At 37.1% G+C, this 72089-nt stretch overlaps 2 protein-coding genes and 2 long non-coding RNA genes across 4 annotated transcripts; 1 reads left to right on the forward strand and 3 right to left on the reverse strand.

Annotated features, from left to right (window-relative positions):
- Positions 1-24031: 24031 nt before the first annotated feature.
- Positions 24032-26004, reverse strand: LOC145640106 (uncharacterized). The gene is made up of 3 exons (XM_081691417.1): positions 25761-26004; positions 25178-25619; positions 24032-24641 (listed from the first exon to the last, which is right to left on the reverse strand). The coding sequence occupies exons 1-3, from the start codon at positions 26002-26004 to the stop codon at positions 24032-24034; spliced, it is 1296 nt and encodes a 431-aa protein (XP_081547543.1).
- Positions 26005-27586: 1582 nt separating this feature from the next.
- On the reverse strand, positions 27587-28051 carry LOC145640108 (uncharacterized). The gene has a single exon (XM_081691418.1). The coding sequence runs from the start codon at positions 28049-28051 to the stop codon at positions 27587-27589; it is 465 nt and encodes a 154-aa protein (XP_081547544.1).
- Positions 28052-34388: 6337 nt separating this feature from the next.
- On the reverse strand, positions 34389-37720 carry LOC145640999 (uncharacterized). The gene is made up of 3 exons (XR_014115086.1): positions 37565-37720; positions 35112-35275; positions 34389-34966 (listed from the first exon to the last, which is right to left on the reverse strand). It is a non-coding gene; the product is annotated as an uncharacterized LOC145640999 (long non-coding RNA).
- A 2345-nt stretch (positions 37721-40065) lies between these two features.
- LOC145641000 (uncharacterized) lies at positions 40066-47880 on the forward strand. The gene is made up of 4 exons (XR_014115087.1): positions 40066-40269; positions 46700-46813; positions 46896-47340; positions 47646-47880. It is a non-coding gene; the product is annotated as an uncharacterized LOC145641000 (long non-coding RNA).
- The last annotated feature ends 24209 nt before the right edge of the window (positions 47881-72089 follow it).

Raw genomic sequence — 72089 nt, forward strand, 5'->3', positions numbered from 1 at the left:
TCCAGTCTCAGTGTTGTAACTCTCCCAAGGGATAAAAACCCCCGAAACAGGCGTGAACTTGATTCAATTTATTGAACATTTTGTCGCCCCTCATGACAACATTATTAAACAACGCTTTAAAATTCGTACTTTATGTTATTGTCTTGTTGTTAATTGTTTACTTAGGACATGCAAAGAATACGGAGATTATTCCATGGTGTCCATAGTAAAGCAAATAGAGGGATGTCATTCACCCACTCCTTTGGCTTTGGAGTAAAGCGTTCTATGTTTGAATCGCCTTAGAGGAGACCCTAACGAAAACGGTTTCACGGGAAGTCCACTCCTATTACACGTACATTTTTTTCGTCGTTTATCAGCGCAAGTTACGAAGTTGTGCTGGCCTTACCATCACAATCTTCTGTGTTGCGTGCGAATGGCGCGCACAACTGGTTTTGATGCATGCGCCACCTGCTTGTGCAAAAATCGCACAATGATTTTTTTTTTTTTTTTTTTTTTTTTTTTTTGTAGATTTGGCTCATGGAGCACTTGCGAATTGTTGATCAACCACAAAACCTTGAGGCTAATGGAGTAAGGACATTCCCTGGAAATCGAATTCTTTATAAGCATAAGAACGAAGAGGAATGGACGTCGTTTTTCTGTCATGGGGTTCCTAACATACGTTTTATGATTCCTTGGTGGAACATAAATAGTATGGTTGGGAATAGTATGAATTGCCCTTATATTAGGCTTTTAGGCCTATCTAGTACTACTTATAGTTTTCCTTGCAGGGTAATGAGACAATACAGGATGAAACAAATTATTCCACCGCAAGATTGTGATGCCCTTAAGATGTGATTTTTATACCCGAGCGAATTTTTCGTTGGATGGAGTATTGGTTAAGTCTTCCTAGCTAGATGGGTAGTACAAAATCCTACTGCAAGTGTTACACTATCTTCCTTTTACAAAGCTTGGATGAATGCGGCGGATAAGGACGAATTAAACAAGGCTCGATCTCAATATCAAGCCGTTACGGCTCGCAATCAACCTATGCCCTTGATGCATTCGACAACCATTACTCCTCCTAGTGGAAAAAACAAAGGGGTGAGAAGAAAATTAGACTTCTCATCTCCTAAGGCGTGTTCGAAGGAAACAAAAAGGAAATCTCCCTCAAAACCCGCACAACGAGGTGTGATAATCAAGGAACCTTTGCAACAAACTCGAAAAAAGGACTCTAACGAAATCTTCGGAAAAGCGAAAAAATGTTGAAAAGACCCCAATTCCCAAATTGAAGAACAATGTATGGGTCAAGAAGAAGAGCGTAGGAGAAAGCTCTAAGGTTTCTGAAAATACTGCTATGGAAACTCCTCCTCCATCGTCTGTGACAATTGAGGACATAGTAAAACCTTAGAGTGTCACATAGTTTCGCTATTAGTTTTAAATTGAATAAAGTGTAATCACTACTATGTTTTTTTTTTCATTTACAATCTAATTAAACAATGTCTCTCTTTTCTTTGAAATTTGAATGAAATAAAATGAGCTTTATAATTTTATATTTTGATATGACTGATGAGTGACATTTATGTCACTCCTAAGGAGTAGTTTTAGAGTCCTTTCCGTGTTTATTTTCCCTTATTTTTCCTTTTATTCTCTTGTTTTCTCTTTAATAAAGTTTCTTGTTTATTTGGTAGTGTTGGAGCATTTTAGTTTATTTTCTTTATTTTATTAGCTTTAGTTTATTTTCATATTTTATTTTACTTTATTTGCTTGTATAGTTTTTGTTTATTTTTATTAGTTTAGTTTTATGTCTCTTATTTTCTATTTGATTTTATCCATTTCTATTTTATTTATTTTATTCTATTTGTCGTGGTTTTGTTTTATTTCGTCCTTTGTTTATTTTCATTTTATTTTATTTTATCTTTGTCCCGATTCTCCCTTGTTTTTATTTGGTTGTGTAGGATCGTGCTCGGAGGTCGGAGGCTCGGGTCAAAGGTGTCAGTCCAAGAAGCTTTCAAGCCCCAAAGCTGCTGCCCAACCTTATCCATCACCGCACCCTTCATTATCCTACACCACCCCAAGCTACAGCCCCTGCTTCATCCCTGCTCCACCAGCCGCAACAGCAAACACCACACACACTAGCCAATTCACTCACCTGCTGCCACCCTCACACCACTCACCACCAGCCAACAACCACCTGACCACCAATTGCAGCAGCCAAGCTACAGCCCCTGCTCCATTTCGCAACCCCCTTCTCTCACCACCTCACATGACCACAACCAAACACCACCACACAGCTGCCGCAATAACCCCTCACTTCCAGTCGCCAACAACAACAGTAATCACCACCAGCTACCGCAACCTACCACAACCCAGACCACCGCAATAAACCCCGCATCACAACCACCAATTACCAATTCACGCACCCAACAACCAGAACCACCACAACCGCACCTTTCTTCACCTTTGCTACATCAACCTCACAAAACCAGAACCACCCGACCACCGCAGCCGCTCAATTCCGGCCATCACCCTACCAATTCGCGCAAGAAATAGAGCAAAATCAGAACAATTAGCAATTTAATCAAGTTCGGGAAAACCGTTGGTGGTTCAGTCGAAGTTCGAGTCAGAGAATTTGTGGGTTTTGTTAATAGAAGAGGAGTGGTCAAACATACCCATGGTTCGACCGAACCAACCCCGTAGTTCGGCCGCACCAACCCGTGGTTCGACCGAACCACTTCACGAGCTTCTCACGCGAGTTTTAATGAAAATTGGACGGCCACGATCTTGGATGCTTGATGAAGATGATGATGATGATAAGCGGTGATGATTGATTATTTTGATGCGTGGTGATGGTGATGAATAAAAATCAGGGAGCCACGAAGAGAAGAGAATGAAGGTCTGATGATTCGTGTTTTTGGGGAATTTGTGGGTTCATTTTTCTTTTTCTTTTATTTTTATTTCTTTTCCTTTTCCTTTTCTTATTTTCTTTTCTCTTTTATTTCTTTTCTCTTTTATTTTCTTTTTATTTCTTTTTCTTTCTTTATTTATTTTCTTCTTTTATTTTTCTATTTTTCCTAGTTTTATTAAGTGAGTATAAATACCCATTTTTGGGATAATTAAAAGGGTAGACATAGAATAACTATCATCTATTCTTCTCTCTAATTAGTTTTAGGTTAGGTTAGGATTAGTCTTCTTTGGTAGAGATAGAAAGTGAGGTTTTCTTCATTAATGAACTTGGATTTTGAAGAAGGAGCTTGTTCAATCCTTTGTAGACCTTCATCTTCAATTAATGAGCAATTTCTTACTCTCTTTCTTTACCTTTGTTCTTGATTTTGTTTATTTGCTTTTATTTTTTTCTTCTTTGCTTATTAATCATGTTGATGCTTATTGATTTGATGATTGATATTGTTTTCAACATAATTTGTGAGTAGTCATCTAGCCAAGGGTGTGGGGATGGTGTAGTTGCTAATTGTTCATGCTTTTAATGTTGGGGTTATGTTAATGGTGATTAAAGTCTTTGCATGCATGATATTCTTTGGTCTTCCTTGCAAGTGCACATTGTTAGTTGATCAAAGATGAGTCTTTACTAACAAGTAACGGAAGTTGAATTAGTTGATATTCATTACTATCGATTGTTATTTAATAATACCTCCTAGTATATGGTTCTAATGTGGAAACATAGAGGCTATGTTAGGAGAAGCCAATTGACCCCGGAAGGCGGCTAGATTGGACCCTTTACTTCGATATTCATGTATGTTTAGTTTACCATTGATATGCTACTTTGTTATTGTATGGTCAAGCATCAACTTCACCTACCCATTTCCCTTGGTGCCTTAATGTTTTATTTCTTGTTTTAGCATTTTTAGACTTTAGTTTATTTATCCCCTATTCCGGGCTAGCTTAATTGTTGATAAGATTTGGTGGTGTTTACCGTTCTCTGTGGTTCGACCCCTATGCTTGCCTTATACTCGTATTAGGTTTGTTTAGGTTGTATAAATTGTATTTGATCTAGGAATAGACAATTGACGACGCGTTTATTCCCTTGTCAATGACCGAATCATAAAGATTGCCTACGTATTCGCATTACGAAATCAGGTGTTTGCGTAGTTCTAATGTGTTTTTTTTTAGGAAAAATTAGAAAAAATAATCCCAACTTTCATCAATTTAGGTAGAATAATCCCAACTTTGGATTATACTAGAATAATCCGAACTTTTGGGGGTCTTGAATTTCTTCAATCCCTAACCGGTCAACAAAAGTCAATGACCTATTATTTCAGGTCACTTGACACGTGTCAAGTTATGATTGGCCTTAAAATTAAAAAAAAACCAAAATAAAAATAAAAAAAAAACAAAAACAAAAACAAATTTTTTTTTAAAAAAAAACACCCAGCCAGCCTCGTCAGACCCCCACGCAACCACCATTCTAGTTTTCGCCAGCTAGCCACCAGCCTCGTCGTACCACTACGCAACCACCACCATAGTCGCCGCTCCGGCCGCTACCAATCTAAAGCACCATTCCCCCTCCCCAAAACAATATACTAACCCACAACTCACTTGCTCCCTGCTACACACCCCTAAATTACCAACCTCCACCTCCACCTCCCAACAGTTCTACACCACGCAATCCTCCTTTCTACAACCCGCACAACCACCACAATAATATCAACTCCCAACAACCACCACCTTCCCCTACATCCTCACGCAAACAACAACCACCACACCAAATCCTAACCACTTCACCTCTCACCAAACACAAAACCCGCATAGCAAGCCACACCTCCAACAATAACCACCACAGCCTGAAGATGTACTCGCCACCAATTCTAGCCACAAAATAGACCCTCGCACCACCGCCTGCTTTGCAACCAGCAATCGAGCAATTCATCCTCTAATTTCAGCTCAATCCCCCCCCCCCCCGCGTTGCTAATTCCCCCTCCCCCTGCATTGCTAATTCCCCTCCTCCTGCGCCGCTAATTCCCCCTCCCCACGCGCTGTTAATTAACGAATTGAACAATGTAATTGCTTGAAAATCATTGCGAAATTGGGGTTGCAACTTTGGTTGATGTATATTTTTCGATTGAAATAGAGATTATTTGGTAGCTTTGAGGTTAGTGTTTGCGGTTGAGGTGGCTGCGGCTGGGGTGGTTGTGGTGTTTGGCGAGGTTGTGGTGCTGCGGTGTTTGGCGAGGCAAGAAGGAAAGCCAACAACGGTTTGGGATGGGGTCAGGGGTTTCGGGATGAGGGAGGTCAGATAGGGGGGTGGAGGTGGTGTTTTCCGGGGTAGGGGAAGGTCGGGGTTTGGTTACGGTCGGAGACGTCGTTCTCCGATGAAAGAGGGAGAGGGCAGTGGTGGATATGGGGGCTTCGGTGAGCAGGAGGGTTGGGTGATTTATGGTGTTTTTTTTTTTTAATTTTGCTTTTTTTTAAATATTTTTTAACCAAATACTTTGTGACACGTGTCACTTTATCCAAAAAAAAAAATTAACCCATTCAACCGGTAACCGGTATTTGGGATTGAAGAAAAAGAAATCCCCCCAAAGTTCGGATTATTCTAGTATAATCGAAAGTTGGGATTATTCTACAAAAATTGATGAAAGTTGGGATTATTATTTCTAATTTTTCCTTTTTTTTATTATGTTTTTTTTTTTTATTTTTCTTTAATCTCTTAGGTAGAAATTAAATGAAAAATTGATCAAACCTTGTTTAAAAAGAATTAAATCAAATTTTAAATTTTTTTTCCGAGTATATGTTATATTTAAGAAACACCCTCTTTTTGCCGCAAGTAGAAGTCGCAACTTCATTCAGACGTAAAAAAAATTCGGGTTTGCAGTTCGTCCTCAGGTGGCGCACGCAACATCTATAGTTGCGTAAGCCTACCGCGCGCGACATCTATAGTTACGCAAGCCTGCCGCGTGCAACAAAATCTGTTGCGCGTGACATCCACGCTCAACTAGTTTAGTTACGTGCGACACCTGTGCTACGAATGTCTCGAAATTTTTTTTTATAAAATTCTGTATTATTACCCCCCAAGTTAGAAGATTTTTTCGTGATGTTCGAAAATCATTTGAACACTTAGAGCGGTTTATTATTTCTAAATTACCCCCCAATTGTTATGTATTTTACCGTGTTATTCGGTAAAATGCATAACACTTAGAATCTTTCAATTGAATGCTAATTAAAATTGGTTGTATGAGTGAACGAGTTTATCCGGATTTCATATGTAATATTTCTTAAGTCGATCAATGTTTATTAATTGGCGAATTTCATCTCCTTTGATATCCCTTAATCTAACGGCTACTCCTGATAGGATTTCAATTACACGGTAGGGACCTATCCAATTAGGTTTGAATTTCCCTCTTGGATCAGTTGGTGGACCCCTAACCTCCTTTAGTACAAATTCACCTTCTTTTATATTTCTAGGTTTGACTCTTTAATTGAAATGACGCGTAATGCGCCTTTGGTAGACTTGTACATGATGCAAATTAAAGCTCTTAATCGTCGTTCATTGAGGAATAAAAGTTCTTCATACCTCGCTCTTACCCATTCAGATTCTGGTAGCTTACTTTCAAGTACGATGCGTAGGGATGGTATTTCCAGTTTGACTTGTTAAACTGCGTCCATTCCGAAAACTAAGGAGTATGGAGTTACTCCTATTGATGTTCGTATAGACGTTCTATAACCCCATAATGCGAAGTGTAGTTTATTCGACCAGTCTTTATAATTTTTTGCCATTTTCTTAATGATGACTGTTATATTTTTGTTTAACGACTCTACAGCTCCATTCATTCGAGGTCTGTATGGGATTAATGATGATGTTTTACTTTATAACGAGTTAAGAGGGTCTCGACTTCAGCTTTGAATTGAGATCCCTGATCACTAATTAGTTCATGTGGAACTCCATATCTACAAAATATGTTTCGTTCGAGAAACTTTGCGACATGTTTAGAAGTGATGTTCACCTAAGAAGGAGCCTCAATCCACTTAGGAAAGTAGTCGATGGGTACTAATACGTACTCGTGCCCTCCTGCTCCTGTTTGGGAAATTTTTCCAATTATGTCAATTCCCCAAGTTGAAAAAGGCCAAGGGGAAGTGAGATTGTATAGTTTGGATGGTGGAAGGTATTGTAAATTAGCGAACATTTGGCACTCTGGACATTTTTTAATATATTGTAAGCAATCATGTTCCATAGTGGACCAATAGTACCCTTGTCGTGAAATTATTTTTGAAAGCATTTTACCATTCATGTGAGGTCCACAAATACCATTTTGAGTATTTTCCATAAGGTGTGTGGCTTCAGGTTGGTCTATACAAAGTAAACTTTGACCATTAGGTCCTTTTTTGCATAATTGACCATTTAATAGACCATATTGGGCGCAAGTGTTCGTAAGGCTCGTTGGTCTTTCGATGAAGTATTTTCGGGATATGTGCCATGGGTAATATATTGGAGGATATGATCATACGAAGGACTGTCTCCTTCGATGTCATTTATTTCCTCTATTGCGTTGCAATATGCTAGTTCTTCTCTTCTATCAACGCATATTGGCATCATATTTAAGTACCTTGGAATGTTGATCATTGAGGCTAATTTTGCTAGCGCATCGGCAAATTGATTGTCATCCCTTGGGAGATATTTAAAATCAATATGTTCAAAATGTTCGACGAGTTGCTCTAGGTGTTCTTAGTATAATATCATTGTGGAGTTCTTTATTTTCCATTTTTTTAGTATATGATTTATAATCAAAATAGAATCTCCATATACCTCTAATTTTTGCACACCTATGCTAGTTGCTGCTTCTAATTTAATAATGCACGCTTCACATTCTGCGGCATTATTGGTAACCTCAAAGTCTAGTTTAACAGAGATTGGAGTATGTGCTCCTTCTGGACTTATGAGTAACACTCTTACGCCACATCCTTTTTTATTGGACGCACCATCGAAGTACATTACCTATTTTTTATCTTTTGTCCTGAGAATTTCTTCATCCGGAAGATGAGTAGTTTCTGAACGACTTGTTTGAATTGGATGTTGTGCCAGAAAGTCGGAAATTACTTTTCCTTTCATAGATTTTTAAAGAATATATTTTAACTCAAATTCGGCCAACATCACCAACCACTTAGATATCCTTCCTTGTATAGGTGGTTGTTCAAACAAATACTTTATCGGGTTTTGTTGAGAAATCACATGAGTAGTGTGTGGTAGCATATAATGTCGTAATTTCTTAGTTGCCCACACTAATGTTAGGCTTGTCTTTTCCAAGGTGTTGTATTTCGTTTCATATTTAATGAATTTTTTTCTTATGTAATATATTGCACGCTCGACTTTTTATACCTCTTGTGCTAACATGGCACCTGTGGCTGTGTCTGTGACTGTAATGTATAGCCTAAGAGGTAGTTTGGGTACTGGTGGTGTTAAAATTAGTGGACTTTTGAGATAATCTTTGATTTTCTCAAAGGCCTTTTGGCATTGATCGTCCCATTCATGTTTCTCCTCTTTTTTCAAATTTTTAAATATTGGCTCACAAGTCATAGTCAATTTGTTGATAAATCGACTAATGTATTGTAGTTTGCCAAGGAATCCCCTAATTTATTATTCTATTTGAGGGGGGAGGCATGTCAACAATTGCCTTTATTTTAGAGGGATTGATATCGATGCCACATATGCTTACTACGTATCCGAGTAACTTGCAAGAAGTTACTCCAAAAGCTCATTTTTGTAGATACAATCGTATTTTGTATACTTTTATGCGAGTGAAAAATTTGCGAAAAGCTTTTATATGTCCCATTCTATATTTGGACTTCACGATCATATCATCTACATACACTTTTATTTCTTTATGCATCATATCATGCAAGAGAGTTGTAGCCGTTCTTTAGTACGTAGCTCCTGCATTTTTTAAACCGAATGGCATGACTGTGTAGCAATACGTACCCTAATGGGTAATAAAGCATGTCTTTTCTTCGTCTTCTTTTGCCATTAAAATTTGGTTGTAACATTCATATCCATCCATAAAGGATAACATCGCATGTTCAGCTGTGTTATCTACCAATATATCAATATGTAGTAGAGGAAAATCGTCTAGCTTTATTAAGGTCCCTAAAGTCGACACACATGCAAACTCGTCCATCCTTTTTAGGGACTGGGACGATGTTCGCTACCCATTCTAGGTATTTACATACACGTATAAAACCTGCGTCCAACTGTTTTTGTACTTCTTCTTTTATTTTTAATGTGACATCAGGTTTCATTCGTCGAAGTTTTTGTTTTACTGGTTTAGAGGTAAGGTTCAAGGGAATGGTATGTTCCGCAATTTCCCTATCTATTCCAGGCATGTCCTTGTATGACCAAGAAAACACGTCTTCGAATTCTTTGAGCGTCAATATGAGGGTCGATCGCTCTTCCGGATTTAGAGTTAAGCCAATTTTGACTTCTCTTTTATTTTCGTTAGTTGTTATATTAACTATTTCAGTTTCTTCAACGATTCATTAGTTCAACCAATTTATTAATGCTATCATCTTCATTAGATTGATTGTTATAGCATTCAAAAGATTCAAGAGAAGGCATATACTCGGAAATAGAGTTCATATTATTAAAATCAAAAGAGAATACATCAAGAGAAGAATCCTTTTTGGGATCTTTGTCCTTAGAACTAGAAAATAAAGACTCAATAATAGCCACAAGGCCTAGATTTTCAGCTTCCCTAGAGTCTATAATAGATTCATTGTCTGATTCTTCAAACATCTTCCCTTCGCATGTGACGATTTTCAGCTTATCACCTTTGTGATTGGTCCATTTAAAAGATTTCCTCCATCCATGCTCAAAAGTTTCATTTTAAAGGGTGATCAACGAGGTTAGGTCAAAAGCTTCATCTTGAATGACATTTTGATTAGTCATTGTAGCGACATGATTTTGCTCTAGTCCAAATAGCAAGATAAATGCTTGCCCATCATAGCACCCTAGAGTTGGGGGTTTTGATTTAACGATACTAAGATCGTCATCCAAGAAGTAGCAATCGTGAAATATTTCAAATCCAAGCTTCTTGATTCCTTCTAGAACTAAGGGTTCTGGAAAGTCGTAGCATGGGTAATCTTCTCCCTCCCCTATGAATTGCCCATTAAGGGTTTGTTGATAGGATATAATGGGAGTAAAGTGATTATCCCTTTCTTATTATTGTCTCAACGTGCTTTGTTTTTTGCATCGTGAGACTCCAATTCTTCTTTGGTTGGTTTATATCCCAATCCAAAGGAGAAGCTTTTCTTTGGGATAGGAAGTAAGAGAGATTTCTTCATTCCTATTCCCAAAGGCATCCCAGGAAAGGAACTACTCTTGATTAAGTTGTTGTTTACTATCCGAGTGGAATATGGATCAAGCTTCAATGGTTCTTTAAAGTCTTCTTCCATTTCAATTGTGAAGATTGGCTCCGTGGTGAATCCCCACATGTCCTCTTCATCATTATCATGGTTTATTTCTAAGAGTGATTGAGCATTTATTGCTATTTTGAGTGGAGAAGCATGTATAGTCATAGAAAGCCCTTGATAGTTCAACCTAATAATTTGATGAAGTGAGGATGGTATTGCACCAAGCTTATGTATCCAAAGACTTCCAAGTAAAAGGTTGAATGTAGGTTTTATGTCCATAACATGGAATTCAACCATCTTTTGAATTGGGCCTGTAGTAATTTGTAGCTTAACAGTTCCACTCACCGATCTTCTCGAATTTTCATAGGCCCTAATGCTTTGTGTTGATTGAAAATATTTTTTTGGATTTAGGCCTAAGTATTTTGCCATTCGTAATGGGCATACGTTTACAGCTGACTCATTGTCCACCAAAGTTAGTGGGATATTGTATCTCTTGCATCCCACAGTTAATTATAATGCATAGTTGTGGGTAGTGCCTTAAGAAGGCAAATCATCATTAGTGAAAATGATTGATTTGTCGGATTTCTCGCTTATAAGCAAGCTAACGAGATCCTGAGGGGTAGTGTCTGTGCTTACAGAATAAGCCGTTAGAGCGTTCATGAGAGAATTCATATGTTCTTTAGAAGTACTTAGGAGTTCCTAAATGCTAACATTTGCCTTGGATTGGCGAAGTTGTTTGACCAATGGATCTTTTACCTCAAGTGAAGGTGGTATTGGATTTTGTACTTGACCTTGAGTTTGATTTTGCGTGGTTGAAGATCCATTTGGTGGTGGTGCTTGGTAGACTCGCCTAGAACGAGTTAAATGATCTATCTCGTTTGGGTTAGTTGTAGGACTCACAAACCAGCTTTCTTCTAGAGGCTTTGGATGTGCCTCTTTTTCAAGATGTTCCATGAGTTGTGCTTGATGCCATTGTTCATCCAAGGAGAAATTTGATAAATCTTGTGATTTCCCTAAGAAATGATCCCAATCATGCGCTTCATTTGTTTCATTTTGTAAACAAGTTGGAGGTGGGACGGCGACATACTTAGAGACATATAAGTCTTGAAAGTCGTCGTCCCATAGTCCACATACTTCATTAGTTGCCCCTATGAGTATTGTGGATAGAGTTTCTCCTATAGGTGTGATATAGTCCAAAGGATTGAACATATCACTTCCCATATGGTCCTCATCAATGTGAAACACCCCTAAGGGGGATGTTTTATTGTTAGGTTTTGGCGTGGGAATTCTCCCATCGTCTACTTAATCTTGTATTTTGTGCTATAAGACATAGAAACGTCCAGTATCATGTCCAACGCCTCTCTGATAAGCACAATAAGCATTACCATCCCATTAAGGAAATCTTCTTCTGGTGGAGTGGGTGGTGTTGGCCCTGTTGGCGCAAGTAAGCCTTTTTCATTTAATTTTTCTAACAACTCTTTATAGATTACAGAAAATGGAGTATATTTTCTTTCTATTGTCCATCTTTTTCTAGGATCATCATATCGATTTGTGTTATTGTATTGCGTGGAAGTCGCAAATACGTTAATAAAGGATGATGCATTATCATTCCCCTTCTTGTAGTTATTCTTAGGTTGATGATGATGATGAGGTTTGTTTGCTTTTTCTTTTGCAAGATCATCATCAATCCTAGTAGCCATAGAATAGACCTTTTGAAAAGTGTCTAAACCAAGGTAACGTAGATGTTTGTTGTATTTTTCATGACAGTTGTCGATGAATTTTTGTACTAACTCGAGTTCAGGTGGCCTTTGGGCAAGGTGGGCCGCCTTTTCTCGCCATCTACAATAGAAAGCAAGGAAACCTTCATCGTCACCTTGCTTAAGCATCTCGAGCTCACGTAAAGTTGACTTAAACTCTACGTTACTCTCATATTGGGTATGAAAGCCAAAACTACATCTTCCCATGTTGCCTTGAATTTTGGATCTAGCCTATAGTACTACTCTCTCGCGGTTGGGTCTAGGGATAAAGGGAACGTCAAAGCATAAAGCTTAGGATCAACTCCCTTTAATGCCATAGTACTAGTAAAACACATTAAATGATTTTGTGGATTATTGGTCACCTTAAATATTGGCAAATTCGTAGCTACGAACTTTTCCGGTAAAGCAAGTCCTAGGGGAAGAGCAAAAATTTCATGCATCAAAGTACTTGTTGACCATTGTAGAACGAAGAACTAGCTTCTCCAACGACTTTTCTTTGATGGATAATTGCTCCATCTTTTCTTGCAAGGATAAGGTTTCAACATTTTTCTTTTCTGCCTTTTCCATTTTCATAATACTTCTCTCCTCGACCTCTTGAGCCTTTTCCTCTCTCAAACGAAGAATCTCATGTTGAATTTCTTCGATGGTTGGCATTGTTGTTGGACTAGGATTAGTTGTCAAAGAAAAGTGGTTTGAAAGGGGTTGATCTTTGGGTGGTAAACGTAGAATGCGAGTGCCCGAGAGTCTTCTTTCCCAAGCTTGGAAACTAGCCCTAAAGGAGTAAGAAAGGATAAGTAAATCGATACGCTTATTTAAAAAGGGAGAAAAAAAAGAAAAGACGCAAAATATATTCAAACGGATAACATCACCCTTTACAATTCTTCAATGAAGATAATGTTTGGACTAGTCAATTTGTTTTATGAGAAATCAAAATTATATTGACTCATTCAGTGGGCGCGCGCAAGTGACTCAGTTGCGCGCAACAGAATCTCTTGCGTTGGGAGGGGTCGCGCAACTCACTGAGTTGCGCGCGCCACCTCCTTGTAGGATTTTTTTTAATTCGAGAGATTTTTTTTGTCATTGTTTTTTTTATTTGTTTTTTTTTGCTATCCTTTGAATATGACTCTAAATCACAAAGAGACAACTTCTTAATTGGGAACCTAGACCAAAATAATAAGAAAGAAAAAGACTATCCTAACACGTTGCATATAGTCACATAATCACATAAGCATGCCATAAGTCAAGATTCACGCATTTTCATTCTAAGGTCAAAAAAGGATTGGGTGTCCAAAGGTACCATATCTTAAGAAACGACGCACAAATCAATCACTCAACGTGTTAACTCATGGCATCGCCCTCCCAACATTTGTTGGCAATATGGATGGGATGATTGTTATTGATTTCGGGATAGAAGCCTAGTGTTGGCGGCTATGCTTATGCATAATGCAATGTTGCTTGTTTGGTTTTTACTCTTGTGCAAAAGGAAGATATTATGCGTTCAAGTCTCGCTTTCTAGCTAGAGATTAACCAATTTAATTCTAGTTACAACCCATAGGCAACCTGGTGTTGGAAACCTTTGATCATAACTACAAATTAATCATATAACCTCTAAGTCCCCAGTGGAGTCGCCACTGTAAGGAAGGGGTTCCCATCGTAAGGGGTCCTCTCCTTAAATGCCCATGGCCCTTTAAAGCCTAGGACTTTACACTTGTTAGGGTGTTGCAGGATTTGAATTCATGACTGTTTGGGGGACCTTGAATTAGAATTGATTCTATCATTATGCTTTTTTGTAAGAAACAAGTAGGGAGTTGCCAATGAGTTTTAGGAAAACTCATAAACCTAGTTCATGCCTTTCTTCCATGTGGAGTTCATGGAATAATTAGCACGAATCATAAGTTTACCCATGCCCAAATTAGTCTATAAACCAAAAATGAGTTCGGGAGCGAGGGTTTTAAAATAACGTTCCCTTTAGAGGGGAATCATTATCCTAACCCTAGTGCGGCCTCCACTAGCTCTTCCTTTTTTACAATTTCATCACCAAACAATATATGCAATGTGATACCTAAAACTATGTTAGTTGATTTTATTTACAAGCATTAATCACGTAGGAATTAAATTGTAATGTTGTTATTCTTTATTTAATCAAATTCGTGAAAAGGACAAGAAAATAAACAATATTCGCCTTGGCTTAAGTGATCAGCCAACAATTGTTTAATTCAATTCTAATCTTTATTTAATGCAAGATACTATGTGGAATTGATTAATTAATTATTTTAAAGGTGATCAAACAACACTAATTAATTAATTAGGGTTCTTTTAAACAAGAAAATATTTATGATTTAACTAAGTGCTCGGGAATTTACCCTTCTCTTTGCTAGATCTCCGTTTAGAATACTTATGGACTCCTTCTTGTTGGGGAACCTCCACCGTAGTAACAAAATATCAAAGGGGTGAGTGTTTAGGACAAGAGGGGCTAGGTTGCACAAGTTCACAAGTATTTCGCCAGAGTTTAAGGTTATTTTTTTCTCTATCTAAGCCTCGGTTTAAGCTCTTATTTATAGGGAATGATTAGGTTTAGGGTTACGAGCGTTCTGCCGTAGCAGGTGTCGCGCGCAACAGGATGATTTGCGCCCGACATCCCATCGCAAGTGATAAGGTTGCACTGCTATGGGCAGCACAAATAATTATCATGCGCGCGGCTTTATGGTAAGACTCGATTTTATATTTTCCGTAAAATTTTTAATCTTCCGCAGCGCAAATCTGGAGGTTGTGCTGGGTCTTGCGCGCAACAGAATTAGTTGCGCGTGGCAGCCCATCGCGACTGTTTGAGATGCGCGCGGCTTTTTTTGCGGCAACACTAAAATTTAACCAAGGCGCTCCTTAATCCGTCATTATTGGGTTTTAAGCACGGACTTAAGCTTAATTTTGATCAGGTTTAGTTAATTGGACCTTGGTTTTGGCTTTTATCTTTAATTTGGGCTAGTCTTTTATGTTTTGTGGCTTAACCAGTTCTCCATAAGTATTCTTCACTTTGATCCAACACGAAGATGGTTTTATTTATCATCATCACACTTCCTGTTGGGACAGGAGGCCAAAAGTAGATGTCTACCCTACCGAGTCTCTTTTCAACTCTTCAACATTCATCATGATATTTCTCCTGAAGAGTTCAATGCGGCTCTTGATCTTGATCCGGGGGCGAATATTTTTGACCTCGAATTCTTCTTCAATGATGTTTATAACCAACACTCATGGTGGGATGATATTTCTGGGGGTGGTGACTTTGAGACTCGGTATGCTTCGATTAGTCAGGTATTCTAACCATGTCTTCGAGTTCTTCATCGGCTTTTGGGGTACTCGGTAATCCCGAAGCAAGAATTGGGAAAAATGAGTCAATTAGAGCTCCACTCGGGAGGAATATCGTGGTCGCTTGAACTTGGGGTTCATATTTTTGAAGTATTGCAAGAGTTTGCAAGATAAAAAGTCCGGTGAGATTCCTTGTGGAAGTATAGTCTCGTAGCTTGCCTCCAACCTTAATCTTGGCCACTACTTTCCCTCTTGTACTCCGATGGGTAGCCCGAACACTCTCTACCTTGATATTGTGTAATTGAAGCAAGTGCAATTTTTAGCAAAGAAGGATGATGATGAGGAGTTCGAGTGGCTTAGGGAGAACGAGCATTGGTGTTATCTCCCTAACCCTTCCTTGACTTCTATCCACCGTGAGAATGTGGCTAATATATGGCATGTTCCCTTAAGTCACCGTCTTCCCTATGATGATGATGATGAAGAAATGGGTGAAGGTGAAGAAGAAGAAGAGAAACAACAACAACAACAACAAATTCCGCATCAACAACAACCTCAACAACAACATCAAGATCAACAAGGTTACGAGTTTGCTAATCCCTACTTGGATGCTCTTAGAAGGAAAATGAAGGGGATGCAAATTAATTTAGAAGTTATGTATAATCAAGATTTATTGGCAATTTATAATCAAATGAGAGGCATTTCGAAGATGCAACAAGGTATGTTTCTCTAACAACAACAATTTTATGATGCGGGTGTTAACTGGGGAGATATTACTCCCCCGATAAACTACCCATACTTTCCACCCTAACATGGTCCTATACCATCTTATGGGGGTGATGGGGTACCTACGTACCCATATTGGCAAGGACCCTCGGGGTCCAACACCGAGACTTGCTCATTCCCCGATGAGCACGGTAACTATGATTACCGTGTTCCCGGTGGGAGCGACTATAGGGGTGATCCTAACTAACCTTATGTGCACCCCGAATACCCACTACCAATCGCTTTGCCCGAGCAATTTACTCCCCTTGCCCCTTGGCAGCAAGATAACTTCAAGGGGCACTACGGTAGGCCACTCGGTTACACCGGGATATGGGATCCTCATTGTCCCCCATCCGAATTTTCCTATGATAGGGATGACCAAGATGGCGCCGGACCGAGTGGTAGTGGTAGTGGTAGCTAGTTCCCTCTTTTTTGTGTCGTTTGCCTCCATCCCTTATTTTATGTGTGCTTTCTTTGTATTGAAGGGATGTTGAGATGTATTCATGTTTAGCTTGGGGGAACTTCATCTTTCTTAAGGGTTTGTCTTGGTGGCCAATATTGTTGTTGAGCTTGCCTTGTTTTTCTTTTCCTCTTAGTTTGATAGTCTCATATCTTGATCTCTTTTTTATGGTGTTTGTTTGTTACTTTTATGAGCTTTCCATGCCTATTCTTTCTATCTTATTCTTGTTGTTGTTGTGATGATTCTTCTTTGATGATGATGCATGTGTTGCTCCCATAAATCCAAAGCCCTAATCTCCAAATCCCATTGAATCACTAGTAAATAATTGAGTTTATGTAACACACTTTAGTAACACTTTTTGAAATGCAAAGTTAATAGATGTAGAAGTAACACTTTGGTAACATATTTTTAGAATGTAACACTTTTATCATAAGTAACATTATAAAGTAACACTTTAAAAAAAGGTAACATTTTATAGTAACACTTGGGTCAGTTACACTAACCCTTTTTTTTTTTTTTGGAAATTTATCAAATATAGAAACAGTAACCTTTTTTCTATATCACCCGGTCACCCCTTCTCCCCTAGTAACCCTTAAAATATCAAATGACATTTTTGCCCCCCTTTTTCTTTTTTCTTTATTTTGGTTTCATTTTCCCTTTCTTACTTTATGTCTTCTTCTCTCTCCTCTGAGGTGAGGCAAAACAAGCTGCGGAGGAAGAGGGTGAAGCAACCAGAGGACTCGCGTGACAGTCATGAGCACCGGCAAAATGGACCTAAAAAAGAGCGACGTCAACTATTACAGAAAGCACGCTACTTTTAACAAAGGGGGTGTTAAATACCGCCAACATTTAAGGTAAACTGACATCAATACCCTTACTAAACCCCCCACCACATCTTCCTCTTTCTCTTTTATTTTTTTTCTCTATCATCACACATAAGGACCATGACCACCACTTCCCAACCACCATCAACCACAGCAGTCAATCAGGGGCAAAGAGAAGCAGCAGTCGTACATTGGCGGCGGAAGGACAACGACAAAGAGGAATGGAGGTGATGACCGGCATCACGGTGGTCGGGAAAACCAATTCGTCACCTCGATTTGATTTTTTTTCCAATAATTTCTGGTGTAAATCACTAGAACACGAAACCGATTGAACATCATGGTAACCGGTTTTTGACACCGATCAACCGTGGACAATCGGCGTGAAAAACCGGTCACCTGGGACGGTAACCAGTTTAGGACGCACGGTTACCATGGTCAATCGAGGCTAAAAAACGATTGCCGTCCCGAGTGACTGATTTTATGTGTCGGTTGTGCTGGTTATCGGATTTAAAAGAAAACCACCACCTCCCCGGAAGGTGGTGGGTCATTTTTCCGATGGTTGTTGATTGTATGTTGTTGGTTCTTTCGAGATTTCGGCAACAAAAAATATATATGTTACTTCTTAATTGGTGGTTGTGGGTAGTGATGTTGGGTGGTTGTGGGCAGTGATGGTGGGTGTTGGTGGGCGTGGCTGTGGCTGTGGTGGTGTGAGTGGTGGTTGCAATGGTGGTTGCTTTAATTTTGTAGTGGTTGACAGTTGATATGAGGCTTGCTGCACTTAGGATAGAAAGCAACGTGAGGATGAGTGAGGGCAATATTGTCCATTTATTAATTTTGTTGGCGGTTTGATAAAAAACGTTGGCGGTATTTAGCAATCTATTTTAACAATCGAAAGTTGTGAGTTTTCTTTGATATTTGATTTCGCATTGTTAAAATTTTGGATCGAGGGTTTATTTTTGGTGCTTATTGAATCCAAGGAGTAATTTTAGGGTTTTAAAGATTAAGAAATTTTGATTATTTATTGATTAAAGTTTTGTTATTCATTCTGATTTCCACTATTACTTGAATTTCACCCTTTTTTCTTCGATTTTTCTTCTTTATATTACAATTTTGTGAATTTTTGTTCTATTCTTTGGTATATGATAGTTTTGATGAAAATAGTTGTTGTAAATAGGCATTTGATTGAGTTAATTAACTCCAAATTGTGGTGATTTGTTTCTCTTATACGTTTATTTCTTCTCTAAGGCGAAGCTTCTTGGGTTTTTATTGTTTTGTTAGTGACGGCCATAGCAATGGGCCTGTTAATCGAAGTAGAGATGCTCGTATTTTGAGCAGAAATCAACCAACATCTTAAGGGGAATGTTATAGGGTTTTTTTTTTTAAAAAAAAAAAAGGTTCTGTTCCTGCTGAATTCTGCTTCCGTTAATGTCCGAGGGCTGGTAATGGTTTACCGTCCAATTGCTCACCTACACAGCCAATACAAATTAGCTAGCCCGGGGGTTATCCGGGAATAACCACTCCGATGCTAAAGTCAGTACCTTTGTGAGAAGAAAGTGAAAGAAGAGAGAGAAAGTGTTTTAGAGAGAGAGAGAGATTCTACCTTTGAAATGGGGATTTGCTTGGGTATTTATAGAAACACAACCAAGAAGGTGCCACCTATACAGATAGGTGGCACACCGACCTTGTAAATAGCAGGTGCCTACGCGGCACCAAGCAACTCTCCACGTGCCAGAGGGACATGCCACGTACCGAGAAGCAGCTCTCCACGTGGCAGAGACCGATGCGGTAAGGACATGGTTTATTCAATGATTAACGAGGGCTTAAACTGCACAGCACTCTTTTACCGGCTTATGATTGATGCTACCGGTATATCCCGTACAACTAGCCCCCCAAGTGAGGACGTTAGTAAAACTAACGTGCTCACTTGTGATGGAACACGGTGCTGGTATGCGTAATATACCATACAAGAATGATGAGAAAACGAAAAAATCTAAGATTTGCCCCCCAAGTGAGCAAATTGCCGATAGGATTTTGCTCAATTTAAGACGAAAAAAATCTACGATTTGCCCCCCAAGTGAGCAAATTGTCGATAGGATTTTGCTCAATTTAAGACGAAAAAATCTAAGATTTGCCCCCCAAGTGAGCAAATTGCCGATAGGATTTTGCTCAATTTAAGACCAGAATTGAAAATAGGAGTGAATACGATTTCACACTTATTTGAAATTTTTCCCAAGGATTTGGCGGGAAAATGTAATAGAGTAATGGGGCATGTGTCAGTCATCAAAGTAGGGTGTTTTTGAAAAGGCGTTTTATTACAGCCGTTGGATTGCATGCAGTAAATGTCACATCAACTGCTTCATTTGGACAGTATAAATAGCAAATTTCGTACTTTTAACCCTTCATCTTCTTTGCGGAAAAATTTCAAAAAATCTCCACTTCATTTCGCTCGTAGTTAGCACATATTTCTGCGATTCAGGAGTCGATTTGTCAAAAGTTTGTTCAGTTGTGTTTTGACCGGTGTTTGTAAACGGTGGACATTTAATTCTTGAGTTACGCTTTCAAGAGTTGAGTTCAAAAGAGGTAAAAACCCTAACTTTCTTTTCGATTTCTCACTGGTTTGTGGTTAAGTAGATTTTGCGTTTATTTCATTATTTGTAAATGTCTGGTTCTGGAATGCATGCGAATACGTGTAAAGCCAATGAGGCTGAACTCTGTACACCCTTAACTTTTGTAGAAGAAAGAGAAGCTTATTACCATCATAAGTTTCTGGCTGACGCCGAGAAGGCTTTGCGTCCTACCAACCCCGATATCCCAAAGGACACAGAGAATGCCGACGTTGAGCCTATTAGCGTTCGTTATCATTTAAGGTCAAATTTGGATTTATTTAATCAATACGGCACTAATATTGACAGGATGCCGAGAACAAAACACATCAGTTACCAATCTGAGGTTGGTGAGAGCAGTAGACGCTCTGGTGGGGAAGAAGATGTTGACCCTGGGCATGAAGCTTCGGATATCGGAGAAGAAGATATCCTGTCAGTCGAGGATAGCCTGGAACGGCAAGAAAGTAGGGGTGAAAGCATCGGTGATGAGGGCGATGAGGAGCAATCGAAAAGGCTTGGGGAGGGAGAAGATGATGACGAAGAAGGAGACGAGACCGACGAGGATGTTCGGGCCGACTTCAATCTTGCTGCTCAGATTGCAGAAGAGGAGCGACTCGACGAGGAATACGACTCAGATCAAGATGATCCGAAATATCTAGAATTCCAAGAAATTCCTAGCATCTATGAGATAACTAAGTCAGTTGTGGATCCAGTATGGTTGCAGACAGCCACCGAGAAAGACTATTGTCAACATGGTAAACGCTTATACCGTCTATCTGACGGCTATGAACTGAGACTACCAAGCGAAGGTCAAACGACTTTGGACTGCCCTGCCGGCCACATTGTTGTGTACGCAAAACATTTCGAATTTGGTTTACGGTTTCCACTCCATCATTATATTGAAAAAATATTCAGGGCTTGGAATGTATCAATTGCACAGTTAACGCCTCCAACCATCCGAAATATAGTGTCTCTTGTCTGGGTTATGATATTTATGGACTTTCCCCTTACCTTGAACTTATTTCGGAGATTACACTAGATAAAGAGAGATAGCCAGTCACCCGGATGGTGGTCCCTTTTTACCGCTCCCGGGAAATGCACTGTGTGGCCAAAATTGACCAGTTGCAAGAACTGGAAGAAAGAATTTTATTTTATGAGTGTTCCCGATGATTTTACCGTCCGTAGGACATTTCACCACCCACACAGTATGTTCGAGACCATACGGTCGAGAGCGTTAGGAAAGTTGGAGAAAAAAGCCTTTAAGTGGTTTAACTGTACATATGTTAGTGCTGGTAAGAAGAATAAAGTTGTTCCGGGGGTGTGGTTGCTCCATTGTAATTATATACTGGGCAACGCCCCTCTATCTCATGTCGGTCTCTGCCATACCGATGCATTTGGTATGGAAACGTTTATAAATTATATACATTTACTTATATTTATCTTTATTGTACTTGCGCTTTGCATTTGGAGTTAATTTTGATAAGTGTTTTTTCCTACTTATTCTCTTACCTGCCTGCGTATATTTTACTTATACCTGTTTTAACGCCTATGTTTACCTTTATGATGTCGGTTTATTGATGTTTACTATCGGGTGTTTCTACCACCAGGTATTGACAAACTCGACTACAGCCGACTAGGGTTGCATCCTGTCGAGAGAGTGAAGCAACAGTGCCCAGATAGGCCAAAAAAGCCATACGACACCCTTCCTATTTTCGCCACCAGAGCCTCGAAAAGAAAAAGAAGAAGACAACAAGATATGGCTCCTACCGAACGCGTTACCAAACCCCGTACCCTAGCTATGAAAAGGGGTGGCGGGAATGCGTCTAAGAGGACGTCTGAGTCCTCCGACCGAGAGCCACAAAAGAAGTAGAAAAAACAAGATGGAGATGCGGCCCCTCTCCATCAGCAGGCACAAGAGACATGGCCGGAAGGGGTCGTCAATCTGGAGGACGAGACCGATCCCAATCCTCCGAAAAAGTTGACAGTCACCTTAAGGGATCCAACTGGTCTTGGGGTCAGCAGCGAGGCCAGAACCGACCAGATGGCCAACATCGAAAAGCCTCCGATCAAGGAGACAACGGTCATCTCGGCGCGCACTGGCGGCCCCAGCAAAAATTCTTTCGTCCCGGCTCTTGTCGGTGACTTCATCGAGATTCCGCGGAAGTTGCTGACGAGTTGGTTGTACCCTTTGGTGCTGCCGGTGATCCATGGCATCCCCAGATCAATGTTAATCGTGGCGAGTATGTTCTCTCCAACGATCCTAGCACCGGCGGGAGCATGGGTTGGAGGGTGCTAAAGGATCTGGCGACGCCAGCCGACAGGCCTATCAAACGCGTTGCCGCCCCTTGCGGCCAGCTAATGAACAACATGCTCCGGGTAAGACAACAAAGAAATCTTGTTATTTTGTTATGTTTATTTACATATGTACTATTTATGTGACTAACGGCCAATTTAATCATTATCTCCAGACCGTCAACTCTGCCGTGGAGGTGGTACATATGTACCAGCACTACCAGCGTGCTGCGGATCAAGCCGAGATGAAGCTGAAGAAGGCTAACGATGCTTGCAAAGCCGTTATCAAGGAGCGTGAAAAGGTGAAGACCGACATGAAACTTTTGCAGAAGCAGGTGTCGGACTTAAACAAAAAGCTTTAGAACCAAGAGCAGTTGCAGAAGAAGGTAGCAAGCCTTGAGCAAAGTCTAAAGGATGAAAAATAGGCTAAGGCGGCGCGACCGACGGAGTGGAAGAGATGGAGCGTGAAAAACCAAGGATCAGACGCCGAGCCGTTAATCGGTTCCTACAGACTGATCTTTATGCTAACCTGCTGGTTGACCGGTATACTGCCGGTTGAGTCTCCGTGCATCGCTGTGTGTGCAAAGCTGAGGGGTGGGACTCGGCAAAATGGCAGGCCGTCGAAAAGGCCTTTAATGAAGAAATGAACCACTCTCCTACCAGCTATGAGAGTGAATATTTTGACGAGCTTCCTCCGCATTCTGTGATAACAAACTTAGACCCACGTGAACTGCCAGAAGTGGAGTTTGATGATGCCCTTATTAGTAGCCCTGTTACCACTCATGGTGGTAAAGATGGGTCTGTCGGTCCCTCCAACAATGAAGTTGTCAAAGAGCTCGGTAAGGCAACTGAAACAGCAGGGGAGGCCAACAAGAATTGACCAGGAGGGCAATCATCATTGGGTTTATGTGGGCTATCTTTTATGTAACCGTTCTCTGTATTAAAAAAAAATTACCTCTGTCTGTATCGTACAATATTTTTTCTTTTAATGTTAGGTACAATATCTTTGTCCGTCTGTACTTAAAACAATTACCCCTGAGTGATTGGTTTATTTGTTTCTTTACCATAATTCTTGCTATCGTGCGTTTCCTGTTTATACTATGGTCGTTATTTATTTTTTATCTAATACTTGATGCTTGTATATCTTGAATCATTTTTATAATCATTTTCTCGGTTTCTAATACGACTTCTCGGCTTTTAACACAAATTCCTTTTAAACTCTACTCTCGGTATTTTTAAGTTACGATTTTCGGCAAGATTTATTTGTAAATAAAATTTGGAGAAAATCTTTAATGCGTGTAATCATCTCTGTTTTCGGTATATTTGAGTTACCCCTTACTTATACTCCCCGAGTTTTTCGGCAAAATTTATTCGTAAATAAAATTTGGGAAAACTCTGTAGTGCCTGTGAAGCATACCGAGTTTACATATCCAACCTTTATCAGGCCGAGCAAAGGCAGTGGATCAGACCGCACTTTCAATTCCCCTTGAGGTCCATTATTATTCCATTTCATTCTTTTTTCCTCACTTGAACGACCGAGTCAGCTAGCTAGGCTGTGATCGGATCGTATCAAAAGTAGGTAGAGTGATTGTATTTCATGGGTACTAAAACAATTTACAATGCTAGTAAATACCATAAACGTACGTATGACAACATGTCATCTAAATTTATACTACACAAAATAGAACACATTAAACTTTACATGAAATACTTCTTTAACACACTAGCGTTCCAAACATTCTTCAAGGGTATTCCTTCTAGGGTCATTAGCCGATAAGACCCTTGCCGAAGTGTTTCATATATTTGATAAGGCCTCTCCCAATTTGCAATAAATTTACCCTCTGCGTTCCCTTTGCCGGTTGCGGCCGTTCTACGCAAAACTAAATCTCCATCTTCCATGGGCCGATAATTGACGCGCCGATTATAAGCATGGCTCATCCGGTTTTTGTATGCAGCAGATTTTATGGCGGTCGTCAGCCTTACTTCCGGTAGAAAATCCAATTGTTGTCGAAGCAGCAAATCATTTTGATTTTCACAGAAGTGTTGTACGCGGAAAGTAGGTAAACCCACTTCCGCCGGAACCACTGCTTCCGAGCCGAAAGCAAGGTTTAAAGGTGATTCCCCCGTAGTTTCTCTCGTTGTCGTACGATTTGCCCATAAAATCTCAGGTATCAGATCCGCCCATAAGCCTTTGGCGTCCTCCACCTTTTTCTTGACTGCCCCCAGTATTTGTTTGTTAGCGGCCTTGGCTTGCCCATTTGATTGCGGGTGACACACCGCCGCATACGCAAATTTTACCTTATAGATGCTGAGAAAATTTTTTAGCGGACCACAATCAAATTGAGATCCGTGATCAAACACCATTGAAGTCGGCAATCCGAATCGGGTGAAGATGCTCTTCCAGATGAACTTCTTCACCTCGCTCACCGTGATCTTTGCAACCGGTTCCGCTTCTATCCACTTGGTGAAGTATTCTATCCCTACAATCAAAACTTTCGGCCACCCGTTGCTGACGTGAACGGCCCGATAATGTCCATTCCCCATTAAGCGAACGAAATTGGGTTAAGAATGGGTGTTAAATCATTCGGAGGTTGATTAATCACTGGCCCATACTTCTGGCATTTATCACATTTTTTAACGTACTCCATGGTGTCTGCATTCATTGTCGGCCAATAGTATCCCCGTTTCATTGCCTCCAAGGACATTGACCAACCCCTCGCATGATTACCGCAATCACCCTCGTGTATTTCTTCTATCAACCTTGCCTATTCATATGCTTTTATACACCTTCGCAACGGTAGCAAAAACCCTTGTTTATACAATGTGCCCCGAAACATAATAAACCAGACACTGTCTTTCTTAATCTTTCTTGCTTCCATCTTATCGGCAGGAAGGACGTTATGTACCTTGTAAGCTAAGATTTTGTCATACCATTCTCGACCTTCACTTGTACAACATACATTCTTAGGAGGTTGTTCATCAATACTCCTTTCTTTCAAAACTTCTACCATAACCGTCCTCTCTAAGTCGTTGAAGCTTGAACTTGCAAGTTTAGCCAGTGCGTCTGCCTGTGTGTTTATTGCTCGAGGAACCAATTTTATTTCGAAGTATTCCAGACCAGATGTAACACTCTTGAGTTTTGCCATATATGTCGTCATGCTCGGCTCTCGAGTTTCGTAAGTGCCATTGAACTGATTTGCTACCAGTTGCGAGTCAGTTGTCATCTCAATACGCTTTGCTTCCGCAGATATGCATAGTTGTATCCCTGCCAATGCTGCTTCATATTCTGCCTCATTATTCGAGGCTTTGAACTTGAACTTGACAACATATTCGAACACATCTCCCTGGGGAGAGATCATAATTACTCCAGCCCCTGAGCCGGTTGAAGCAGACGAGCCCTCAACTGATACCTTCCATGCGCCGGTACCATCCTCCTCTTCATAATAAGACGTTTCTAAAATGAATTCAGACAAGTCTTGGGCTTTGATTGATACCCTTGGTTTATACATAATAACGTATTCAGACAATTCAATCGCCCATTTAAGCAGGCGGCCGGAAGTTTCCATCTTCTGCAAAGACTTCTCTAACGGCTGATTCGTTAGAATATCAATTGCATGTGCATCAAAGTAAGGTCGTAACTTTCGTGCGGCCACAACTACCACGTATGCCATTTTCTCTACTAACGGGTACCGTCTCTCGGCAGCATTTAAAACGTGGCTCACAAAGTAAATCGGCAGTTGGGTTTTTTGTCATTCTACTAGGAGCACCGCTGCTACCGTCTTTGTTGATGCGGAGATGTAAAGTTGTAATGTTTCTCCCTGTTCCGGTCTTGCAACAGTGGGTAAGGATCTCAAGTGATTTTTCACGGCCTGGAACGCCTTGGATTGCTCCTTCCCCCATACAAACAGTTTATTCTGGCGCAAGATCACGAAGAACGGTAAGGCTTTGTCAGCTGACTTACTGATGAATCTCGTCAATGCAGCCATTCGACCAGTGAGCTTTTGTACATCTTTTATGCACTTTGGTTCTGGTAAACTAAGAATTGCTTCGATCTTATCAGGTTTAGTGTCTATCCCCCTTTCGCTCACCATGAATCCGAGAAACTTTCCTGACCGAATGCCGAACACACACTTTTCCGGATTCAACTTCATCCGGTAGCGCCGAAGAGTTTCAAAAGTCTCTCTCAAATGGGCAACGTGATTTGTGGCCAAGCGGCTTTTCACAATTGAATCATCCACATAGACTTCTTTGTTCCTTCCTTTCTGGTTCGCGAATACCTTGTCGACCAGCTTCTGATACGTAGCCCCTGCATTTCTTAACCCAAACGGCATAGCCCTGTAATAGAAAACCCCAGAATCGGTAATGAATGTCGCCTTGGTTCGATCTGGCTCATATAAGCTGACCAGATGATATCCAGAGAAAGCGTCCATGAAACTCAATAGCACGTGACCGGAAGTTGAATCTACCAATCTGTCTATCCTCGGCAAGGGATAGCAATCTTTCGTGCAGGCTCTGTTCAAGTCCGTAAAATCCACGCATATTCTCCACTTCCCTGACGGCTTCTTAACCATAACCACATTTGCTAACCATTCGGGATATGTGCAGGGTTCGATAAACCCTGCCGCTAGCAATTTATTTACCTCCGACTAAATAGCCTCTATTTTCTCTGTTGAGAAGTTCCTTTTCTTTTGTCGAACAGGTCTTGCTCTCCTGTCGACATTTAACTTATGCACTATGACATTGGGATGTATCCCGGGCATCTCGTCTGCCGAGAAAGCAAACACGTCAGCACTTTCTCGTAACAATTCCACCAAATGGCAGCGCGTGTCGACATCCATATCGGATCAAACACGCACTACCCTCCCGGGGACCCCGGGCTGCAATTCGATCTCTACAGTTTTGCCTCCTGGGGAAGGACGTGGCGCAGTTACCGGCCGAGTATTGAAATTTTCCATAGCCAAATCATGTGTGGAGGGAACTCGTTCTCGCTTGGATGGTGTCTGTTCGCAAGTTGGCTGTCGGCTTGACTGCTTTAGTGCTGAAAACATAACACTCTCTTGCCATAGTTTGACTCCCCCGTACACGCTCTGTCGTTCCCGTTTTGGATATATATACCATCGTTAAGTGGTACATCGAGACCACAACTTGCATGTCATGAATTAAAGGCCTACCGACAATAGCGTTTTAGGCGGATGGCACATCAATCACCAAAAACTCCGCCATAACATCTCTTACTACCGGACCTTCTCCCATTCAAACCTGAAGAACTATACTACCCTCAGGTCTTACCGTTGATCCGTTGAAACCTATCACAGGATAAGACACTGGCGTTAAGTATTTTCGGCCAATTCTCATGGCATCAAAAGCTCTAGCAAATAGAATATTGGCGGAACTCCCGCCATCAACGAGTGCCCGCTTGATATCTGCTCCATTTATAGTCAATATCAGTACCAATGGATCATCATGAGGGAAGACTATTCCCTTAGCATCTTCCTCCGAAAAAGATATCGAAAGCATGGGAGAAGGTCGAGGTCGTTCCTCTACGCTCAATGCGTTCACTAGGTGCCGGTATTCGGACAAACTTTTCTTCGCTCCGCTTACGGAGCCCCCGTATACTGGTCCTCCGGTAATAACATCAATTGTTATTTTGCGCCCTGTCGGAATACCTCCCTGTCTGGATGTTTTCGCATGATTCTGTCTATAGGTGTCATCTTGCATTGATGAATCTCCCTGCTTTCAGCACTCGGTTTGCCTAGGCTGTGCACTTTGCTGCCGGTTGGGACCTGCTTGAGTACGATACTGAGACAACCGCCCTTTCCTTATGAGATCGTCAATGTTCTCTTTTAATTGAACACATTCTTCGGTGTAATGACTGACGTCTCTATGAAACATGCAGTATTTCTTCACGTCCCGGCCTTTCGTTATCATCGGCGCCGACCGACTCCAATCTTCTTTATTCTGCTTTATTAAACAAATTGCCGCTCTCGGGGTGTTTAACTGCGTATAGCTGCTATAACGGCCTAATCCCCTTGCCGGCCTTCCAGATCTCTGCTGGCCTTGTGGATGTAACCTGCTTACCCCACCCGTCTGGGCATTTGGGCTGTTATCATTCTGCCTCCTGTAGGGCTCTGCTGACGATATCTGACGGCTTGTTTTCAGCAGTTCCTCACTTTTTATGTATTTGTGAGCCTTGGCAAATGTTACTCCTAAGTTCGGGAAAGACTTTCGCGACATGTATTTTTTGAAATCATTGTCACCCAGCCCATTCATCAATGCCATCACGGCAATTTCTTGTTGTAACTTTGGTATGGTATTAGCCTCGTTATTGAAGCGCCTAATGAAATCTCTTAGCGATTCCTCTTTTCGTTGCTGAATAGCCATGAGCTCGCCAGATGTCCTTTGTCTTGCACTATTACTTATGTATTGACCCGTGAACAACTCCACTAGGGTCTCAAAGCAGTCAATTGACCCCGGCTCTAAATTGGAGAACCAATCCGAAGCTGCCCCGGTAAGGGTCGTAGGGAAAACTTTACACCACACAGCATCGGTGTCGGTATATAGCAACATGTGACTCTCAAAAGCAGCTACGTACCGCTTAGGGTCCCCCTTACCGTCATAAGTATAGGACGACATCTTTATTTTCTCCATTTGTTGGTCAAGTACCTCTTGTGTGAACGGAGATATCCTAGGTCTGATGATCGCCCTGGCTGTCCGCCTTTCCAATCCACTGGAAACCTCATGCCGATAAGAACCTGAATCCCCCACTTGGACGCCTCGTGTGATTTGGCGCTCAGCCGGTATGGTCTCTCGGCCCCGGCTCCTTGACGGTTGTTGCTGTCCCGCCTGATTGAACTGACTCTCCAGGTTCACTATTAGCGGCTTTGTCGGTACATCACCCAATACCTCCGCTGCCGTTAACTCGGTTTCCTTTCTTTTCTTAGACATAGCCCGCATGACCTTAGCCGTTATCTCTAGCTCCTCCAGGGTAAACCCTTCCAAAGGATCTGGGGTTACTGCTCTATTGCGGTCAGGCGTTACGGGCATGTTTGTTGTGTTGCCGTGAAGGAGATGAGTTTCATCCTCGACCATGATTTATGGTAGGCTGTTTACAGTCTTATTCGCGTTAGCATTAAAGATACTGTTATCATATTGCCGGTTTTCAACTTCTGGTACTGATACTGTAGTTTCCTTACTTCCTTCCATGACTTTGAGAGGTCCTGTTGCCCGAGGGTTATCCGGGAATAATCACTCCGATGCTAAAGTCAGTGCCTTTGTGAGAAGAAAGTGAAAGAAGAGAGAGAAAGTGTTTTAGAGAGAGAGAGATTCTACCTTTGAAATGGGGATTTGTTTGGGTATTTATAGAAACAAAACCAAGCAGGTGCCACCTATACAGATAGGTGGCACGCCGACCTTGTAAATAGCAGGTGCCTACGCGGCACCAAGCAACACTCCACGTGCCAAAGGGACATGCCACGTACCGAGAAGCAGCTCTCCACGTGGCAGAGACTGATGCCGGTAAGGACATGATTTATTCAATGATTAACGAGGGCTTAAAGTGCACAACACTCTTTTACCGGCTTATGATTGATGCTACCGGTATATCCCGTACAGGTTCATCCATGGCGGACATAACCATGGGTGGGGCAGAGACGTTCGCATTTGAGGTGGAAATGTATTATCTTTTTAGTCTCGTTATTAGTTCTTTTTATATCAAACAAAGAGTTCGTCAATAGCTCACCTCCAACTCCTCTGATTTATGTTAGTACCTTTATCTCTGATATATAAAGATTTATTTTAATGAAACCTGAATTTTAATCATATTATGTTGATTTATTCTTCTTATTATACGAAGTATGATTTTTTTGTTTGTTCTGATCAATAAACTTTGAAAGTCATTCATCACCCCCTCCCCCTAATGTGGGTGATCTTGATTTGTATTAGTGAGATTTTGGGGAGACAATTATTCAAAGTTTTAATTATAATTATTAGATAAATTTGGTTGGACATTTTGTTAGGTTCAAATTCAATTTTGGATTTTTTTTTTACTGAAGTTGTTTTTGGTTGGATACAAGTAGTGAAGTTGACCATGACAACTGTAATGTTAGACTGTCTTGATACAAATTGTGTAGAATTCTCTAATCTAAATGTAATTTCTTTTTTAGAATATAATTAGAACAAGCTAAGTCAAGTGAAAATGTTTTCTGGTGAAAGGTCTTTAAGGGAAATTTAAATTAATCATCTGAATGCATTAGTATATCTCATAGGATGTTCGTTTATAGGTGACTGGACACTGATGTTTCTTCCACCACGTAGAATTTCAAAAAATGTCATAGATGTTGGGAGTGACTTACTAAAAAGCCAAAGACAAACAAGTTACATATGCTAGATATCATAGAAATAAATAACAGTTATCTCATATTCTCATGAAATTCTAAAACCACAAAAAAGAAACTTGAAAATAGATAACATCAGGAGAGTGTAGCTGAATAAGCTTAGCGTTAGCTTGCATCCTCTTATGCACCTCTAAGTATTTTCTGAACCACACATTGTATATAAGGATCTTTATCACTCCTGAATCTTCCTCCAGTTCAGAACTTTGAACAATTTCCTTGGAATTGAATGGCCTATTTTAGCCTTTCCAAGCCATTTCAAAATCTAATAAGCAAGATAGAGTAGATCCCAAAAAGAATTACATTTTGTGAAGGACTTGATTTATAAGAACCATAGAGAGCCTGAATCTTACAACAATGAATTGGAACAGCAAGTAAGTGACTGGTAAATAAAATAACTTTAGAATAGAAGACATTAAAATTTTAGCACTTTTAAATGAATCAATAATGTCCATGGGAGTACTTGGTAATCTAAATTGTGTTGTTTCAGAATTAGATTGAAAAAAACTGATCGTGGACATTAAAAATTTTAATGAAGAAATTTATACGAGTTTCAAAGCATCCTACAAACTCACATTAACCTTCAATTGCGTGTTACTTAAGGTTAATTATGTACTAGTGTCTTTTCTTTTTAGTTTACATTTGATTTTTTTATATTTCGTTCTCTTTTGAATTCTCAGATTTTATGATGTGAGTGCCCCGTGCTTTTTAGTTGATTAGAAGGTCTAAACTATCAGCAAACCGTTTGAGTGATGCTTGTGGAATTTACTTGTCAACCATATTGTATAACTGCAAAGGTGAAAATTTTCTTTTTTATATGTTTGGATTTGGTTTTAGTAATTCCATAAAATATTCAAATCAATTCTCTTGGTCTTACTATGTAGGACTGTATAGTCTGAACTCTAAATATTAAACAATGTTCGAACAAGTCCAGAACAATTCAAATAGTTGCTGGTACTACATCATCTATCATGCTCAAGGGATTGACAACTCAATATATAGTCCGTAGCAGTTTCAAAGTACACGGCATTCTTCTCTTTGCGATTATTGACTAAAAGCCTGGTAAATTGTAAACAATGACCTTATTTCTGGTAATGAACTTCAGACTAGTACTTGGTTTAATACTCTCCCTTATTTCTGGTTTGTATGTATAAATGAAGTTATGCTTGCCCATGACAATGACCTAGTTGTATGTCTAAGTATGCTATTCAACATTTAATTTGATGACACGTATTAGCATAGCACACATGTTAGTTATCATTGGCAATTCTTTTTACTTGCTTTATAGGTCATAAGTAGCTTGCATATGAAAACATCAAAACATATACCTTAAGAACCACTTATGAAGTCTACATCTAGTGAACATGTATAGAAAGTATCATCTCAATCTGTTTCTATTAAAGGCACAAATGTATTTTTAAGAAGAGATTTTTTTTCTTCGCATTATTCAGATCCAAATTTTAGAATGATCAGAGGCTAGGGTTGTTATAAGCTGTAATATTTTCTATTCTTTCAACTTCTAAGCTGTAATATTAAGATGTTACTTATAGCTGAATTAATGCAGACAGAAGTAAATTCTTGCCCACTTCTTCATAGCAAGTATATGTCCTTTGGTTTTGATGCTTGCTTGATGCTACTGCTACTGGTGTTGCCTGTTGCTGCTGTTCTGCTGATGTGTTGTTGATGTTCAGCTTCCAAGCTACTCTTGTTCTATTTCCAAGCTGTTGATGTTCTGTTTCCGAGCTGCTATTGTTTCGCACATTGTGATTTTTTTTTGTTCGAAATTTTAATATTACACGTATTTATTAATAAATTATCCGAGTTTTATATGTATAAATAATGGTTTGTCTATCAATATTACTTTTTTTTTTCTTTCGGCATAAAGGGCACCAGTTCAAGGACAAACTTGTGCCCTTTATTGACGTTGAGGGGAGCAGTTTGGCCCTTGAACCGGTGCCCATAACCTCTGTCATAGGCAACTCCCAAAAAGGCACTGGTTCAAAACCGAAGCTCGAAGCCGGTTTTAAACTAGTGCCCATTACACTTTCTAAATAATGTTACCAATAAATTAACAAGGTGTTATATTACTTTGCAAAAAGTGATACATAATGTCGAATATAGTGATACTATACATCAAAAGATGATTGAAAAGTGTTACCTAATAATCAACAAGGTGTTACATTAGTTCATAAAAGTGATACACAATGTCAAATAAAGTGCTACTACGTGATTGAAAATGTTACTAAAGATACATAAGTGTTACATAAGAAATAAAAAGTAACACTTTAAAAATGATACTTATAATATTAAAAAGTGTTACATAAGAGGGTTTATAGTAACACTTTAAAAAGTGTTACCATACGTTACCCAAAGTGTTAAATAAGGCCTTAGGTAACATTGGCGGATGTATCACTCACTAAAGTGTTACCTATTGTCTATAATAACACTTTTAACACTTTGGGTAACACATTTTGGGTGTACTTAAGGTTAGTTATGTACTAGTGAATCCAAATTTTGTAATTTAGTGTTAGTTGTTAGATTAGTGTGTAGTTCCTTTAGTTTAATTGCTTTGTGGTTTACTTCTTGATAGTTTACTCTTTCTTATTTCTTGTTAGTTTAGTTTAGCTTAATTTTTTTTTTTTTTTTTTTTTTTTTGAAGTTACTAACAGTTTTCTTTGTCTATAGTCCCTTTATCTACTTTTCTTCTCACATGGCTTTGATGATGATGCTATTGTCTTTGAAGCTCAATGAAGGTGGTTGATTTTACCGCTTATTTTTATTAGCATTGCTTGGACGCTGGTGATATGTTTCTTATTTTCTTTTATCTCTTTATTTTTCTTCACTACAACAATTCACCACTTATACCACGAATTATGCCACGGGAATTATAAATTCGTGGCATAATTTGATCTTGCCACGGGAAAAATTAAATTCAATAATAAACTTGATATGACAACAAATATTATGCCACGGGAAAAATGATGTTCGTTGCTAACTGAAACTAGTGCCACAACTATATTTTTTTCCAGTGGCAAATAAACACTTATGCCACACGTATTTATATTCCCGTGGCAAATAGACAGTAATGCCACGACAGTATTATTCTCGTGGCAAACAAACACTTGTGTCACAGGTATTTTATTCAATGTGACAATCATTATAACACTTGTGCCACATCAAAATTTATTTATGTGGCAAACATAGGTTAATATAAACCGACCATATTTCTTTAAAGAAAATAAACTTAGTCTAATGATAGGAATCTTACAACAAAATTTCTTTTATTATGGTTAAATTTACAATTAGTTTCAAACATGAAATACAAATTAATATGTAAAAAAAAAATTAAAAATTCTTTTAAATAAAATTGCTGGTTATGCACTATTATAAATTTATAACCATATGACATTTACCCAAATAATATTCAAATAAATTTGTTTAAAAAATGTGGTATCTTATAATTATTGATTATTTAAAAAAAAAAAAAAACAATGTAGTGTAAAATGGCACAAAAAAAATATTTTCTTTTGCATTTTATTATTATTAATTTTTGTTTTTTTTTTTTTTTTTAATTTGCATTTTTTTAGAACATTAGCTTAGTCTTGTCAAATTGATGAATATATTTGACATTAAAAGTCATACGTTACAATAATTCTGAACAAGTAGAGCAGTACCAATGCAAAATACACTAGTACACTTGCTACGGTTTTATTCAAGTCTTTTGCTCTGATTTTGAACCGCAAAACTAGGAGTAACACATAGGAACATGTATTTGCTACAATTCAAAATCATACCATTTTTGACCTAATTGCTACGGTTTTAAGAAAAAAACATAGCCTTTTGCTTCACACGACTTTTGCTTCATCCACCCTCACATCCCACTGCCCTACTGGACCCCTGAAGCCATAACAACACCAAAACCATCCCTGATCACTACCCCAAACCACACCCAAAGTCACCTACAAAGGCAGCATCAACATTAACCTTTAAGAGTCCTGCATATGTTGTCCAATCGGCAGCAGCCTTCCCTTAACCAACAGCAACAGCACAGCAGAAACCAGGCTTGGAATTTCCGGTCTTTATAGCATAGCTCAGCACTTCCCCATAGTCCCTACACTCCCCCTCCATGATCTGAGAGTTCCTAGCACCACAAATAGCCCAGCAAAAGGCTATAAAGTTTGCTACATCACACTCATCCATCTTTAAAAAAAAAGGGATTCCTTAATCCTTCTTCCCTGCTCACCTAATACAATCAATCAAAATAACAAAATCAGAAACAAAGAATTGAAAAAATCGAATCCAAAACACAAAAGGGGTAAATTACGAAGAAGATTATGGATATAAGTAGCCCTAATGATGATCTACGTGCACATAGGAGTAACCCTAACTTTTCCACCAGAGTAGCTATCTTCAGTGAGTTCTCTCCTGAAAACTTTATTTAGTTCGGCGTAAATGACACCATCAGCACCGAACTTTCGGTTCTTGCTCATCTAAGTAGCCATTGTAGCAGAAACCAACTTGTTTTCGTAAAAGACCCAACAATATAGCACTCCTGAAATGAACCAACCATGAAATTTAGAATTGAATATCAGAACTAATTTCAAATCACAATCTCTCAACTGATTTCAGAACACCGTCTCAGATCTGAATTAGAAATAATTATCAGGACTTATTTCAGAGCTGAATTTCAAAACTGATTTCAGAACTGAAATTTAGTACTGATTTCATAACTAAAAAACAAAACTGATATCTTGAAATGAATTTCAGAACTATAATTTAGATCTGATTTCAGAGCTGACAATCAGAACTGATGTTTAAAATTGATAGGCTACAGAATTCTGAAACATATAAAACTACATCTTAGGCTGAATTAAAATACCAATGTTCCAGCTTATTGCCTCATAATGTCCTGATGAATTAATCATATTTCTCCTTCTCCGGGAATAATTTCTTCACTGCCTTCAGGTAAGCTAGGGCATTGTTGGTCATTTATCTCTATGGTGTAGGTGCACCAGCCCTATCACCTCCAGCCATTTGAGGCTGCCCCATGATTCAACTGCCAAAATTCTATAAAGTGAAAAATAGGGGCCAGATTCATATATGATCTACAAAAGAACTAAGATTTTAGGAAAGGAATCGAAGGATAACACATGTGAATAAAAAGAACCCAATGGTAGTTCAGAAACACCAGCAGTAGGATACAAAAACTCATATATAAAGCAATGCCATCATATCGTCTTTAGTCTTAACCTCATCCCTTTTTATCAACCCATTCCCACTTTTAATTAAAGAAAATATATACAAATTTAGAATGGTAAGTGAAAATAAATCAGATTAAAAAATGATTTTGGCAGCATACAATAAAACTTTCAACCTAACCTTAGCATATATGAGTTGTGGTTGTCACAGAAAGCCCCTCTCTAGAATTCCAATTTTAAGCATACCTTTGAAAAGAAGACTAACGTTCTTAGTTTCTTACTTCCCACAATAATTTATCCTTATATGACTCCTTCATAAGAGTTGAACTACCTTTATTGTAAACTATTTTAGAAATCAAAATTAACATAGAAAAGAATAGCTCAAATTATGATTGCATTATGATTTTTTGAGACAAGCAACAAAGCATAAAGGTCCGGTATCCAACCAAATCATACTAGTCTGAGTAATACTAACAGCAGCTAATTTAATACATGTCATAGTTATTAAACTATGCAAAAGGATGACTAAATGGAGAAAAATGTGGACACGAATTAAGGATCAAAGGTAGAAAAAGTAACAAGAGATAAGAACTCACAATGAACAGCTACATGCTGCAGTGTTGGTAGCAGTTGTAGCTACTGTGGTTGTGGCTTTAACAGCCTCAAACGCAACGCCGAGGCATCATCTGGAGTTCGGAAAAACTAAAAGCACCAAGACCAACTACTACCATTGCATTCCTCTGTCCTTGCATCTGCTGCGAGTCTCTACTCTGGACAACACAAAAGCTATGTAAGATGGTATTTATTTGTATTTAAATCCAGTTTTAACAATAAAACAAGAAACCATAGGCAATTTTCTAAATATTCATAACATTGGTGTCATGATAGTGAGTCTTGTCAATATCAGCAAGACATTCGCAATACTGAATCCACAACTACTAATGGCTCTATATATGGACTGGTTTATAGCATCAATTTTAGGACTAAATAATCTGCTTCTACCTCTACCAATATAATCCATGATTATGGTGTAACAAACACCAAACATAACAAAATTGGTAAAAAATAAAATGAGAGAAACAAACACTCAGATAATCTACTACAAGAAAATGCCAAAAATTAGAACCAACCATCCAAAACAATCTGATCGTTGAAACCATTAATTCAATATGATCATTTTCAAGATTTATCATACAATGAAAAAAATAGGAGAGAGGAAGAAGATTAATTTGTTTTACTGCTTTGAATAGATTGAAAAACAAATTGGAAAAGAAAGAGCCTATTGGTAAATTTGCTCTTAATTCGTGTATTGATTGAATATCAATAAAATCAATTTCAAAATATCCAATTACAAACAATCTCATTTGTGCTATTTGATTGAATTGACTCAATTTCATTCGTGGTTTTGTACTGAAAAATTATATTTAAAGTATGGGCAAAATTTGAAATTAACTCAGTTGAAACTTAGGAGAATATATAAGGATGAATAATTTTAAGAGACAAACCCTAGATTGTGAAATTTTTAGCATCAAATTAACAAGATAGGAACCCTAAATTTCAGATTATTATCATCAAATTAGCGAGATTAACCCTATATTGTGAAAATTGATGTAGGATGAATAGATAAAGAAGCAATATCTTACCTTAAAAGTTGTTTCAATGGAGGAAATCAAGAGAGGAAGCCACCCGAATGGAGACCGTGGAAAGCTGATGGAGAAAACGCTTGAAATCGGTAAACAATAGAGAATGGAGAATGGAGAATGGAGAATGCAGTAGAGAACCGAAGAACAGGAGGGAGTAGGATTTTATTATATTTTTTTTTACGATCTTTATTTACTTATTGTTGGAGGGAATTTTTCACTAGTTGATAAATTTTTGGAGGTAATTTTCCCACAAATTTTGTTGGAGGTAATTTTCCCACAAATTTTTTTTATCAAATTATATGCTTTATCAAATTAAGGAGGTAAGTTTCCCTCCTAATTTTCACTTGTATCTTTGTAAAATTAAAATAAATTTTTGTATTTTAAGATTAGCAATTCTAGGTATTTACAAATCCAAACAACTCCATTTGTAAAATTATAATTCTATATTAGAATTATTAAGAAATAAACATAAGAATTGAATTGCTAATAAATTTATTACATTAGTTTTGTGGTCTTATAATATATAAATGATATAATTTAATAGTATATAAAACCCTAAAATTAACATCGCAGAATTGATTGATAATAGCCTTAACAAAAAACTTCATCCGAAGCAATACGATCTGTGAGTTCGCTCTAATTCGGCATAAAATCTGCAAATGCATAATTTTTTGGATGAATATCCTTCCGTGGTCTTTTAAACTCCGGTAGAAATTGCAAAATCTTCGATCTTCATTCTTCAATAAACAAGTAATCAAAATCCCTACCATGAACACCATCTTAAGGATGGTATCTTTTTATTGAAAGCAATTAAAGAGATTTTGGGGATTTTCACCGGTAAAAACCAGCGGAAGCCCCTACAAAATTCACAAATAAAAATCAAGAATGAAGGAGTTGAAGAAAAGTAGGAAAGAATTGAAGAAAAAACAAAGAAAAAACCCTAGCAAAAGATGCTAGGAAAAACCCTCCCAAGGGAAAACCCTAGAGGGAACTATCTCTCTCTAAAAACTAGAGAGAGAGAAAAAGAACATCAAGATTGTGTTAGTATATATATATATATATATATATATATATATATATATATATATATATATATATATATATATATATATATATATATATATATATATGTGAGCATAGTTGCAAAACTGCACATCAAGTGAGCTATACGAAAGATTAAACTATTACATAGCAGATAGCTCGATTAGTTTTAAACTATTACATAGCTCGATTAGTTTTACTTTAATCGTATTAAATTTGAATTCTAGTAGCTTATCTTGAATTGAATACCCTTATTATGAGTTTGGCATGATAAAAAATAATTGAAATTGGGTTGTTAAAACATGCTTTTAAAATAAGATAAAATTACTCTAATAATCTTATTTGTTATTCAACTTTAACGGGATTGTTATGACAATCCCATTCAAATTTTATGACTTGAACTGATGATAATGACCCGATAATTTTTAACCGACCAGAACCAACCCATTTGTTATTTGAACCCATTATAACTCGAAATTGATAAACCTAATCCAAAACAGAACCGTTTACCGTATTGGCTGAACTAAACTGAACTAAATTGATTGGAGCTGAGATGAACTGAATTGAAATTAAGCTAAAATGATATTCACACAATATATTTTTTTTAAAAATTTGATTATTAATTATGTAAGAAAACATTATTAAACATCAATTCTTAATGTTCTAATACATATGGTTCTTGTTGGTCTCAACTATCAAGATCAAGTGATATCAAACAAACGTTTCTAATGTAATTAACATGCTGGTCTTACATCAATTACTTGTAACCCACAATAACTAGATCTAAAATTGACCCAAACACTCGTGTTGTCCACTCTAGTTACATGATAATGTAATAGTAAGTATTTATATACTCCGTAGTACGTACTTTTATATTTCGAGAATACTTATTGTGGGGTTATTTATTCAAGGGTTATCTGGTCAGTTAGGGGTTAGTTATTCATGGGTTACTCGGTTGGTTATAAGTAACCTATAATAGTAACCTTTGACCGACCAAGTAACTCTTTAAATAAGTAACCCCTGAATAAGTAATTTCGTTTTTTTTAATTTTTTTTATTAATAAGCACCTTTATAATATATATATATATATATACTACCTCCGATCCAAGTTAGTTGCAACTTTGGAATATTATAATCGAAGGTAGTATAATTAATGAGTTATTACATTATGAATAATCATACATGTATAATAAAAAAATAGAATTAAGCACTTAAAATTAAATTAAAAATAAAACAAACACATATCAACAAAACAAAAAAAAATTAAAAAGGACATAAGCTCATTATGTTATACACTTATACTGATACTTATATAAAGTATCACTTAATCTTAATTAAAAAATAATGTAATTAGACTGTATTAAAAAAAAAAAAAAAAAAAAGGTAGTTCACAGATTAGGTATCTAATTACCCCAAACAAAAACAACTCACAAACACTAATCCCAAAATTGATTAGGCGCCACTTTTTTTTTTTTTTAATTAGCTGCCTCTTAATAAACTATGCAACAAAACCACGAAATTCTCCTAAAAAATCAGAAACCTTCGCACTAACAAAAATTTCAGAAACCTTTGTTTGCTTAAGAATCAAAACCGTTCTTTCGAAACACCCTCATTCGAAGATTCGTCAAACGCTCAGAAGATCAATTCTTTGACAAAATTTCAAGGTTAGATCAATTCGTTGAACAGATTTGTTCTCGAATTTTGTTTTTATTTTTACAATTTCTGCTACAATTTGGTGTGGCTTAAGATTTTTGATCTTTAATTTTCATAATTCGTATGGCAATTTTCCTGATTTCATTTAATTTATTTATTTTTTTTTTTTTTTGTGTGAAAAGTAATTACTTTGTATCTTTGATTATATTTTTTTGTATAATCTGTTTTTTCTGATAATTTGTGTGCATGTGCTACTTAAATTAGTCTAATTTATGATATTAGTAAAATTAAATTAGCTAATATATGATATATTTGGTACTTTAATTTAATTTTTCTAATACATATGTGGAAGAAATTGAATTACGTTGGATTCTAGTTTGCTATGGTTGAACAGATTTGTTCTCGAATTTTGATTTTATTTTTACAATTTCTGCTACAATTTGGTGTGGCTTAAGATTTTTTATCTTTAATTTTCATAATTTCGTATGGCAATTTTCCTGATTTCATTTAATTTATTCTTTTTTTTTTTTTTGTGTGAAAAGTAATTACTTTGTATCTTTGATTATATTTTTTTGTATAATCTGTTTTTTCTGATAATTTGTGTGCATGTGCTACTTAAATTAGTCTAATTTATGATATTAGTAAAATTAAATTAGCTAATATATGATATATTTGGTACTTGAGTTCAAATGCATTGCAACTATGCTATAGATCTTGACCAACATCTTCAGTTTATGAACTCAATCCTCCAATATACATCGGACTTACAGTCCATAATGACAATATATGAGGGGAAAAGAAATAATCAAATTTCATAATCACATCATGTTAAAATCTGAAGTTGATGTTTCCAATGACGTCTTTATGTTGCTAGATATTTCATATTACCTCATTGTATGCCATATCATGTAGCTTGAAAAACAATAAACTATGATAGTTGACATTAAAGGCCAATTTTTGTAGAAGGCTGAACCATGAATTTGAAGCTCCCTCTTTGGAATGTTGCAATTTTTCAGTGTCAGCAATATAAAAGTATGAGTGGTCAGAATAGGTTGTTTTCTTAAATAATGATAACCCTTCTTAACAAACACATCCTTAAAGAAGTAAGACACAAAATATTACTAATTTTTTTTATTATTATTATCACTTTTCAATTAACTAGCTCTCTTTGCATTCATAGCTTTTATTGTCACATGGATACTCCGGAGGTTCAAAAGAGGTTAGAGTGGATGAGGTGTGCTAATAGGACAGACAATTTATATATAAGTGGAGTTAATTTATTTCTTCAATTTGCTTTTGGTGACTTAGAAATGAATAGTGATTTAGGAGAGGAGGAAAAGAAGGTATCTTGCCCTTGTAATCGATGCAACAATGGTCCACATAAAACAAGGGACGAAATTTACACCGACTTTATAGTGAATGAAATCGTGCAAGGTTATGTTCGTTGGATCTATCATGGAGAATTCAAACCCCCACAAAAGAAAAGTAGAAATGATTTGGGAGATAGTGCTCATGATGATATATATAGAATGATCCATGACAGGTTTAGTCCCAGAGTTTCTAATAATGATGACATAGATGACATGTTAGATGCTGAGCAACAACCTAAGGAGTTTGATCAACCTAGATATAAAAAGGATACAAAAGAGGCAAAAATGTTTGAAAATTTGATGAGAGATGCTCAACAAACTTACCCCGGGTGTAATGAATTTTCTAAATTGTCATTCATTTTGAAGTCATTCCAAATCAAATGTATGGATGGCATGACTAATAAAGCTTTTACTAGTATGCTTCATATGTTCAAAAATGCTTTGCCTAAAGGAGCTGATTTGCCATCAAATTATTATGAAGCACGTAAGATGATTACTAATCTTGGTTTCGATTATGAAAAAATAGAAGCATGTGAAAATGATTGTATGCTATTTTGGAAAGAGAATGCTAACCTTGAAAAGTATTCCATATGCGATACTAAGCGTGATAAAGCTTCTCCTAAAGTGTTACGCTATTTCCCACTAACTTCGAGGTTGCAAAGGCTATTCATGTCGTCCAAAACAGCAAATGAGATGAGGTGGCACTCTGATAAACGAGAAGATGACGGAGTACTTAGACACCCAGATAGTGAAGCTTGGAAGCATTTAGATAAAGAATATCCTACTTTATTTGCAGAGACTTGTAACGTTAGGTTGGGTTTAGCAAGTGATGGATTCAATCCATTTGGCGGGCTTAGAAGTGACTATAGTATATGGCCAGTAGTGGTTGTTGTGTACAATCTCCCTCCATGGATGTGTATGAAACAACCTTACACAATACTATCTTTGTTAATTCCAGGGAAAAGTGGACCCGGAAATAACATTGATGTGTATTTGCAACCATTAATCGAGGAGTTAAAAGAATTGTGGGAAACTGGAGCTCAGACTTATGATGCTTCAAGGAATGAGTACTTTCAAATGCGTGCTTCATTGTTATGGACCATAAATGATTTTCCTGCGTATGCAAACTTATCTGGGTGGTCTACCAAAGGCTATAAAGCATGTCCTCATTGTATGAAAGAAACTAGCTCTGCTCGGCTACCAAATCAGGGGAAATGTTGTTACATGGACAATCGTCAATTTCTACCTACCGATCATAAATGGAGAGATAATAAATCCTTTAACGGGAAAGTAGAAAAAAGAGGTCCTCCTAGGAAATTATCTTCCAATGAGATTTTAGAACAACTAAAGGACCTTGAAGGCATGAAATTTGGTAAAACAATGAAATTGCCAAAGAGGGATGATAATTGGAAGAAGAAAAGCATTTTTTTGAATTGCCGTATTGGAGTAACCTCTTACTTCGTCACAATCTTGATGTCATGCATATTGAAAAAAATGTGCTTGACAATATTCTTGGTACATTGCTAGATATTGATGGGAAGGCAAAAGACAATTTAAAGGCTAGACATGATTTAAAGCATTTGAAGGTTATGAAACATCTTGCTCCTACATTAAGAGATGGAAAGTCAAATGTCACTCTCTCATTGGCTTATCTTAAGTATTAAATATATCTATATAATTACTGTTTACATATTCAAGCATTATTATTTTTGTTAAACTTCAAACAATAAAAGCAAATTCTATACATGCATAAGATTTTCATGATTTCCTAACATAAATATTGATTTAATTTTTTTTATAATAAATATATACTTTCCAATACTACAAATAATCCATAAAGTCTTTCCAATCTTTATTTATAGTCAAGTTAAAGAATAATAATTAATTTGAAGCAATATGATTAAAGTGGCATAGTTAAGGAAACAAATATTTCGTATTTTGAAAGGCTAAAATATTTTATTTTTTTTTGAAAATTAAATAAAATCGATAAGAATTTAGTTTGACGTCAATTATGAAATCAATACAAACATTTAAAAAAAAATCAGATGAACAATAAAATATTGTGCACTTATTATAAAAGCTACCATGTAATGAATGAAAGTTATTTATGCTTTATTGATAAAAGTTACCAAAAATAGTCTACAAATTATCCTAAATTCAATTCAAGTAATCGGATGAATACAAAAGTTTTTGATAAAGATACAAAATAGTGTAAAAATTACTTTTATCGTTTGTTGTGCTCCTTGACAAATACTGAATGCTGAGCCGAAATGTTGTCTTGGAAAAAAATACATAATCTTGAACATAAATTTAATTTTAATCGGCCTTTCATTTTCTGTACAATGTCTTTTACAATAACCTTTTGTTTTTCTTGCATATAAAAAAAAAAAAAAAAAAAAAAAAAAAAAAAAAAAAAAAAAAAAAAACCAATAACCAATCAAAACAAGAAGATTTAAAGTTAAATTGAATTAGACATTTGACGGAAAAGGGATATATATAAAATGCATTATAACTATTACTCGTGTTTTAAATTGTAATATTCGTGTTAACAATGCTATTACTTATGAATTATTTTTAGAAAAACTAACATTTTGATTTAAAAATCGTGCATTGCTCATGTACTATACTAGATATACAACAATCATGTGCAATAATTTATGTTGTTTTATACATAATAATACTTTTAACTATAATAGTATGTGTATATAATATAATATTTTTTATAATATAAAAAAGTATATGTATATAATATAATATTTTATAACACGTGTCCTCCATACAAAGTGTTTGGTTGTTGGTGTAGTGGTGATTGCGATTACACTTGGTAGGGAGGACCTATGTTCGCTCATCTGCAACAACAATCAGAAGGGGAGTGGAACCTAATAGCCTAGAACAGATCCTCAAATCTGGATTAGCCCAAAGGGTGAATCGGATAGATTACCCAAAACTCAATGCATATATGACGGGAATTAACTTATCCTTTATCTATCTTATACAAAATTCCAAAGTCTAGTTTTTTTTTTCAAAATATAATTATAACATTTGTAAATTTTTGTTAATATGAAAGATATAAACCTATCAAAATGTATATATAGTTAAATTGTTTAATAACTTATATCGAATGCGTAGTTTTATTAAAATTATTTGCATGTAATCATTAAATGTGTTGGATGTTGTGTAGCTATGCAATGTCTAAAATACACAACATACAACACTTTAGTTGAGCGACTTTGATTTAATGATTGTACGGTAAAAAGATATTGACTTCGATCTTGAAACCTAATAGTCTAATAAATTCTAAATAGAAAAATTAAAACAAAAGGAAAGGAAAATAGTAAATGGCTTTAAATATTGAAATAAACATAACCTTTTAAATCAATTTAGCGAATTCAAGAGACAATTTTAAGGCTTTTAAAATTAAATGGGGGAAAATATATTTAAAAATAACATTTTTAAATATATAAATGTCTATGCGCTATTATAAGAGTTTTGTTAACCATTTTATAATTAAGGTAGGGATAAATCTTAGTAATATATACTCTGTATATTTTATTTATATAAAATTATCAGTATCCATACCTATATACGAAGTATTTGTGTTGTATACTATATTTAATCAGCTGTTGGTTATATATATGACTATTATATAATATATAACTTTTGGCACAATGCTTAACTTAGGAAAATATATGTTCTGGTAGGTCAAATAAAAGGTTATTATTGTGTCTATAGATTTAATGAGTGCAACGGGTAAATAAAACATGTATATATTAGATTGATTGTAGCTACTGATGTGAATGGTATGATAAGAAAATTTTAGTTTTTTCTCAACGGGAGATATAAATAAATTAGTTCACTTCTTATATAGCTATGTGGAGTATTATTCAATTATTTTTCAATTAATAAAATAACATTATAAAAAATTAAAAGAAATTCAAATAACGTTCCTTTAATTTTTTTATTGACCATTAGTAACCAAGTCCTTTAATAGTAAATGAATTACCTTTGTTTTTATTTTTATTTTTCCTACGGGTTTATTAGTTTGATTTATAAACCGTGCATCGCACGAGCACTCCTGCTGAAATTTTGCAAGGATATAGCTTTTTCTTCTTGAAAATCTTGTTGTTTTTTGAAACATTTGATTATCCTGCTTGCTAAAAAGTTCTGATTTTCGCTGGAAACTTCGATTTTCTTGCTGAAACTCTGACTGACTTGGTGAAAAATCTGGTTTCTCTTGCTGAGAAATATTACTGCTTTGCCAAAATCTTTAATTATCTTCTGAGAAGCTTTCTTCCTTGCTGAAATTCATATTTTCCATCGAAAAAACTGAAACTACTGCTTACATTTTGTGAGAATATCTATTTTTCTTCAGAAAAATCTTACTGTCTTGCTGAAAATTCTGATTTCTTTTGCTGACAAACCTTGCTGCTTTGCAAACATTCTGAATTTTCTTTCAAGGAAGCTTAATATCTAGTTGAAAATTCTTACTTCTTCCTTGAATATTTTGATTTCCTACTGAGAGTTTTGATGTTTCTACTGAAAATTCTTACTACTCCGCTGAAATTTAATTTTCTTGCTGCTGAAAATCTGATTATCCTGCTGAAAATTCCGATTTTCCACTGCAAAATCTGACTGACTTGCTGAAAATCTTGATTTTCTGCTGAAAAGTCTGAAATCCTTTTCTGAAAAACTTGCACACCAGGGTTGTAGGCTATATTATCCAACAAAACTTGCACACCAAAACTTGCACACCAGCTGAATTTTTTTATTTTTTATTTTTATTTTTATTAGCTGAATTCTGGACACCATAACTGAGCAGTAGCTTGTAGGCTTCAGGGTCTGTAGGCCTTATTATCCAACAAAACTTGCACACCAGCTGAATTTTTTTTTTATTTTTTATTAGCTGAATTCTGGACACATGGAAATTTAAATTCTGTTGGACATAACTAAATGTCATTAGCTTCTAAACCACTAAAAATTTTACGAAGTAATTCTCGCACTTATTCAAAATATGCAAACGTACAATAATTAGGAGTGTAATTTGATTCTAAAAACTCTGTAATGTTTGTAGAAGAAGAAGAATGGCGGGAAGTGTTCTCGAGTTGATGTATTGGTTGCAACTCGTACAAGAAAATCTGAGAAGGCTTTGAATGTAATCAATTTGGCAAATAACACTCATGCAGTAGTAAGTTTATAAGTTTTATGTTTGTTATTTTCTATTTAACATTTACCATCTTATCTTCTAACTTAATATTGTTTATTCATAGGATGAGATAAACAAATTAAAGGAACAAAGAGAGCAAGGTCTTAATGAGAAAACAGATGAGCAAATTATTCAGGATGTGCTTGGCAAAGATACACATGGGTATTTGAAAGCTCATGAACCTGGTAGAAGTATAACGCAACATTTTAAAGTAAAGCCCTCTCGAATTGATCTTACTCATGAGGTGAATGAAGTTAAAAAGAAAGCAGATCAAGCAATTGAAGATGCAAGAAAAGAAGCTGAAACTGCTAGAACAGAAGCAAAACAGGCTAAATTAGAAGCTGAACAAGCCAAAAAAGAGGCGAAAGCTGTTAAGAATGACGTGGACATAAAAATTGCTGATAATAATGCAGTTTGGGAGAAGAAGTTTAGTCAACTTCTGGATTTTCTTGGAGCAGGAAGTTCATCAGATTCTGATGATTTAGGAAGTCAAGGTTCAAAGGAATGAAGTAAGTAATGCTATCTTCACCTGTTATACATTATTCATTGGTGCATGATTCATCTTAGATATAAGTTTATGAGCTTAAAGTAGTTATACATTATTCACCTGTTATACATTATTCACCTGTTATAGCAGCAGTAGTTAGACATTAAAGAATTTTGCCTTGTGCGAGTTGTTATAATTTATGAGCTTAAAGTAAATTGTTCTATATTTTGTGTCAATTTGACTTTTTCATTTTGAAAACATATCCTTTTTTTGGTGCTCTTTTTGAAAAAATATTAACTTGATCATTTATCTATTTATTTATTGTAGGTAACAAGGAGCGAAGCACAAACATATTGTCACATTGTACATATATATAGAGTATATACTGTTCTTCAGCAAAACGATTTGAGTGTTTTATTTTTTATTTATTTTAGTAAGAGTGAGCTAGTGATGAGACAATGAGACAATTGATTTCTAGTATGTTTGTATGTATGGATATCGAACTCAAGTATGTTTGAATGAATGGGATTCCAAGACATAATATCACCTTTTTAATGTTCTATATCAATTTCAAGAATGACAAATATGACATATTTGAGAAAAACTCCATCTTTAATATTCAGTTACGCGTATACCATAAATGCTGCAACAAATTAAAGCTTATGCCCATTGAAATTATTAGCCACGATAGTCATTAGTGTAAAATGATATTATTTGTCACGATAGTAATGTGGCAATGGATTTATTTTCCACGGTATTATTTGTGGCAAATAAATAATTAGCTACAGTATATTGCGGCGACAAAGTTTATTAGCCACGTAATATTTGTGGCAAAGAAGATTACTGGTCACGGTAATGTTTGTGGCAACTAAGTTTATTAGCCACGGTAGAATTTGTGGCAAAGAACTTGTTAGCCACATTTATATTCGTGGCAAGTGAATTTGTTTTCCACGTTACATACCCGTGGCATAAAATTCGAAATTTGCCACGACATCCATTTTCCCGTGGCAAATTTCCTAGCCACGGCCTCTTGTGTCACAGGAGTAAATTTAAAAATTCCCGTGGCTACACTACATTGCCACGAGAATTTTAAACTTGTGCCACGATTTTACTCGTGGCACAAAGGTGAATTTGTTGTAGTGCTTGGATGCATAGATTAGGATTAGTTTTAGGGGAAGTTGAATGGTTCGAGGATGGAAGCTTGTAACACCTAGAGTGTTTGGGATCATTGGCGATGTTTTCAATTGATCACTTGTTTGTCGATTGGGAATTATGTGTTTTACTTGCATCTTTGTTCCTTTCTTTCTTTTCCTATTCGTCCTTTATCTATGGTTTTCGTTTACTCTCTTCTTTTCCTTTCTTTTCTTTTATTTTCTTTCTTTTTTGTTTTGGTTTGTGGCAAGTTTTGAGGCTTTATTTTTCAATTTTTGCCTTTCTTGTGAATTGGACTATGTACGACCGACTTTTGCTCTTGAATGAACATCTTCCTAAGTGGTAATGGTATGCACGGTTTGAGAATATGCTTGGTTGATTCTAGGATAGCGTATGCTAAGGTAGCATGTCTAAGAACTAGGGGGATCATGAAACCCGATTCTACTTGTTTGTGGCATGCTTGGTAGTTGCTTTCTATGGTCGATTTGACACCTTTAGTGAGTTTTTGCTGCTTCCATGTGAGTTTTACATATTTTTCTAGCATTCTACACTTACTTGCATGAGCGGCATGGGTCCTTGACTATTGTAAACCTTATCTTGAATCTTGACTCATAATTCTTAAACACGAGACCGAACCATCTAGGGAAAACAAAGGCATCTTTTCGGGGTGGTAATTTTTCTTTTTCTAGGATTAATCTTCTTTATTTTCAGATATTGGGTTCAATTTGCCTACTTGCTACCATTTGAGCCTTTTCCCTTCTTTTCAAGTCGCATCAATAGAACTTTGAGCCTTTCATCTCTTTTTGTTCAATTTTTGGTTTTTGTGAAGCAAATGATCATGTTCTTGGAGTTTGTGGTATTTGAGTTTGGAAGTTGGTTCTGTTTGTAAGCAAGCTTGTCTTGTGTATATATTGTGAGTAATGGCAACTGAATAAATGAAAACATCCGTCCAAAGTAAAAAAGGCAAGGACATTCAAATGCAAAGTTGTAAAAGTCGCCCATAGTTAAAAGAGGCAAGGACAACGAATAACGTATACAAATGAAAATTTGTTAAAATAATAAAAAGCAAAGCAATTCAAACGCTTAGGCAAAAATGTCATAAAAAGTGAAAAAAAAAATTTGAGAAAATTTCAAAAATATTTTGATGTGATCCTTTTCCCCTTTTCAAGCATTGAGGACAATGCTTCCTTTATGCTTAGGGGAGAAAGCGTTTACACTTTTTGTATGTATATGATTGTGGTTATAGCATTAAATAAGCTTGGGGGTGTTAGTTTGTTTTTGTTTGGCGATTGCTTAGTTATGAGGAGAAGGTTTGATCACCCTTTTGCTTCACTAATTAGGAATACCGCCAAACTCTAAATTTTAAGCCTACCCTCACCCTTTTTGCCCTAACGTTACAACATTGGGAAAGACCTTTTGACCTAGAGGTTGAGACACATATCGAGGGAGGGCATTATGAGGTAAAGCCTAAAGAGAGGGGATGCAAAGTCAAGACGTCGAGTAGCCTAAAATATGTTCTTTTCCGGCTCCTTCGAGGAGTTATAGAGATGCTCACTAGATGAAGATTTGAGACTATAGGGAAAACGCGGTAAGATCAAATGGGATGAAGGTGGATTGTAATAACTAGTTCTCTACGGTTAGCATATTCTATGTTTCAATCAACCTCGTACCTCTATTTGCTTAAGAAAGTTGTTTATTCATTTGAAGTGTAGTCATTTTGTAAAGTTCAATTTGTAAAGGTTTTGAATTTGCTTTTCTTTCTTTTTCTTTTACTTTTTGTGGTTTGCCTCATGTATGTTGGTGGAGAGTTATAGGTTAAGCTCTTAGGAAACTTTTACGAGACCTCACTCGTCCTCATAGGTGAACTTGGGGTTAAAAGGGCTTGTTGTAGCTAAAAACAACTTTGATTCCTACGTTAGTGAGTCTTAGTGTATATTCCCATCTTATGTTTTTCTTTTTCCCATTTGAATAAGTCTTTCATCCTTATTTTTGTTTGCTTGGTTTTGCTCGAGGACGAGCAAAACTTTAGCTTGGGGGAATTTGATGATTGTCATTTATAGCTAATGTATGCCATTTATGGCACTCTTAGGCTAGCTTTTCTTCATATTTTTATGCTCTATTTTAGTCTTTTATGTCATGTTTTTAGGTGATAATGCTTTAATTGCATGTTTGTGTGTAAGTTTAGGGAAATGCGTGCTTTTAATGGTTTTCTTATTATTTTATTCATCTCTCGCCTTTTTCTCTCGCTTCTTCGTTCCTTTAACTTGTTTTGTAGGTGTGTTAAGTTTCCCGGATTCAATCATCAAGGAGGGAGCTCAAGCGCATTCAAGGAATTCAACGAAGTTGAGTTCGAGAAGCCAAGCATGCAAGTCAAGCAACCAAGCAAGCTCCGCGACCCCAAGCAACAAAGCAGCAGCCCCGAGTAACCGCGCAACGCAGCAGCACACTCGAGCACCCATGCAGCCTAGCAGCGCTACCGCGCAACCAGCAGCCGTTGACGCGGACTACGCAGCTGCAGGCGTGGGTCTCCTGGCCGCGAGCGCGGGTGGCTGTACCTCAAATCTGCCACTTTTGATTAGTAAGCAGCCGCGATCTAGCCTCGGGCTGCTCTGTTCCAGCTTTTCTCCTCTGAGGGCGCGGTCGATTTCTCCGTGGGCGCGTCTTTTTGGGTTTTATTCGCAATTTAGCTTCTTTTCTTCGTTTGTATATATATTGTACTGCTTTCTTTAGTCCGGATGGAAGTAATTCTTTAGTTTAGAATAGTTTCTCTCTCCTCTAGGGAGGATTAGGGTAGATTAGGACTTCCTCTATCTAGCTTAGGAGTAGGTTTAGAGAGAGAAAGTAAGGGATTTCAATGGTGATTGATAGATTGAAGATACAAGGGTGACAATTGTGTTGAAGATCTTCTCTACTATCAATGAGCATTCCTAACTCTATCTCACCTTATTGCTTTGTTTAATTTCATGTTTGTTTGATTTGATTTTGATGTTTGATTCTTGATTAGTGTAATTTCTCTAGATATATTATTAACTCTTGATTTCCATAGTTGTTAATTGAATAGATGATGATTCTTGAATAGGTGTTTGGCTAGGAATTGGGTGAAACTTGTATGATTAATTAATTGTGATTAATTTAGGATTTGTCTTGATAGATTGTTGAAATTAAAGTGATTAATGAAGGTTTGCATGTGTGTAATTTGATTAGGCCTTGTCAATTATGCTAGATTGCATTGTAATTACGAATGACACGACCAATTGATTTAGGAATCACAATTATTAATTGGTTTTGATTGTTGATTCTCTTAGTTTGTTATTCATAGTGAACCCTAGCTTAACAATTAGGAGATAGCTCTTGATTCCAATTGATTTCACTTATCATTAGTCTTCACAACCTTTGATTGGCATGATCTTCCCAAGTTGTTGCAATTGACATGATTACTTGTTGATCCCCGTTCCTAGTGTTTTATTTCCTTGGTTACTTGTTTTGTTAGTTGTTAGTGTTACATCTTACCTTCGATTTTGACCTAGCTTAGGCACATAATTGAGAGTGCTTGAACATTATTGTTCCTTTGGGTTCGACCCTTGATTTTCCTCTATACTCGTATTTAGGTTTGTTAAGTGTTTATAAATTTAGTCTGACCGAGGGAAGATTAGATAACGAACTAGTTTTCCTCCTGTCAAAATGGCGCCGTTACCGTGGAACGGTGTCTATGTTTGAGTGTTTTTTATTGCTTGAGTTTAGGTCTGTGTTTATACTTTTCTTTTATTTGATTTTTGTTTGTTTTGTATAAAAATGGCATATCTCTCGTTACCACAATTTGACAATGAGCCTTTTTGTGAATATTTCAATAGACTTGAGGGATTTTTGGACTATAATTGTTGTAGTCTTTAGGAGGCTTGTGAGATTTGTTATTTTGGTTTGAATGAGCAAACTAGGGATGAAGTTGAATGCATGCATAATGGTGAATTTAGAGCATTGTCAATTGATGATGCTTGGGATTTTTATATTTGGTTTGCTAGGGATGTTTATGATAGGGGTAATCATGAGTCTAATAATGATATGCAATGTCTCGATTCTTCTAATGTTAGCATTATTTCTCATGATTTGTTACATGATCCCTTAAGTGAACCTAGAACACATGATTTCAACTCTATTTCCCCTTTTGTTCTTGATGATGAGGTGCATGCTCAAGTTGATGCTAATGGTGTGTTTCAATATTCTTCATTATTTACCATGCCTTCTTGTGATGTGCTTCGTTCCCTTAATGATGAATCTCATGTGTTTGATTGTGCCCCCACTCCCCAATGTGATGTATATGCTCATGATCTTAATGTTGATTCTTCCAATCTTGGTAGTACTTCTTCTTCTCTTGTTGAGCCTCAACCTTCTACACCGTTTGAATCTCTTATTGCTACTTTTGAATCTCAAATTAGGTTCATTGAGCTTGATAATGAGCTTGGGCCTAGTATGGAGATGATTCTTAATTTTATGAGAGGTCAATTAGATATAATGAAAAAGAATAAGGAGCGTCTTGAGAAAGGAAGGAGAAGAAAAGAAGATTTAGAAAGCCAATTGTCATCTTTGATGCTTGTTTGTGAAAAATCTCAATTTAATGAGTGTGTTGTGGATGATGATGATGATTTTGAGTAGCCAAGAGGGTGTGAGGATCCCATTGGTGAGCATTTGAGTGATGGTGAAGGAGTTGAGAATGAAGAGAGTGTTGATTTTGATAACCTCAACCCTACTACCCATCTTGATGAGTCTCTTATGCATGATTGTGATTCTTCTATCCATGAGTATTTGGACTCGATTGAGATTATGAACAATGTGTTCTTTGAGTGTAAAATGAAAACCCATAGCCTTTTGAGTGAGTTCATTAAGAATGCTTCATGGGAGAGAGATGAGTTTGAAATGAATTTGCATCCATTCATGCATGACTTTGAGACTTTAGGCTTTAAGGAAGTTGAGGGAGTTGTTGTTCACGATTGTAGTGAAGGGGATTATGTAGTTCCTCTTGGAAGTTTGATGCTTGAGGGAGATGATGATAATGAGTGTTCTTCTTTTGAGGATTCTATGATTGATTTTGTGCTCTTATTGGTGATTTGAGGCATGGTAGTGAGGAAGAGTTCATTTGTACTACTACAAAAATGGGAATACAGAACGCCTAAAACAAGCAATATAGAACGCCTCTGAGGCGTTCTTCTAGTGGGGTGCCTTATAAAGTCTACATACAAAACGCCTCCTTGAGGCGTTCTATATCTAACAGTATATAGATTGCCTCTCTAAGATAGGCGCTTCATATTCTAGGTATAAATTAAATAAAAAACTAGGAAAAAAGAGCGGTCATATGAAGTTAGGCGCTCAATAATTATTAAAATAGAGAACGCCTAACATAGATAGGCGCTTTCTTTTCCTTTTTTTTTTTTAAAAAAAAATAATATTATTATTACTATTAATATTAATAATAGTAATAATAATAATTCGACATCAATTTTTTGAAGATAGAACTACGAAGAACAATATTAGTACAATACAATGAATTTACCCACTACTCCCACCCAGATTCACAACCCACGGCCATCAACGACCACCCACGACAACTTACAAAATCAACATAAAAAAAAAATTATACCGTATAATTAAACATATAGTTATAATCCAAACTTACAAATAAACAATTATCTCAACACTATAAATTAAAAGTATTATATTAAAAATTACAATTGAATCAAAATAATACTAACTATAATGAATTTTAAATTTTAACTTAAATTTTTTTTAAGAAAAATCAGATCTACAAATGAAAAACCTTGTACAATTAATATAATGCTTATGGGCTTGAGGTGGTGGCTCGATGATGACTTGCGGCCTTGCGACATAACCACTACATTGGGGTGGACGTGCGACGGGTTGTGGCTCGACGGTGGAGATTAGGTGGCTCGGTGGTGAGTTGGTGACATGGTCTTGGGAAACAGGTCGGCGGTAACACGGGCTTGCGAAGTGGCTCAGTGATGACATGGCCTGGGCTTGCAAATTGAATTAGCTCGACATTGGAGTTTTAAAAAAGAGAAAGACAGAAACACTTATACATGGAAGAAGATAGAGAAGAAGATGAACAAAGAACAGATAAAGGGATATGAAGCTAAGGGGAAGAGGAGAAAGAGAATAGAGAAGATATGGAGAATAAGGGGGGTGGCTCGCATTCAGTAGTTATAATATTTAGGGTTATGTATGGGTGAGCTGTTATATGGGCTTCAATTGAGTTTTTTTTTTTTTTTTTTTTTTTTTTTTTTTTTTTTTTTTTTTAATACTTATAGAATGCCTAAGTTAGAAGAGCGATCTATATAATATGGTGTAAATTTTGATATATCCAATAGAAAGGTTAACTTAGACAGGCGATCTGTAAGTTTCAACATATATAACGCTTATCATACATAGGCATTCTGTATAATTCTAGAGATCGCCCATGTAACTTGACCGTTGTGTATTGTGTGTGCTTATTCCACATTTTGTGGTAGTGGTGAGACCATAGCCCCTATTCCCTTTTCTCATGTCCCTTTTTCAAGGAGGTTCAATCACATCCCCTACACTCCTATATCCCGCCCTTCCTTTGTTAATGAGCCTATTGGGGACCCCCTTTTCTATGATGATCTTATTATCCCTAATTCATCTATTGTTGAGGAAAAAGGTGATGTTGCCACCCAAAATATATTAGTGAGGAGGATTTTCCTTTTTCTCTTTCTTTCCATTCTTTTATTCCCCCTTCTTATTTTCTTCTTTTTCCTTTTGATCCCTTTTCTTCTTTCTTTTTGCATCTCCCTTCTCACTTGCATGCAATAATCTTGTTGCACGTTCTTATCTCGTCATTTGCCTACCGTTTATCTTACGAAATGTGTAGTAGTGTATTTGACAAGCTTTTGCGTGTGTTGAATTATTATTTTCTAGAGCGGTCAATCTTGGACCTTAAGCAAGCCTTTCTCGGGAAGTAACCCGTGTTTTATTACTTTCATTTTCTTTTCTTTTTAGAATAGATTTTCTATCATGGAAATGTTTGTGTGCCTTTTGCTAGGTACATGACTTGATATACTTTTGTGCATTGGTTTGGATCAAGAATCAAGGAAGATTGGCACCCACAATTGCTAGCACATAGAAAACAAGTTTCAATTCTTGAGAAAATTATCTTTGAAAGGTTAAATTAGGTCATTTGCGAGTATTTAAACCCACCAAAAATCCGGTAATATCTTTCCTTGTTCTTTCTCCATTGGTTGATCACTTGTTGGACATATGTTGGTTTGATTGGATTGATCTCCTTGTTTTCCCCTCCCATGGATTTTTTTTTTATTTTATTTATGTTTGAGTGTAATGTCTCATTCAATCTTGGGGGAGGGTATTCTATCATGTTTGATGGGATTTTGATTCATATATGTCATGCACCTTTGTATATGCTTTTCCATGTTCCTTTATTTTCCAAAAAGATTTTTGTTTCTATCAATGCAAATTTGCATTGTGTTATGTTTTGTTGTTGCTTTGGACATAATAACATTTGGACTTGTATAATTGAATGCTTTTCTTCCTAAGTAGTAACGGTGTGCACAGTTTGAGAGTATGCTTGGTTGATTCTAGGATAGCATGCTAAGGTAGTTGGTTAGAACTAGTGGGACCATGAACCGGATTCTACTTGTTTGTGGCACGATGGTAGTTTCTTCCTATAGTCAATTTGACACCAATAGTGAGTTTTTGCTACATCCATGTGAGGTTCGTTATTTTTCAAGCCTTCAACATATATCTATTTGCATGAGGGTCATGGATCCTTGACTATTGCGGACCTAATCTAGAAACTTAACTTATGGTTCTCAAGACCGAGACCGAACCATCTAGGGAGGACAAAGGCATCTTTTCGGGGTGGTAATTTTTCTTTTCTAGGATAGTTTTATTAATTTTTGTTTTTGGGTTTACATTTGCCTACTTGCTAATCATTTGAGCCTTTTCCCTTATTTTCAAGCCACATCTTTAGAATTTTGAGCCTTTGTTTCATATTTTTTCCATTTTTTGTTTTTGTGAAGCAAATGATCATTTTATTGGAGTTTGTGGTATACGAGTTTGGATATTGGTTCATATTTGTAAGCAAGCTTGTGTTTTGTATATTTGTGTGAATAATGACAAATGAATAAATGAAAAAGCCGTCCAAAGTTAAAAAAAAAACAAAAAAAAAGAGGCAAGGACAAAGCAAGTGCAAAGTTGAAAAAGTCGTCCAAAGTAAAAAGAGGCGAGGACAAATCACTAATAAAGAAAAAAAAAGGTGAAAATGAAAAAATGCAAAAATATTTTAATGAGAATATCCTTCTCCCTATTTAGAGCATTGAGGACAATGCTCCATTTAAGCTTGGGGGGAAACGTTCTCACGCTTTTTGTGTATACGTTTGTGAGTATAGCTTTGAATAAGCTTGGGGGTGCTGGTCTCTTTTGTTTGGTGCTTACTTGATTATGGTGTTGAGGATTGATCACCCTTTGCTTCACTTACTAGGAAAATCACTAAATTTTAGCCTACCCTTTACCCTTTTTGCCTTACGTTACAACCTCTGAAAGTCCTTTTGACCTAGAGGTTGAGTCACCTATCGGGGAAGGGACTTATGAGTCATAGCCTAAGGAGAGGGGATGCATAGTCAAGACGTCGAGTAGCCCAAAGTTATCTCTTTTTTCGATTCCTTCGTGGAACTTTTGAGATGCTCACTAGGGGAAGATGCGAGACTAGTAGGGAGAACGCGGTAAGACCGTTTGGGATGAAAATGTATTGCGAAAACTAGTTCCTATGCTTAGCATATTTATGTTTCAATCAACCTCGGGTATCTTGGAGCGTGCAATCCCTTACTTGTTTAGAAAGATTTGCATTCATTTGTGCTTGTACATTTGGAAAAGTTCTTTCATGAACATGTGTTTGCTTTTCTTTTCTTTTGATTTCCTTCTCATGTTTTGCCTTGTTTGTATTATTACTAGAGTTATAGGTTAATCTCTTAGGAAACCTTTACAAGAGCATTACTCGTCCTCTAGGGCGATCTAGGGGGTTTAAATGGCTTGTTTTTAGTTGCTAAAATTGTTCATGATTCCTATGAAAGTGAGTTACTGTATATTTCCATCCTCTCCTTTTCTTGTTTCTTTCGTTGCTTGAATAATTTCATCATTTTTCCCTTAGGTTTGATTTTGTTTTACTCGAGGACAAGAAAAATTTTAGCTTGGGGGAATTTGATGCGTCCATTTATGGAACTCTTAGACTAGGTTTTCTTCATATTGTTATGCTCGTTTTTAGTCTTTTATGTCGTGTTTTTAGGTAACAATGCTTGAATTGCGTGTTTGTGTGTAAGTTTAGGGAAATGCGTGCTTTTAATGGTTTTCTTATGATTTTATTCATTTCTCGGCGTTTTCGCTCGCTACTCCGTTCCTTTGACTTGTTTTGTAGGCGTGTCGAGTTTCCCGAATTTAATCATCAAGGAGGGAGCTCAAGCGCATTCAAGGAATTCAACGGAGTTGAGTTCGAGAAGCCAAGCATGCAAGTCAAGCAACCAAGCAAGCTCCGCGACCCCAAGCAACAAAGTAGTATCCCCGTGTAACCCCGCAACGCATCAGCACACCCGAGCAGCCACGCAGCCCAGCAGCGCTGCCGCGCACCCAGCAGCCGCTTGCGCTGGCCAAGCAGCTGCGGGCGCGGGTAGCTGCACCTCAAATCTGCCACTTTCGAGCAGTAAGCAGCCGCGGGCGCAGGTTTCAGCCGTGGGCGCGGCCTGGGGCTGCTCTGTTCAAGCTTTTCTCCAATGCGGGCGCGGTCGATTTCTCCACGGGCGCGACTTTCATGGTTTTATTCGCGATTTAGCTTCTTTTCTTCGTTTTTAGTGTGAATGGAAATAATTCTTTAATTTAGAATAGTTTCTCTCTCTTTTGGGGAGGCTTAGGGTAGATTAGGAGTTCCTCTCTCTAGCTTAGGAGTAGTGTAGACACCCATTTGTGTCTCCCCAAAACCAAACCCTGTGATGAGTACCTTTCACGTCAAACCATAATCGAATGAAGTGAAGGTGTGGAAAGTCTAGTGTTACGGATAGTTTTAATTTATTTTCTCTGATCTTTTCTCTATTTTTGAAAACTTATTTTAAGAAAACAGCCAATCCGGTTTGGTTGGTCCATGATATGGGTCCAATAATAGTGTAGTTGGATAGGCTTGACAAGAGCTTTCCAACGATATATTATAAGCCCAATTCCGATGAATATTGAGGAAGTTATGACCAATTTACTAAACTGGGCCCGGATTGAGCCTTATATGCGGCCCAATGATCTAGGGGAGGGCCTAATATGGATTTATAATTCCTAATGCAATTAGGAATGGTTTAAGTCTTCTAGATTCTTCTAGAAGGTTCTTTTTATTCCTAATTCAATTAGCATTGATAAATTGACTTTTTGTTGACTTTTCAGAGTTTTAATTAAAATCAAAGAGCTTTTTTGAGGGAAATACGATTTTATCCTCCTGTACGGCAATTTTTATCTGATTTTAAGAAAACGCGTGAATTTCTAAAATCAGCGCCAAACGCCAGCTATAGCGCCTGGCGCTACGCTTGGCGCCTGGTGCTAGCATTGGCGCCTGGCGCTAGTGTTATTATGATAAACTTCATGGTTTGGTTCGTTTTTTTGTGCGCCAGACTCTGTTTTAAGATTTTATCTTTTTGGCTGATTTTCTCTATAAATAACGTATTAAAAACTCCGTTTTCGACAACCAGTTTTCATCAATATTCACCTACAACCAAATTCACCTACAACCGGTTTTCATTCTCGATTATCAATTCTCTCTCATTCACCATCTCTCTCTCTTTTTCGAAACTAGTCTTTCTCTCATACAAAATTCCGCATTCATTAGATCTAGAAACACCTAGCCATATTCGAAGTTGCCTTCACCCTAGACGTGAAAGGTTTAATTTCTGAGGGTTTGGTCCCAAATCTCTATTTCAATTATTTAATTTAATTGTTGATTTTATTATTTTCCTTGAAGTTACTAACGTGTGTATTTTGTTATTAGAAAGAGGTACGAGGCATCAAAGTAAGTGCTTTAATGGTTTTTGTTTGATGTTATGATGTAGATATCATGTTTAGATTGTTATTATGATATTCCTAGTATCATGTCTAGGGTATTTTTAATATTAAATATGCTTATTATGATTCCTAAGATGCTTCCTATGTTCTTCCTAATATTTATGATTTTTAGTATCATGTTAGGGTTAAAGATTTGATTTTGATTGTTTAGTGACATGCTAGGGTTTGTTATTAATCTTGTTAGTATCATGCCTAGGATCTTCCTATGCTTTAACATGATTATCATTATTATTGTTATAATTATTATTTTGATGATTATTATGTTGCTTGATATTTATCATTTATTGCTTGATCACGCCTTTATGCATGTTTAAAGGGAATTGGTACTTGTAATCACGCTTAATAAGATAATTAATAATCTTGTTTAGGGTTAATTTGATTATAATACAAGTGATCGCCAATAATAGATTTATTTGTGCATTAAAGTCAACCAACATAGATTAAACAGGTTTAAGGTTAGTCCTATTGATTGCATGTTAGTCAAAAAGCGCACATGAATACGATCAGAGTAAAGTAGAGGCCTATTATTAGGGCAGGTTCAATCTCTTAGGTTGGATTTGTACCTTCATCCCCGAACCCTATTTGGTTCAAGACCTTATGGAGTTGACGATCTCTTGGATCGTTAAGGGGTTTAATCTTCACCCTGTGAACGGTTTACAAGTTCCTAAAACTTGTTGGCGACTCTTTTACTCTATCTTCTTCCCTTTTGGACGCCACCGTACTTTAGTGTATGATCACAGTGGGGTTCAAGCTAGGGGTTAACGCTTGAAATTATTCCCTACAAGTAGGTTTAGAGAGAGAAAGTGAGGGATTATAATGATGATTAAGAGATTGAAGATACAAGGGTAACAATTGTGTTGAAGATCTTCTCTATTATCAATGAGCATTCCTAACTCTATCTCACCTTATTGATTTGTTTAATTTCATGTTTGTTTGATTTTATTTTGATGTTTGATTCTTGATTAGTGTAATTGCTCTTGATATATTGTTGATTCTTGAATAGTTGTTTGGCTAGGAATTGGGTGAAACTTGTATGATTGATTTATTGTGATTAATTTGGGAATTGTGTTGATTGATTGTTGAGATTAAAGTGATTGATGAAGGTTTGCATGTGTGTAATTCGATTAGGCCTTGAGAATTATGCTAGATTGCATTATAATTACTAATGACTCAACTAATTGATTTAGTACTTGCAATTATTGATTGGTTTTGATTGTGATTCTCTTAGTTTGTTATTCATAGTTAACCCTAGCTTAACAATTAGGAGATAGCTCTTTGATTCCAATTGATTGCTCTTATCATTAGTCTTCACAACCTTTGATTGGCATGATCTTACCAAGTTCTTTCAGTTGACATGATTACTTGTTGATCCCCGTTCCTAGTGTTTTATTTCCTAAAATACTTTTTTTGTTAGTTGTTAGTGTTACATCTTACCTTTGATTTTGACCTAGCTTAGGTACATAATTAAGAGTGCTTGAACATTACCGTTCCTTTGGGTTCGACCCTTGACTTGCCTCTATACTCGTATTTAGGTTTGTTAAGTGTTTATAAATTTAGTTTGACCGAGGGAAGATTAGATAACGACCTAGTATTCCCCTTGTCAATGACACTCATTTGATCTTTTTAGGGTGAAATTCATGCTATTTTATATCTCTTTTCATTAGTTTTTCCTTAGTTATACTCTTTATTTCCTTTGTTTGCATTTTCTTAGTTGATTTTCTATTTTCATGCATTTCTTGGTTTTTCTTGTCTTTTTCTCTTTTATTTGTTTGTTTTCTTTCATTTTTAAGGTTAAGGTTGTTATACAATGATTCTCGAGACACCTTCCCAAGTTTGGCATTGATTAAGATGATTAGTGTTCTATATTTGAAGCTCAAGCAGGGAGAAGTGCAAGTTCCATTTGACTTTAAGTCGTGCATTCAAGCCGTGGGGGCACGAATTCTCGTATTGAACCCTACATCATGGTGATTTTGGGTCTGCCATGTCCCGTGTTTATCAAGAGCATCGAGTGGAGCGCACGAGGAGCATTAAAGTGAGAGTGAAGGGGGGCTGCCCTATGCCTAGGCCCGGGCGCGCCGCCTGCTCTCCCTGTTCCGTACCCATTTTTACGCTGTCTCTCTCCTTCTTGAAGATGTTCGGGCCTGTACGGGTCTATTTTGGACGATCTAACTAATTTCTCTTTGTTAATTTTACTATATATAGACTTTCCTTCTATTTTTAGAAAGAGAATTTAATTAGAGAAAATTAGAGATAGTTTTAGAGAGAGAAACTCTAAGTTGTTGAGAGAGAAGTTCATGGTTGATGATTGATGATTCTAAGTACAATTTCTATTAATTTCACCAAAGTTTGTAAGGATTTCGCTTACTTTAATGTAATCTTTAGCTTTTGATTTCAATTGTTTGTTGATTGTTCAAGTTTGATTGATTTGTGATTGATTTGTTTTTATTAATATGATGATGATGAATTTATTGTTTAGCTTAGTTTTAATCTTGATTTCCATGGATTGTGAGTAGTTTTCTTGCTAGGGGGATGGTGAAGCATATATGAGTAATGGATTGATGTTAATTGGGGGAAATTGATAGAGTTGATGTTGTGATTAAATTGGTTGATTGATTTTGTGAATGTGTGTGATAGATTGAAGAGTAGCTAACTTTGATTTTTGCACTAGATTACATTGTAAGTTCACATTGATACGGACAATTGATTTGTGACTTGCATTTGTCGATTGGGTTGATTTGTGAAGTTCCTAGCAAGAGTCTCTCGTAGTTGATGCTAGTTTGACCTTTCCCTCGAAATACTCGACTTAGTCAATTACAATCTTGATTAGTTGTATCCATTGCAAGTATATGTGGATCCTAAACCCTAGTGTTTGATATATTTGAATTCATCTAGTTTGTTTAGTCGTCTTAGAATACACACACCTCTATTTCACCTTTTTGAAATAGCTTAACTCTAGCAATAGTAACCACCTCCCATTCTTAGTGGTTTGACCCTTAACTTACTCCTATACTAGTTATAAGGGTTTGTTGAGTGATATAAATTTTGTTTGGCCTAGGGAAGATCAGTCCAACGACCTAGTCTCACCCCTCGTCAGGATCTTGGACCAGTCAAGCGTTGCGACTGCCTTGTCCTTTGGATGCGGAGTTCGCTGCCTGTCCCTATTGAATTCTTCCTTCCCTGAGGAGTCTTCCTTGCCAACTGACCCTTGCTATAGCCTTCCTTAATTTTGGTGATCAAATCCTTGATTTCACCGTTGAAAGTAGTCATGAATTTAATGAGTTCGTCCTTGGTGACAGGGGCGGATCCACTTGCCAGTTGGGTTTCCCCTGCCGGTTGACCAGAGGGCCTACTTGTACCCACCTGGCTTTCACCCCGTTCCAGAGTGTCTTTGGGACGGATGCGCTTAGTGATGAGTGAGCCATCTTTGGCAATGTATGTTTCAACCTTAGGATCATCATCCTCATGGTTTGTAAAGACCTCCAGCTGGTTAGCCTTAGGGTCAGGAGGCGGTACAAACTCTTAGATCGTCCTTGAGGTACTCTCCCAATAGACGACGCCAAATGTTTTGGGTTTTTTTATCCCTCAGGAGAGTTATAGCTCGAAGACTGGTTGCATGCAGCCTGTTCCTGCAAAATAACAGAGACTCCGGGTATTTAGAGCTCCGCCTCCGACGATCAAGTTAGTACTTGATTATGAGTAGGATAAGGTGTGGAAATTGAAATGAGATCTTCTCGAATTCCGAGATCAAGTGTTCTTTGATGTGAAAAAATGTAGGGTAGGTGTAATAAATGATTAAATCTTTCCCAAAATTGGTGGATATCTCTGTAGGGAATAATTTCAAGCCTTTAAAATCCCACTAGCTTGAACCCCACCGTGATCATACACTAAAGTACGGTGACGTCCAAAAGGGAAGAAGATAGAGCAAAAGAGTCGCCAACAAGTTTTTAAGGAACTTGTAAACCGTTCACGAGGTGAAGGTTACACTCCTTAACGATCCAAGAGATCGTCAACTCCATAAGGTTTAGAACCAAATAAGGGTTCGGGGATGAAGGTACAAATCCAACCTAAAAGAGATTGAACCTACCCTAATAATAGGCCTCTACTTTATTTTGATCGTATTCATGTGCGCTTTCTAATTAACATGCAATCAATATAATTAACCCTAAACCTGTTTATCTATGTTGGTTGAATATAATGCACACGTAAACTATTATTGGCGATCACTTGAAATTATAATCTCAATTAACCCTAACAAGATTATTAATTATCTTATTAAGCGTGATTACAAGTACAAATTCCCTTTAAACATGCAATAAAAGGCGTGACCAAGCAATAAATAATATCAAGCAACAATAATAATCATAAATAATAATCATGAACAATTATGAATATCAAATTATAATTAATAATAACCATGAACAATAACGAATATCATAATCATAGCAATCATAATTAATAATAATCATAACTATAATAATATTCATGTTAAAGCATAAAAGCAAGATCCTAGGCATGATACTAACAAAATTAATAACAAACCCTAGCATGTCACTAAGCAATAAAAATCAAACCTTTAGCCCTAACATGATACTAACAATCATAAATATTAGGAAGAACATAGGAAGCATCTTAGGAATCATAATAAGCATATTTAATATTAAAAATACCCTAGACATGATACTAGGAATATCATAATAACAATCTAAACATGATATCTACATCATAACATCAATTAATCAACTAAAGTACTTACTTTGATGCCTCGTACCTCTTTCTAATAACAAAATACATACGTTAGTAACTTTAAGGAAAATAATAATCAAAACAATTAAATTAAATAATTGAAAGGGAGATTTGGGACCAAGCCCTCAGAAATTAAACCTTTCACGTCTAGGGCAAAGGCAACTTCGAATATGGCTAGGTGTTTCTAGATCTTGCGGATACGGAATTTTGTATGAAAACATAGTAAGAAAGAATTGAAAGAAAGAATGCTAAAGAATTAATGATTGTTGATGAAAGCTTGAGAATGGAGAGAATTGGTCCATGAAAACGGAGTTTTTAATACGATATTTATAGAGAAAATTAACCAAAAAAGATAATTTAACAAAACAGAGTCTGACGCTCAGGAAACAAGGTTGGCGCCAACCCTGGCTAGCTGGCGCTAGGCACCAGTGGCTAGCGCTTGGCGCCAATGGCTAGCGCCTGGCGCCAAGTCTGGTTCCAGGCGCCAAGGCCTGGGGTTGGACGCCAGTCTTGATTTTAATGCGTTTTCGAAAATCCGATAAGTTTACCGTACTGGAGGATAAAATAATATAATTTCTTCGAAAATGCTATTTGATTTTGATTAAAACTCTGAAAAGTCAACTTATCAATGCTAATTGAATTAGGAACGAAAATAACCTTCTAGAAGATTCTAGAAGACTAAAACCATTCCTAATTGCATTAGGAATGATAAATCATATTAGGCCCTCCCCTAGATCATTGGGCCGCACATAAAGCTCACTCCGGGCCCAGTTTGGTAAATTGGCCATAACTTCCTCAATATTCATCGGAATTGGGCTTGTAATATATCATTGGAAAGGTCTTTGCAAGCCCCATCCAACTACACCACTATTGGACCCATATCATGGACCAACCAAACTGTATTGGCTGTTTTATTAAAATAAAGTTTTCAAAAACAGAGAGAAGAGAAAAGAAATAAAAAACTTTCCGCAACACTAGACCTTTCCACACTTTTGTTTCATTCGATTATGATTCGACGTGAAAGACACTCATCACTGGGTTTGGTTTTGGGGAGACACAAATGGGTGTCTACAGAAGCCCCCACTTTGACTGAGTTTGGAGAAACGCAAGTTTTGAAAACAAACGTCAAAGTATCGAGAGGGACGGAGAATGATTCAGAACGTTCTGCGATCCTAAATCAATCTTGTAACGCCGATACCTGCAAAACTAGCGTTAGTTAAACATATAAAAGAGTTAAGAAACGCATATCTTGCACCGTCGAGCACACGTCTCTGAAAGTAACCGATTGTTTTGATGACCTCATGCAATCTAGAGAATGCCATCCCGCTTGAAAACCGCTAAGCCTGTAACTGCTTCCAATTTGGAAGATTGCTTCACCTGAAACGATCTTCCTCCGCTATGATAATATTCCACGTCCAAGGGAATATCATCAAAGATTGCTTCTCTTGAAACAATCTCCATCCGCATTGATAATATTCCACGTCCAAGGGAATACTATCGAAGATTGCTTCTCTTGAAACAATCCTCAGTTGCTTGTGACAACTCTCCGCAAGCTAGGGAATGATGTCTTGCTGCTTCGATGTTCACTCGTCTCTTGAACAAAGAGCTTCTTTTTCCGCTGTGATAGTCTTCGAAAAGATCACTGCTTTTGTAATGCCAGTACATCCGCGCTTTGTTGCTTGTGAACCAGTATGTCGGTGCTTTTGCTGTGATGACAATCCTCTTTTCTTTGGGAATAGTTGCCAACACAACTCTTGTATGATGTATGACAATCCGATTTAGGGAAAGTTGTCAATGCCACGTAACAATCCATCCTTGGAAATGTTGTCACGATGAAGCGACAATCCGTACCTCTAAAAATTTGCCAAAATCCAATTTTTGGAAAAGTTGCCAATGCTTTTTAACAATCTTTCATAATAACTTTGCTACGATCGACAATCCACATCTTGGAATATAACTCTTGAAAGCAATCCACCTTGGAAATTTGCCAACGCTATGCGACAATCCTTTTGGGAAAATATTGCCACTATTGACGATCCGCGTCTTGGAACATTTGCAAAAAAGAGTCGACCGACAATCCACTTCGGGAAAATTTGCCACTTACTGAAATGAATGACAATCCACATTGAGGAACTTTTGCCGATATTTATAATGAATAGAAACCTACAACAATCCTTTGGGAAATTTTGCTATAGGGAACTGGGTGTATGACAATCCAATTTCGGAAAACTTGCCAGCGATTTGTGAATATATGACAATCCGAACTTGGAAAAAATTGCCAAACAAAGAAGGAGCACGACATTCCACGCTTGGAAACTTTGCCAGAGATGACAATCCAATCTTGGAAAAATTGTCGTTGAAGAAGATGCACGACAATCCATTTTTGGAAATATTCTCAGTTGGGGATGACAATCCAGTTTTTGGAAAACTTTGTCGTCTAATAGGAATGCGCGACAATCCATATTTGGAAATATTGTCGTTTAAGTGCTTGCTTTTGAATCGATTGTAATGAGCCAGTGTTTTAGGCGCTTAAGCTAAGTGAGACGATTTTTTGTCAGGTCAATCACTTACTACGATTGTAATCGAGCCGACTACTAATCATGTCAAATTGCTTATAGGGGCTAACTGGCATACCAAGGAACCCGAAATTGCTGCATGAGGTCGAAATCACCTTTCTGGGAGGCTTCGAGCTCTGTCGTTGCTGAGATATCTCTGGCGCCAAGAATTGGAGTAGGGTCTTCCCTATTATGCTGCACCTGTATTTATTTTTTACTATAGAACTTTGCCAATTTCTTTAATTATCTTAGGGTTGACCTAAGGCTAAATGTTGCTTGACTCATCGACTTGACACGACTCAAGGTATAAACTTGACTCTCTGTGATTGACTGACTCGAGGTTGACTCGACTCAAACTGTTTGACACATGTGTTAGACTCAAATCAAGGTGATGTGACACGACATGACTCAATGTGTACATGACTTGTGTGTGCATTATATTGTGATTGTGCGACTCAAAAATGCAAAAAGGCAAAAATTTTCTGTCATTTTTGTGGACGGTACCGACTTTCTCCTGAAAAAGAAAGACGCGAAAAAAGAATCGAAAGTGAAGATGCATGTTAAATGAGCTTAGTCAAATGTTATTTGATACTATCTCTCAAGGTGCAAGGATTAATTCATCCTAGGCTATCTCAATGGTTTACTCAATGATGAAAGTATTTGGGTAACTTAGGCACGGAGGCTAAGCACTTCATACTTCGTGATGCAATGACAATTATGAGTGATTTTGACGAAGCATGCTTCAGCGTTAAGATTTCATGACAAAGGGTTCCTAAGGGAAATATATTTGGTCATGTATGCGTGATGTGTGTGATAGTGACACTAAAGTTAGGCCGCAAGAGCTAAGTGTGTGGAAAAATATATTATTGAAAAGAGTCAAATGTTGGTGACTCTTAGGCTAGGTAAGCTAATGATGTAGGGATCAAGCCCCCAAGTCTAGCTCTAAATGAATAGGGATGAGCACAGGGAATCCCTTGATATGATCATGGTGTAAGTGTGTGAATGTGAATATGAATGCATTTTTATTACGGCCGCACCTCGATGTGAGGTTGCCTACGTATCTGTTAGGAATCAAGCCGAACGTAGCTCTAGCCGAACCTCTCACAAGTGTGTATACCTCAAAAAAGGTCTTTTTAAGGGTTGTAACTTGGTTAGGCTAAAGGTTTGAAGAAGAAGGGGATAAAGGCTCAAGACCCCAGATACGCCCCCAAGGTGTGCAACCTTGCTTTTGAATATTTGTATTTTTATGCTTGAGGTTTTCTACTCTCTTTTTTTAGCTATTTCTTTTACTTTAGCATATATTTAATTTTTATAAGTGTGGACAATCCCGATCATGCGTTCTATCACTCACTTGGCATTCATGTTTCTCAAGCACGGTACCGAGCACTCGATAAGAGACGCAATCTGAGACGTGTTCTTATCGAAGATACTTTCATATCAAAGACATTGGAACACTTGCCCTTTTGTACACTTTTATTTTTTTGCTATTTTAATTTTTTGAAATCACTCAAGCTCTTTTTTAGAATTGCATAAGTTGCACACCATCCCATCCCAAGGTTAGGTAGATGTAGGTTGAAAAAATGAAGGGTCTATCGTTAGACGAGGCTCAAAGTGGTTTATGAAGAAAGGATTGTATATTTGAAAGGTGAAAGGAGATATGTTGTGGCTACAAGGAGTGCCTCAAATCATTGGTATACCTTGTGCTTAATTCGACATGGATTTTTTTTCTTTTTTATTTATTTTTATTTATTTTTATTTTTTGTTTTTATTTTTTTTTTTTATTATTTTTTTTTATGCAATGCAATGTGATGATCTTGTGCAAGGAAATAGATGCTCATTTTATTAGAAGAAAATAAAGAATCTACAAAATTAATCTAAGGAAAGGAAAAGGTGCCTATGCTAGACTTATTGGGGAAAGAAAAGATGAAAAAGAAATAGAAAAAGAGGCCATAAAATCTTGTCATTGAAGCTCGCCTCTTGTCTTGTGTCATTCGCTTCATCATCACCCAATCTTCTCGCTAGCTAGAGGCAATGGGACCTTGTTTGCTTCTATGAGGTCTTGAATGAGATTTTGAAACCTGTAGCATTCATCAGTGGTATGACCGTTTCCTCGATGGTACTTGCAATAGGAATTTGGATTCCATCTCGAAGATCGATTTTCTGGTGTTGGATCCTCGGTAGGGCCAATAGGTTTGATTAATCCTCGATCATAGAGACGATTAAAAGCAGCATCGTAGGTCATTCCAATGGGTGTGAACTCTCGCCTGGGTTTCCTTTTAGATCCTTGATTGTCCATGGCTAAGACATCATTATGGTCAAAGTTACTAACATTATTACTAGAGTGGGCATTTTCAGAAGAAGAAGTACTGTCGCTCTTCTTTCCTTTCCAGCCACCGTGGTTACTATTGTTAGTAGCTTTTTGCTTTGCGAGGTCATCTTCGATTTCAATTCCGATGTCATAAACGGCCTTGAAAGTATTCAAGTTGTGTTGATATTTTAAATGCTTCGAATACTTCTCTTGGAGATTCTTGACAAACATCCTTACAGACTCCTTTTTGGTGGGGACCTCAATCATCTTGGCGGAAGTTTCCCTCCATTTATTAAAGAAAGAAGTAAAGCCTTCTTTCTCTTTTTGTCTTAGCATCTTAAGTTGTCTATGGTCAGTTTCAACTTGAATATTGCACTTGTACCTATCAACGAAAGTGTTTACTATCGATTCCCAGGTAGAGGTTTTCTCCTTGTCAAGGGAGAAGAACCATTGTTGGCAAACTGTTTCAAGAGATAGTGGGAACAGAGAGGGGAAAACCTTCTTATCGATACCCTTAATACTCATTATGGTTTCAAAAGCTCTTAGATGAAAGTAAGGGTTATCTGTTGCCTTGAATTTAGGGATGTCAGTGGCGTTGAACTTATGCGGAAGAAGTTCCTTGTCCATCGAGACCCCTTGTGAACTCATGCTCTGAAATTTATAGTCACTAGATAGCTTGCTTAGACTCTCTTGCATGAGATTCATCTGTTGTTGCTTCACGGGATCATCAACCTTGAGTGCGAGAAGCTTCAGTGTTTCAGTCACGGTAGCCAGTTGGTTCTTAAGATCATTGACTTCTTCTTGAGTTGCCATTATCTTCTTAGCCTTCCTCTTTTGACGAATCAGTTTATCAAAAAACGAGACTTGAATAAAGAGGTTATCCTTGATTAATCGCCCTTCTCTCCTCGACCAAGTACTGTGGAAAAGGAATTTGGGGATACTTATTGTTAATTATTGACTCAAACTTTATTCAACATGCAATGGATGGAAGAAATGAAGAAAAATTGGAATAAAATGTGAAAGAAGATTTAGATGGAGGGATATGAAGAATTAGGAATAGAATGTACCCCCCAACTCAAATGACGGAAAGACCGACTCATGCATGGACCTACGACATGGTCATGGTGTTGTGTACTCAAAGTGTGTGCTAAGATTAGTGAGTGTAGGTGAAATATTAAGACTCATGTCATGACCATGTGGCTAGACTATGTGACCAAGACTCGATTAATGACTTGACAAGGTGTTATTGACAGCGAAAATTAACCGAATTAATTAGCAAACTGGTTAATTAGACCCTAGGTGATGACTCGACCAATAATCCGAACTGTCGACCAAGCGACAGGACTGGCGTCACACTGTGGAGCTTGGCACCAGACAACATAGCTGTCGCCAGGCGCTACACACCATAGTGTGGCGCTACAGCTCAGACCTTGGCGCCAATAGTGGAGCTTCGGTCTGGGACTGTTTTCGGTATTATTAGTCAACTGGGGTATGCCTAAAGTCGTACTAGGTCAATTCCGATTGAAAAATTAGACTTTATTGACTCAAATTAAATAATTAATTAATTAATTAATTAATTAGGCAAAGTTCTTTAAGTCATTAATTGATTTATACTCAACACAAATCAACAAACGGTTAAGAGAAACATAGAATATACATACACAATAAATAATGCACAATTAATCAAGTAGGAACAATTTGATGCAATGCGTTCGCAACCTAACCATGGCTCTAGTTCTCTAAAGTTCGGGATATGGTTTAGTCAAAGAGGGTCCGGTTAATTGTCCGGATGCACCGCACGGAAGCCTAACCGTGAAGGGTTGGCGCGAGTGGATGGGACACCGCGAGTTTTAGAAAAAACTCGCTTCCATGGTTTGGTGAATTCAACATCTCGGATGTACCCTTTGTTGCACGGAGCGTTCAATCGGGTAGATGAAGCATGAATTCCCAGAGGTTTATGTCCATATGTAGAACACATATGGGTTTCAGAAAAGTGAGGAAAAATTCAATCAGGAAGTAGTATCGAGCAAACAATACGAAAAACCGATCGAAATTAGAACGCATATTTCTGGCTCGGTATTGGGGGAAATTGGCGCCAGCAATCAGAGACTGGCGCTAGATTTTAGCTGTAGCGCCTGGCGCCAATGCTGGCGTCTGGCACTACGGCTAAAAGTCTGGCGCCAAGCTCTGGCCCCTGACGCTACTTCCCACATGCCTCAACAGCTTTCTGTGCTCGATAAAATCTTCCTGTTTCGCGCTGTGTTATTTCAGTCTTAGTTGTGAAAAACATTCCTCAAATTTCCTACGTGTAAAATCCTATGTTTTTAACTCATTACGGATGGTCTTTCCAATGAGATCTTTTTTATGCATATGATAATAATGTTAACCAAAATTACGCACATGAAATACTTAGAACTTTTCGAGTCTTATCCACTCATTCTAAATCATTGCCGAAATAAATTAAGGAATTAAAATAGAAATCCTCCCCAGTGGAGTCGCCAAAAACTGTAGGGAATAATTTCAAGCCTTTAAAATCCCACTAGCTTGAACCCCACTGTGATCATACACTAAAGTACGGTGGCGTCCAAAAGGGAAGAAGATAGAGCAAAAGAGTCGCCAACAAATTTTTAAGGAACTTGTAAACCGTTCACGAGGTGAAGGTTACACCGCTTAACGATCCAAGAGATCGTCAACTCCATAAGGTCTAGAACCAAATAAGGGTTCGAGGATGAAGGTACAAATCCAACCTAAAAGAGATTGAACCTGCCCTAATAATAGGCCTCTACTTTATTCTGATCGTATTCATGTGCGCTTTCTAATTAACAAGCAATCAATAGAATTAACCCTAAACCTGTTTATCTATGTTGGTTGAATATAATGCAC

This window comes from Chenopodium album, chromosome 7, assembly GCF_948465745.1.
Source record: "Chenopodium album chromosome 7, dcCheAlbu1.1, whole genome shotgun sequence".
In the NCBI taxonomy this organism is placed as follows: domain Eukaryota; kingdom Viridiplantae; phylum Streptophyta; class Magnoliopsida; order Caryophyllales; family Amaranthaceae; genus Chenopodium; species Chenopodium album.

Coding starts and splice junctions, on each gene's coding strand:
- LOC145640106 (XM_081691417.1), bottom strand. CDS start 26,004: ATGGCATACGTGGTAGTTGTGGCCGCACGAAAGTTACGACCTTACTTT. Junction 25,620..25,760: donor TTATTATGAAGAGGAGGATG/GTACCGGCGCAT, acceptor ATAATGAGGCAG/AATATGAAGCAGCATTGGCA. Junction 24,642..25,177: donor ATTAAGAAAGACAGTGTCTG/GTTTATTATGTT, acceptor AAATTTTCTCAG/CATCTATAAGGTAAAATTTG.
- LOC145640108 (XM_081691418.1), bottom strand. CDS start 28,051: ATGCAAGATGACACCTATAGACAGAATCATGCGAAAACATCCAGACAG.